The 59,008-nt window shown below is 42.0% G+C and overlaps 1 protein-coding gene across 1 annotated transcript; it reads right to left on the bottom strand.

Annotated features, from left to right (window-relative positions):
* Window positions 1-980: 980 nt before the first annotated feature.
* On the bottom strand, window positions 981-32,868 carry commd8 (COMM domain containing 8). Its single transcript, XM_084569026.1, has 5 exons — window positions 32,782-32,868; window positions 17,897-18,052; window positions 8,733-8,885; window positions 3,513-3,668; window positions 981-2,131 (listed from the first exon to the last, which is right to left on the bottom strand). Exons 1-5 carry the CDS (start codon window positions 32,824-32,826, stop codon window positions 2,111-2,113), a joined length of 531 nt encoding a protein of 176 aa, XP_084425152.1. The 5' UTR covers window positions 32,827-32,868; the 3' UTR covers window positions 981-2,110.
* Window positions 32,869-59,008: the final 26,140 nt, after the last annotated feature.

Here is a 59,008-nt window from a genome sequence, read left to right as displayed (position 1 = left end):
CTTCCCCACCTCCCAGTGGTCTGTTCAACTAGGCCTCAATAGAGCGTCACAGTCCCGCCCACAGCCAAAGAGAGCGGAGGTGCCGGAAGTACGGTTCCCATTCATTTCTCCCATTGACGTTTTGGAAAAATCCGTATCTAAAGAGTTTTAGAGCATGTCTTAGGATAACCAGCTACGGCTGAACTCATAAGCATATAACATATCATTTTGAGTGAAAAAACGAAGACAAAGTCCAAAAAAAGTCAAAGGTACAAGACTGTGTACATATTTTCATTTCCGAGAGAAGGAACTACTCATCCCATAAACCACCGCGCCTCACTGAAGGCGCCTGACTGAAGTCGACTCGAAGCCACAACCTCGAAAGAGCCTTTTCAGCGACTTCCAAATCTGACGACGGCCACGCGAACCTGTGCTGCTGTGTGGGCTACTGTAACGTTACTGTACGATCACAAATAAATAAATAAATAAATAAAAAAGAACCTGTGTTGCGTTTTTGCACGGTAGACTTATCAGTTAGTCAGCTAGCAATGCTATGTTTGATTATGCTTAAACTGGGCTTGCTATTTCTTTTAGCCATCAGAGATATAGTCAGGTAAGTAACGTTAGCCTATTAGCCTAGTTTGCTTTGCATTTCAGGACGCTTTTTTGGCGTTTGTTATCAATTATGATCAAACGATGCGTAGTGAAAAGGTAACGGTACAAGTGACACTTTCACAACGTAATGAAATGAGTGGGAAACGGCTCTTGGTAAGGTGAACCCTGCAACTGAACGTGATGTGATTTTGCTTTTTTCGTATTCTGTACCGGAAATGTTCTTTCCAGGTTAAATGTTAGTGTTCATATTTCAGAGTACAGGGTTTTAAAGCATGAGAACACAGAAGGCATAGACATCCAGATGAACAGTGCTTCAAACAGGAACAGTGAAGTAGACATGAATATGGAGGGTCATTTGAACAAAGATGATTAAGAATTGTATTAAATACATGTCATGGAATATTAATGGAAGTGGAAATCCAGTCAAAAGACGCAAAGTATTGTCATATTTAAAGACTAATAAGGCAGATATAGTTTTCATACAGGAAACCCATCTTGCTGAGGGTGAGGCAGCTAAATTCAAAACAGGCTGGGTGAGGCATGTTTTTCACAGCTCACACTCAAGGTCACGAAATGGAGTTATGATTTTGGTTAACAAGGGGATACATTTTGTGTTGCTTAAAGAGGTTAAAGATACAGAGGGAAGAATGATATGTGTCCAGGCATTAATAGAAGGTATGCAGGTGATATTGTGTAATATTTATGCACCTAACAAGGGAGACCCACACTTCTTTCACGAAGTGAATAGGGTTTTAGGGGAGATGGATGGGCAAATAATACTCGCAGGAGACTTTAATCAAGTAATGGACCCTATTTTAGACAAAAGTCAGTTTAAAGGTCCACTGATGACTAAAGATAGGGAAGCAATTCATATATTAAAAGATGACATGGCGCTTGTGGATATCTGGAGGCTTACTAACCCTCGGGAGAGGGAGTACACGTTTTTTTCCCATTGTCATAAGTCACACTCCAGAATTGACTTCTTCTTAATTGCAAGCCCCTTAGTAAACAGTGTAGTTAGTTGTAGTATAAGAACTATTGCTATCAAAGATCATGCAGTGGTGGAATTATGTATAAACACAGAATTGGACATAGGTAAGAGGACTAGATGGAGAATGCATACATCATTACACACATGTTGTATGCCGGATGTGGGCCACATAAGGGCCGGAATTCTTTCAGGCATGTGGGCCGAGTGCAAGTGGGAGGTGTGGCCCAGAGGTGGGCCACACCAGTTTTGCTATGTGGGCTGAATGGACACTAGTTCAATTGTATTCAAAATAATCAACTGGAAGAGAAACATTTATTTAACACATGATACAACACAGTGGATTAAAAAACAGAGATAGTGTTGTGTTCAACTGCTCAAATTAATTACTAAATTACAAAAAAACAGGAATCATTGAATTCTTGTCTGTGAAACAAACTCAGCACTTTTGTAATTTCTTTAACAAACTCTTTTTTACCATTCTCCAGGACATTCTATATTAGTAGAATTTTAGATTAAATGAGATCATCACTTCAACTGTAGCAACACCTGCAAGACATAAACACATAGAAATCATTAGTATTTCATGACTGATTCAGTGCATTTACTGTATTTTCTGTTGGCATAAAATGGATGGATGTCACAGCTAAATTATTCACTTCACAGTTGCCATGAAAATGTTAACCTGTTAACCACAGGTAAAGTTGATTTGTGTTTGACTTGGCAGTTGAGGACCTGTAACCCTTTTAAATGCCATTAGTCAAAGTTAAAGTACAATTCTATTCATGATATTAAAAACATCACAAATAATTAATTAATTCATTAATTCATTCATTCATCTTCTATAAGGGTCGCAGGGTCTGCTGGAGCCTATCCCAGCTGTCATCGGGCGAGAGGCGGGGGTACACCCTGGACACATCGCCAGTCTATCGCAGGGCTAACACAGAGAGACAGACAACCAGTCACACTCACACGCACACCTACGGGCAATTTAGAATCACCAATTAACCTAACAAGCATGTCTTTGGACGGTGGGAGGAAGCCGGAGTACCCGGAGGGAACCCACGCAGACACAGGGAGAACATGTAAACTCGATACAGAAAGGCCCAGTCGGCCCATGGATTCGAATCCGGGACCTTCTCGCTGTGAGGCATCAGTGCTAACCATCTCTCCACTGTGCCGCCCACAAATAATTCAATTAACAATAAATCAAATGCCCGGGTTTTATTAAACATCACTGATAAGATGAATGACATTGGGAGGTCATAAAGGTCATAAAGTTAAATGTGAAAATATTCTGTTCTAAAACTAACAAGATCACACTTTATATTGTAATTTTCCATTTATTATACTATCTATATATTCTGACTTTGTACTGTAACAGAGGTATTACCTAGTGTTTATTCTCAATGATGATCAAATGTTTACCATTAACCAGTGTTCAATTTACTACATTCTAATAATGCACGAGTCAATACAATTGTCAGTGAATTCCATGAGTGGTGGAGATCAATAAATAACGTGTGTGCCAAAGTCATTACACACACAAAACAGAAATAGCGGTAGTGATTCATTAGAGACAGCCACCGTTAAAATATTCTGCCGCACCTGTTGAGGAAAAATAATGGCAGTACACAAGAGTACAGGCAGCATACAAAGGGCCGGACTGAGTCTTATCAGACTATATATGGAGATATGAGTAATGCTAACTCAGCAGATAAGGGAGAGAAAGGCATCCGGTCAGATCATGCATGCATGGATGGATGGATGGATGTGAAAACAACTGTGGCACATGGAGCATGTAGATTGTTAGAGAAAAGACCTAATATGCATGAAAAGACACAGGTATTTACAAGAGAGAACAATGTTTTTCTGTACATTAATGGTAAGTTGGGTAATGCATGTGTCAAGTTTTATAAGGAATTACTACCTTATTGGCTGAGTCTAATGAACTTATGAGTGCGCTTAACTCCTCTCTTTTCATCTCGATGATGACAGGTTGGAGGTCTCCTTTCTCCCTTACATCCAGACTGAGACTGAGCAGAGGAGTGTGAAGAAATGATATCTTATCACTGGACAGAGCTAACTGTAGGAAGAGAACAAGAAACAGAATAGGTCAAATTTGGATATACCAGCTTTTCAAACAACCGACTGTTAAGAATGTATTTCAAAGTGCCTACATTTACTAAGGCAATGTGAATTTTAGTATTGTAGATATTTTTCGGTCTTGTCTGTTCAGCTCTCATAATGGTGTGGATGCTCAAACAATGTTAGCAATTAATCCAACTGACTGTTGTAGGGTATTTTCTGCCCAGTCAGTGTCAACAGTGTAAACAGTGTAAACAGCTTTATTTGCCATGTACAGTGTGTGTACACACACACACACACACACACACACAGTGTAATTTTTTATTTTCTACATTTCTACATAAAAATTACTCAAAACATCAGTAGTCTTTCGCAAAAGTCCAGCAGTAGACAAAGAGAACCCAAACAAACAAATGACATGGAAATATTATGCTTTTGTGTTAAAAGAAAATTAATCTCTTCTACATGTCTGTCTGATGCAAAGTGGTGAGAGGCCCTTGTGCAGCAATAATAGCAACTAAATGTTTCTAGTAACTGCTGATCAGTCATCTACAGTGGCTTGGAGAAATTTTAGCCCATTCCTCAGAAGAGAACCTCCCTAGTTTCCTGACTTCCTGATTCTCTGACCTTTCTAAATAATCTGCAATAATAGGGTGCAATAATAATGCAGTTGGTATTTTTCTCTCTAAGAATGTGCAATAAATAAACCATGCACGATCACAATATTTATGCAATAACTAACCACGTATGTACAGTCACAATATTTATTATTATTATTCTTTTCTGGGTGTTGGGTATTTGGGGTTTATTCAGTGTTTTTCTATACAATTTGTCTACATGTATGTGTACATGCAGTGCTGTATGCGATGGAGATGTAATTTCCCTGCGGGAACCTCCCAAAGGGTTCAATAAAGTTGTCTGTCTGTCTATTTATATGGAATTATGTAGTAAACAAAAAAGTGTGAAATAACTCTAAATATGATTCATATTTCAGATTCTTCAAAATAGCCACTCTTTGCTTTGGTTACTGCTTTGCACACTCTTGTCATTCTCTCGATGAGCTTCAAGAGGTAGTCACCTGAAATGGTTTTCCAACAGTCTTGAAGGAGTTCCCAGAGATGCAGAGCACTTGTTGGCCCTTTTGCCGTCACTCTGCGGTCCATCTTATCCCAAACCATCTAGATTAAGTTTAGGTCAGGTGACTTTGCAGGCCAGGTCATCTGGCGCAGCACTCCATCACTCTACTTCTTGGATGCTGTGGAAGCCATGCTGTGCCTTCAATTTTGAATAAATCCCCAACAGTGTCACCAGCAAAGCATCCCCACACCATTACACCTCCTCCTCCATGCTTCACAGTTGGAACCATACATGTAAAGACCATCCGTTCACCTTTTCTGCATTGCACAAAGACATGGAGGGTGGAACCAAAAATCTCAAATTTGTACTCAGACCAAAGCACAGATTTCCACTGGTCTAATGTCCATTCCTTGTGTTTCTTGGCCCAGACAAATCTCTTCTGCTTGTTGCTTTTCCTTAGTAGTGGTTTTCTAGCAACTAATTGACCATAAAGGCCTGATTGGCACAGTCTCCTTTGAACAGTTGATGTAGAGATGTGTCTGCTACTAGAACTCTGTGTGGCATTGATCTGGGCTCTAATCTGAGGTGCTGTTAACTGCAATTTCTGAGGCTGGTGACTCGGATGAACTTATCCTCAGCAGCACAGGTGACTCTTGGTCTTCCTCTCCTGGGGCGGTCCTCATGTGAGCCAGTTTCGTCGTAGCGCTTGATAGTTTTTGCAACTGCCCATTCAAAGTTTTTGCAATTTTCCGGACTGACCGACCTTCAGTTCTTAAAGTAATGATGGACTGTCGTTTCTCTTTACTTAGCTGATTGGTTCTTGCTATTATATGAATTCTAACAGTTGTCAAATAGGGCTGTCAGCTGTGTACCAACCTGACTTCTGTACAACACAAGGCACACCTGTGAAGTGAAAACCATTTTAGGTGACTACATCATGAAGCTCATTGAGAGAAGTCCAAGGGTTTGCAGTGCTGTCAACAAAGCAAACTCTGGATGAAGACGGTCTCCACACTGTGCTGTGTGAAATCGAAGCTATTCTTAATAGCAGACCGATAACAAAAGCATCTACAGATCCTAATGACCTAGAGGTTCTGACTCCCAACCATCTTCTTCTGCTCAAGGGTCAGCCATCTTTTCTACCTGGTGTTTTCCAAAGGGACGACTTGTATGCTGTGTGTAGATGGAAACAAGTACGGTACATGTCCAACCTGTTTAGGAAAAGATGGACAAAGGAATATCTACCACAACTTCAGGAGCGTCAAAAGTGGAACATGATAAAGCGCAACTTCATCTCAGGAGATATCGTGCTCGTTGTAGATGATTCTGCACCCCGCAACTCTTGGATTATGGGGAAGGTTGTCAAAGTTTTTCAAGATAAAAGGGGAATCGTTTGACAAGTCAAGATCAAGACCAGGACAAGCTGTCTGGACAGGCCTGTCACCAAGATTTGTCTGCTTCAGGAAGCTGAGGACACCTGATGGGATTACTTGTTGACATGACTTGTTTTGACATGACTTGACTTTAAATATAAGAGTTGTGGCAACCTCCACAATCTATCTAGGCTCCGAAAGTTCTGGAACCTCTGGGCTAGAGACATTTGAAGACATGTGAAGAACCAGCGCATTCAACCACATAAAAAAAAAATTTAAAAAAAAAGAGAGAGAAAAGAAAAAAAAAATCAAAGTGTTCAACTAGTTTTCTGTGCGGATATTGATGTTCTGTAATTATTATGTTATAATAATTAGGGGCCGGAATGTAGAGGCAGGGATGTATTTCTCACTTGTCACCAGGGGTAGTGGGTGTGTCTGGATGTATGTGTGGGTGTGACTAGGTTTGAATGATTGCATAATGAATATCATGTGTGCCTGTGAATTTGTTTGTTTGACACAGAGTGAGGGTGAGGTAGGGTGCTGATATTTCTGTGGAACGCTTGAGTTACTGTCTTATAGTTTAGTCCTTCAATCCATCTGCATAACAAAAAGTATATGTTATCAAAAGGATCAAAATAAACATCCTTAAATTGCAGTGATGGTATCATGTTTCCTTTTTGGACGCAGCGTGTCAGACAGAGCCCTGCTTTTCCCTTTCAGTGACTAAGTTAGTTCTGATAGTAGTAGTCACACTACATTACTCCCAGGACATTTTATCCACAAATGTAGAAAATTATGAGGAGTGCAAATCCTTGTATATGTATGTGCACACATTAAAAATATATGATTATTTGTATATAATTTTTTTTTTTTTTTTAAACTATATAACAAAGAGCATTGAAGACAATTGCAGTCAGGTACAGGTGTGAACCACCTCTACACACTCCCCATTACGGGCTGCAGGTGGGGCCTGGACCTCCGGAAATCCACTACCATCTCCTTGGTTTTAGCTGTATTGATCAGAAGGTGGTTTGCTCCGCACCATGAGACGAAGTTGTTCACCAGATTGTTGTATTCCTGCTCTTGTCAATCCCTGATTCACCCCACAATTGCAGTGTCATCTGAGAACTTCTGCATATGACATGACTGTTGTAATTAAAGTCTGAGGTGTACAGGGTGAAAAGGACAGGGTACAGCACAGTCCCCTGTGGTGATCCAGTGCTGCTGACGATAGTTCCGGACGTGCAATTCTCCAATCTGACATACTGAGGTCTCCCAGTGACATAGTCTGCTATCCAGGAGGTGAGTTGTGAGTCCACTCACAGCATCCTCACAGCAGCATTCCACTTGTCCAAGTGTGAGAGAATCCGATGGAGCAGGTAGATGCGTCCTCCACCCCACCTTTTCCTGGTACGCCAACTGCAATGGGTCTAGAGCGCAGAAGACCTGGGGCCTCCATGGTCTTCATGATGCTGGATGTCAGGGCGACCGGTCTGTAGTCGTTCATCTCCCTCGGGTGTAGCTTCTTGGGGACAGGGACCCTGCAGGGGGACCCTCCTAAGATGTAGGCTCTGCTTAAATACATGCTGAAGGGTCTCCCCCAGCTCAGAAGCACAGGCCCTGAGTAAACGTGGGGACACTCTGGACTGTTTTGCTGGGATGGAGCCTCTTTAGCTGTCCGCTCACCTTAGCTGAAGTGATGGTGATGGTGGCGTGAGGGGTGGCTACAATCCACTAGTCTGCAGCAGTGATTGCGGATGGTGATTGTGAGTGTGATGCGCTATTAAGTCTGGTGTTGCTGGGGGGAGGCGTGGGGGCAGCAGCTAGCTGAGCTGAAGCGGAGACAGCAGTAGAGGGGGCAGGGCAGTCGAACCTGTTAAAAAAGCTGTTGAATTGGCTGGCCCTCATCTCATCCCCCTCCACAGTGCTCATCTTCTTGGAGCAACAGCCTGTGATGGTCTTCATATCGTCCCACACCTCTTTCATGCCAGCATCCTTCTGCTCCACCTTAGATCTGTATTTCTCCTTCGCCTTTTCCAGCCGGACCTTGAGTTCTTGCTGCATGCTCTTCAGCTCCTCCTGGTCACCGTCCTTAAAAAGCCCTCTTCTTCCGATTGATGTTGTTGGTGATCCATAACAACAACTTCCATACAGAAATTGATGTAGTCAGTGGTGCATCTAGTGATCCCCTTTAAGTACTCAATGCAGGCCTCCTGCACCACTCCCCAGTCAGTGGACTAGAAGCAGTGCTTCAGAGCTGCCTCTGGTGACCATTTCCGACCATTGGCTTGTAGATCAGTAATAATAATATTTAATGGCAGCGTTGCAAATGATTTATTTGATGCTTCCCTTATTTGGCATTCATATTTTTATATAAATAATGTATGAAACATATGTTCTTTTTGTAACAAACAACTGTTTACTGTAGTTTGGATGTCTTCAATATTGTTCTACAAGTTTAGAAGACAATTAAAATATTAAATGGACATACCTTGAATAAAAAGGTCAGTGCAAGTTTTCAATGGTACTGGGTGTAAAAGCTTTAACCTCTGTGACTCTGTGAGTGTAAAATTATATGCTAAGAAACACTGTAGAATTGAGCAATAAATCACCTTAAGTTGCCAATCAAAGTCCTGCAGCGTAGAAGATGAGATAGAGTTGGTTCTGTCCAGTAGAGCACGCCTGATCTCCTCTTGTCTGGCTCTCAGCACACTCAGTACAGCCTCAGCGTGGCTGCTGCTTATATCTGTCAACTTGGCCAGCACCTGCACGCAACCAGCCGGAGAACAAACCTGAGAATCTAATTCACTGATATAATCCATATGGTTGTTGCAAAATACAGCATGCAAAGCCACAATTTGGTAATACAAGTTACACAGAATCGGCCACAACATGAAACCAACAACTGATGAAATAAACAACACTTTATTAAGATGTAATGTTCTTCTTAGACACCTGGGCCCGTATTCCTAAACATTCTGAGAATCCTCTCAGAGAGCTCCTAACTTAGCCTAAAAATTCCTAGCTAGGAGTCTTAGCTTAGAGTGATTCCAGAACATTCTCAGAGAACTCTGAGCAAGGAATGGACAGAAACTCTTATCTTAGTGAGGAGGTGTGGTTGACCCCGTTGCTAGGTATGAGTCATCATTTCAAAAGGTGTGATTAGCTGATCCTAAAAGCTAGATAAAAATTGGTGATAATGAGCATAAAGTGGACCGTCACATCAATAGACTTCCTCATATAATCTAATCTCTATGAAGACTGTGTAATTATAAATAATATTTTACATAAATCTCTGTTACATAAATAGTAAGCTATACTTTAAAATGAACCTAAATAAATGTGTGAAAACTCAGGCCCACTTGCACAGTATTCACATGTTGATAGTTCTATTTATTTGCTCAGATTCATTTACCATGCTGGTCATTTTTGCATTTCATCCATTTGGTATTTATGAGGGTAAAATGGCTCAGCTTTCATCAATTTCTGTGATTGCTAACCGGCCTATAAGAAGCAGTGTTGGTTGGTGTTCAAACCTTCCACAAACGGAACAGCAATGGAGAAGAAGAGAAGAAGGAATCCTAACTGGACAGAGGAACAGTGTTTGCTTTTGGCTCAGTGGGTCAATGAGAATAAAAGTGTTTAAGAGGTAGATTTGGCCCTATTGTCACACTACAAGCCAAGAATCAGGCATGGGAAAACATAGTACAACAGATAAGTGCCTCCTTTCCATAATTTTCTCCTCTGCTTAAGAAACGCATAAGCCTCTTAAAAGTCCTCCTTCCTGCTCTTAACAGATTTCACCTTAGGATCACTCTTAAGAGCTAAGATTCTTTAGGAATACCTTTTATCTTTACCAGGATCTACTCTTGACTTTGAGTTAAAAGCAATCAGTAATGACACCCGGTTACACCAACTGGAGTTAAGTTTGCAAAAAGTATGTCTCCATAGTTTTCTCTAGACACTGCCCAATCTGACCAGTGATGACATATCATCATTCTATCGCTGGTAATGTAGGTGGTGTCCATTAAATGATGTGGTCTACATAGATAATTGGAACAGGGGAAAGCCTGGTCTGCTTAGGAGGGCAGTAGTCTTACAAATATCTCTGCAGCTTCTCTAGGGCTGTCTGACACCCAAAACACCCCAAATTCCATAGAGGCTCTGTCTCCTCCCAGATTCTTTAAATCAAGAAACAACAAAAGATGATTTATTCATAAGCAGTGTTGTGGTTAAAAGTAATGCGTTATAGTACTCTAATTACTTTTTTCATGTAACTTGTAACGTAACACGTTAGTTTCGTGCGTCAAGTAATCAGTAACTTCGTTATTTTTAAAAAAAAAGTAATCCGTTGCTTTAAGAATTACTTAAAGCAATGGATAAGGAAAGAAAAATTCCCACTACAGCCTGCTTTTTGTCAGACAGTACTGTGCCACCTTTGAACCGCTGGCAAGATGGCAGAGAGGACAGCTTTTGAATCGTGGAAGTACGCACATTATTTTAAGTTCGCCAGCAAAAAGGACAAGAACAACATAACGGTAAAATGCACACTCTGCGTTGGTGAAAAGCTTCTGTCGACCGCAAAAAATTCCACTTCCAATTTAAAAAAAACATCTTGTATCCAAGCACCACTCTATCACCCTGGTATTGTTATCCTGCAAAGTTAATTTGGTTGGATGAATGACTTTATTCATTGTCAGGACTTCTCGGTGCATTTAAAGGAGGCTGTGTGTCGCTGAGTTGCAGCATGTGCGAGGCGCTGCAAACGGCTTTTAATTTTTGGTAACGCATGAGTACTCTAACGCGTTACTTTTATTCATAGGTAACGCTGTAACGTAAAAGATTACTTTTAATTGATGGTAACGTTGTAACCTAACTAACTACTTTCCAAAGTAACTATACCCAACACTGTTCATAAGAGCATAATACAAATCAATACAAATTCATTGGTAGAACAGAAGAATAGGAAAATTAAATGTGGTATTTTACATGTCAGATATGTCTTATTTGAATTTCTTTTAGTTAATGATTTGATAACTGATCATCAGACTGATCTGTTTAGTTTGACTGAAACATGTCTGCAGGAAGATGCACATGCTAGCTTAAATGAGTCTACGCCACCCAGTCACAACAATCACAGACATTCCTCGAAGCACAGGCTGATTTTTCCACTCTGATTTATCTATTAATCCTAGACCTAAGTAGAGCTTTAATTCATTTGAAAGCCTTACTCTTAGTCTTGCTCATCCAGACTGGAAAACACAAAAAAACTATTCTTTTTTTTTTTGGTTGTTGTACATTGCCCAACTGCTCCTGCTCCTCATTTTTAGCTGAATTCTCTGTGTTTTTATGTGATTTAGTGCTTAGAACAGATAAAGTAATTACAGTAGGTGACTTTAACATCCATGTTGATGGTGTCAGTGACAGTCTCTTCATTTACATCATTATTACATTATTAGATTCAACTGGCTTTTCACTGTTTCAATCACACCTTAGGGCTTGAGCTAATTTATAGTATAGAAACTGAACGTTTAACAGTATTTACTCATAAAACCCTTTTGTCTGATCATTTCCTGATAACATTGGAATTTACAATAATGAGTTACACAGAAATTGGAAAGACATTTCATTACAGTAGATGTTTGTCTGATGATGCTGTAACTAGATATAAGGAGTTAATTCCTTCATTATGTACCCCAGTGCCATGTGCCAATAATGTGGACAACAGCAACCACAATTTAACTCTAACACAAGTCAGTTGCCTCTCTGAAAAAAGAAGGTCATAAATCAGAAGAGGCTAGCTCCCTGGTATAATTCACAGTTGCGCAATTCAAAGCAGACCATCTGAAAGCTGGAAAGAATGTGGCATTCCACTAATTCTGAATAAGCTCACATAGCCTGGAAAGACAGTTTAATAATTTATATAAAAAAAACTCTCCTTAATATTAGAACAGCATATTATTCATCATTAACAGAAGAAAAGAAGACAAGACAAGAACAACCCCGGATTTCTTTTCAGCACTATAGCCAGGCTGACTAAGAATCACAGCTCTGTTGAGCCATCTATTCCTTTAGCCCTAAGTAGTAATGACTTCATGAGCTTCTTTACGGATTAAATTGTAAGCTTTAGAGAAAAACATTTACGGCATCCTTCCTATAGCTGTCAAAGATGTGAGTACAGTGGCATTAGAAACTTCTGTAGGACCTACTCAATATTTGGAATCCTTCTCTCCAATAGATCTTTCTGAGCTCATTTCAATAATAACAGCATTAAAGAAACCCACTCTAGACCCATATGTTTTGTCCATGTCAACAATGATTCTTCTAGTTACACTACTACCAGTCAAAAGTTTGAACACACCCTTTCATTTAATGTTTTTTCTTTATTTTTGCAGATTCTCACTGAAGACATCAACACTATGATGAACACATATGGAATTATGTAGTAAACAGAAAAGTGTGAAATATGATTCATATTTTAGTGTCCTCAAAGTAGCCACCCTTTGCTTTGTTGACAGCACAGCAAACCCTTGGACTTCTCTCAGTGAGCTTCATGATGTAGTCACCTGATATGGTTTTCACTTCACAGGTGTGCCTTGTCAGGGTTCATTTGTGGAATTTCTTGCCTTCTTAATGGGGTTGGGACCATCAGTTGTGTTGTGCAGAAGTCAGGTTGGTACACAGCTGACAGCCCTTTTTGACAGCTGTTAGAATTCATATTATGGCAAGAACCAATCAGCTAAGTAAAGAGAAACGACAGTCCATCATCACTTTAAGAACTGAAGGTCAGTCAGTCTGGAAAATTGCAAAAACTTCAAATGTGTCCCCAAGTGCAGTTGCAAAAACCATCAAGCGCTACGACAAAACTGGCTCACATGAGGACCGCCCCAGGAAAGGAAGACCAAGAGTCACCTCTGCTGCTGAGGATAAGTTCATCCATTGCTGGTGACACTGTTGTGAATTTATACAAAATTGAAGGCACAGTGAACCAGCATGGCTACCACAACATCCTGCAGCGACATGCTATTACATCTGGTTTGCGTTTAGTTGGACCATCATTTATTTTTCAACAGGACAATGACCCCGAACACACCTCCAGGCTGTGTAAGGGCTATTTGACCAAGAAAGAGAGTGATGGAGTGCTGCGCCAGATGACCTGGCCTCCACAGTCACCTGACCTAAACCCAACTGAGATGGTTTAGGATGAGATGGACCGCAGAGTGAAGACAAAAGGGCCAACAAGTGCTCAGCATCTCTGGGTACTCCTTTAAGGCTGTTGGAAAACCATTTAAGGTGACTACCTCTTGAAGCTTGTCGAGAGAATAAAAAGAGTGTGCAAAACAGTAATCAAAGCAAAGGGTGGCTACACCGCGTTCCAAATTATTATGCAAATTATATTTAAGTGTCACTTTTTTGGTTTCGATTAAACTCAATTAAACTCAGGATGTTATTGTGTCTCAGGACTCTTTGGATCGCTAAAATCAATCTCAGACAAATTATATCTAAATCTAAATAGGTTGGATTAAATCTAAATGAACTAAATAGGGATAAATAACATTATTTTCCTGAGAATTTGGTTTCTTTTCAATGGTTGAAGGGAATTGAAAAAAGTTATTTGTTGTATGTGTGTATGTCTGTATTGGTATTTTTGTTTTTTTTATTAACTTTCTACATAAATAAGCCGGCAGTTAAAACTTATTCACTGGTCTGTGGTCTGTTATTTCCAAGAACTAGTATTAATCACTCATACGAACCTAGACTCTGGTTCTAGCTATCTGTAAACATTACAGTGCTACAAAGAACCGTGACAAAATCACCTTCATGCATGACAATGCACCATCTCATGCTGCAAGGAATACCTCTGCATCATAACTCATGGTGTGGCCCCCATCCTTCCCTGTCCTCAACCCTATTGAGAACCGTTGACGCATCCTCAAGCAAAAGATCTATGAGGGTGGGAGGCAGTTCACATCCAAACAGCAGCTCTGGCAGGCTATTCTGACATCCTGCAAGGAAATTCAAGCAGAAACTCTCCAAAAACTCAATGGAAGAATTGTGAAGCTGTCATCAACTAAGGGGTCCTATGTTAAAATTTAACTTGACCTGTTAAGATGTTTTTGATTGAAACAGCTTTTGATTTCAGTAAATATGATATATATATATATATATATATATATATATATAATGCTGCAAATTCAACAAATGAGCATTTTCAGTTCGTTACAACCTGTAACTCTGTTGTGCGTAATAATTTGGAACAGTGGATTTTAAGGTTTTTATTTTTGAAAAAAAATACTGTTATCATTGGGAGGTTTGTTCAGTAACATTCAAGTTATACTCTAATGGTTGATGACTTGAAAATTATGCTGACTGTCATTTGCATTGACTATCTAGGAAAATCTGAGAAAATATTATTTGCATAATAATTTGGACATCCTGTCTCAGAGTGATGCTGAAAAACTTGTTCATGCCCTTGTGTCTTCCAGGCTGGATTACTGTAATTCATTACTGTCTGGCTGTCCAAATAGCTCTTTAAAAGGCCTCCAACTGATTCAAAATGCCGCAGCAAGAGTATTGACAGGAATTAGCAAGAGAGATCATATTACTCCAGTTTTAGCTTATCTTCATTGGTTCCCTTTAAAATCTTTTTGTAATATCTTTGTAAATCTTTGTAAATTTTGTAAATATTGTGGTTATGTGTTGTTGACTTTATGTAACAATTGTTGTCATGTTTCCATTACAGTGGATTGACCTCAACTGGTGTTGCACATTTTTTTGTGGTATTCTTTACTATTTCTGTCTTTATTTTGATTATTTTGACTTCTTTCTGATTCATGTTGACTCATTTATATTTGTCCTTAACTTTAATTTTTGTTTTTTGTTTGTTTTTTCCATAGTATCACTACTTCATATATAGTGGTAGAGGCATCTCTAAAATTTCTTAGATGTTTTACACATTGCAGACCTTTTCTTGTCTGACCTTTTTCTACCGATATAGTCTAAATAATGTATAAGTGTGAAGAATATGATTGAAAAATAGCTATAAATGTATATGTATATTCGATGATATAATGCCATTTTTACATAATTGATTATTTTTACATAATTGATCACATGTCCAAAGATGGATGTATATATGGAGGTGTGTCTTCCCACATGTTTCATGTCTGATGAAGGGCTAGGGCCCGAAACGTTACACGTGGTGATATACCATTAAAAGAACTGAGGAGCATTTTTCTGGTGTGCGGACTTTTTGTTCTCTTTTCTGACGTTTGCTTGTTTGTCCAGCACCCAGTTTTTATCGCTTTTTGGATGTGCGTGCGGTAAACTTTTGCATGTATATCCCTTTAAAATCTAGAATTTAAAATCCTCTTCCTTACATACAAGGCCTCACTCCATCGTATTTGAAAGACCTCATTGTACCATCATCCCAACAGATCACTTTGATCTCAAAGTGCAGGTGTACTTGTGGTTCCTAGAATTTCAAAAAGTAGAATGGGAGGTAGAGCTTTCAGCTATCAGACTCCTCCCCTGTGGAACCAGCTCCCAGCTTGGGATCGGGAGGCAGACACCCTATTTACTTTTAAGGTCCGGCTTAAGACTTTCCTTTTTATAAGTAAGGCTGGACTGAACCATCCCTTAGTTATGCTGCAATAGGCCTAGGCTGCTGGGGGACGATGCAGAGCACATGTACTCTACTCTATTCTCTCGCATCGAGTTCCTACTTTCTTTTCTCTGACACCAAGCCTCTAATTTCTTATCTAATTTCTCTACTGCTGGTCATGCAATTCTGTGCTACTACTGTATAGCATGTTAATTGCTGTGTCCCTCTCTCCTCTTCCCTGCAGTTATCCACTCCTACCTGAATGAACAATTCTCCAACCTGCCTATGATTCCTTATATTCTCAAACATGTAACATGTAACACATCAGCTATATGTCATATTTGTATCATCATCGGATTCTACACGTAAGCTTTAGTCAAATGTATGTATCTATGACAGACGTATGTTTATCTCGTTTCGCCTGCTGTTCCCTTCTCTCTTTTCTGTCTCTACCTGGCCAACCTTAGGTGGATGGGTCCCTCCATATGAGCTGGCTTCTGGTCAAGGTTTCTTCCTGTTAAAAGGGAGTTTTTCCTTGCCACCGTCACCTTCATACTTGCTCGGGTGTTTCAGGCCAGGTGTTATAAATGTCTGGAGACAATTTGTATTGTTATTGACGGTATATAAATAAAATTTAATTGAACTTTAGTCTCCTCATGGCTTCAGACAATGGACTTGTGTCTATATTTGTTGTGTTGGATCTTAGTGCTGCATCGGACACTGTTGATGACAATATTTTACTACAGAGACATGAAAGTGTGATCAAGATTAAAGGAACTGCATTCCACTGGTGTGAAGCCTATCTGTCAGACAGATTTCTGTTTGTCCATGTCAACAATTACTCTTCCACAAAAGTAACTTATGGAGTTACTCTGGGTTCTGTGCTAGGACCAATACACTTCTCTATGCTCTGGTTTATGTTCATTATCAATCTTTCATGTAACATGCATCAGCTATACCTTGTACTTGTATCACAATTAGATACTACGTGTATGCTTTAGTCACATGTGACAGATGGATGTTTATCTTGTTCCTCCTGCTGCTCTCATCTTTCTTTTTCTGTCATTCCCCGCCTCGCCTCAGGCAGATGGGTCCCTCCATATGAGGTGGGTTCTGCTGAAGTTTTTTTCCCCTGTTTTTCCTTGCCACTGTCGCCTTCGTACTTGCTTTGGGGGTTTCAGGCTGGGTGTCATCTTAATAATAATAATAATACATTTTATTTATAAGCGCCTTTCAGGACACACAAGGACACTGTAGATAAAACAGAACAATAAGACACAGAAAGAAAAAACAAACAAAACAAGACAGTATACAATTACAGTGAATATGCTTTCTAGAACAGGTGTGTTTTGAGTCTAGATTTGAAGAAAGCTAAAGAGTCAATGTGGGAAGTAGGGTGGGAGTGAGTTCCAGAGTTGGGGAGACGATTTATATTGCATAGGTGGAAATATGCAGACCGGGTAACGTTATTGATATGAGAATGAAAGGATAATAAGCGGTCAAGGATGACACCCAGACTCTTAACCTGGGGGGGTTTTAAGACAATTTGTATTGTTGACGATATATAAATACAACTGAATTAAATTTAGTTTAACTGAATCAACTTTTTTGCATACCAAGGACAGCCCTATAGCACTGGATAAGGTAATGTTCCTTGCATACTGGTTTCATATATTCCCCAGCTAAGACAATTTACACATACTCAGCCATACAATTCAGTTCAATTTTATTTATTTATATAGGGTCAATAACAATACAAATCGTTGACAGTGTGATGTAAAAGGTTACAATTCTCCATAGTCCAGTTCTGAGGCTATTTTGATTGTGAGCAGGGCTCAGCATGGGCACCCTGACTGGTCTTCAGCTATGCAACCCTATACAAAACTGTGATGAACTGTGCGGTCTGAAACCTTTCTATCAGCAAACAACAATAAATGATCTACAATACCTCATCTATTGTATTGGAGCAAATTGGCCAACCATGACTCCCATGTACTTCAGTGAGCCTTGAATGTCCAGGACCCCCCTGTCACTTGCTATGAGTGTATACTAAAGTGGTATTTTAGTCAGGACACATAATGTATATATAATATCAATTATAAAGTTATGCTATATACATAATATCATAACTACCTTATCAAACAATCTATCTACCTTGTTTCACCGTCTCACCTCTTCATCTGAGTTGTTGTTCCTTACTGAGAGGCGGAACAGGGCTGTCAGGGAGGTGATCAGCTCCAGCCACTCCTGCCGGCTCCAGATTGTGCTGTAATCCCCTCTGTGAGGAGGCTCCCGCCCACACAGACCCTCCACCACGCTGTGGCACAGCTATACAGCAGAAAATACTGTGAGGATCTGAGTTTGACATTACAAAACAAAGAAATGTATTTTACTAATTCTGAAACGAGAATTTAAGTATTTACAGAAGAACATAAGTATGCAGTGGCCATGGCTTAAAAAAACACTCATAAGCAAATCATAAAGATTTGTCTTCAACCTACCTACAAAGTAAGGTGCAAGAAGTGCAAGAAAATTTTGGAAGAAACTGTTGATATTATAGGTATCCAATCACTACTGCATTCATTGTATAATTACTGTTGGAACTGTATGTTATAAATTTAGATTTTTATTAGTGGTGTGTTGGTTAGCACTGATGCCTCACAATGTACGTAACTAGAGAACTATGGCTGTCTCCTTGTTGAGCTTTACCGTCTTCTTCCAGGACGAAGGCAGAAGCATCAAACGAGGTGAAAATCATTATAAATCGGGTCATGTCGAGAGCTGTAGTTACACGATGGGAGTTTTGGTCGGTTCTGTACGCGCCAGCATGCGGGACTTGTAGTTCGTTTAATTACGTATTTTCCATAGCGTTTTACTTAACTATCTTGCGACAAACTGTGACATTCTTGACATGTAAAATCATTTTTTATTCTGAAAAACAACATATGTATAATCCAAGGCACAAGTCGATCGGGACCAGAAAATAATTTATCTTTCGCCATAGACTGCCGTTCATATTTTTTCGAAAGATAGGTCCCATAACCCGAAAGTAGAGGGGGCGGGACGGGCTTCCAGGACAGGCTCAGAGGCAGAAAGCAGATAAATTGGGGGAAATATGGCTAATATTTTCAGCCGAATTGAACAAAAATTGCAGCAACTGTAAATGACCGTGGAGCTAACACAACGACGTCATCATAACAGAGCGGTTTTGGAAATAAAATTAGAACGCCAGTAATTTTAACTAAATTGTAATAAAGTTACACAAGAGCCACAACATAAATAACAAAGCGCATAGGCTCAGGAACAGATATAAAAATGAGGATCCATCTGACGATTTTAAAGTGCAGCGCAGCTGACTCTGTTAGTTGCGCATATACGGTGCGTAGAAGAAGATAACTTCTTCTCCGCCATTGTATTTTTCATCTCGCGCACCCCTTAGAGGAAGTTCACGCACCCCCAGGGCTGCGCGCACCACACTTTGGGAATCCCTGAGCTAGATGATGGTGTACTGAAGGCCCAAAAATGCAGTCAGTTTGCTAGTGAAATCAGCCAACTTCTTTGTTTTCACATCCTTTACACCCATCCCATTCCAGACATAGCCTAAATATTAGATCTGTACTCTGGGTATTGTTGGTAATCCTAGGTAGGCATCTGTCAATGTGATCATCAGGTGCCATGTTAAAGTGAAGTAAAATAACCATCATTTTGATTTTTATGGCGATTGTTGAACTCAGTGACAACATCAATGATCTCTAATAACAGGAGATTATTGTACCCGATGTTATACATGTTAAAGAGGCTGAACTAGTTGAGATTTTCTAGTCTGAGTATCAAACCATGGACCTACTGTGTTAATTGCTGCAAAAATTGTAGAATTATATTATATTACGCAGGTGAAAGAAGGCAGTGTCAAAGTGAGGCACATTCTGTCTCAAAGTGATGCTGAAAAACTAGGTCATGCATTTGTGTCTTCCAGGCTGGATTGCTATTATTCATTTCTGCCTGTCTGTCAAATTCGCTCTCTAAGAAGCCTCCAGTTGATTCAAAATGCTGCAGCGAGAGCACAGACTTAGCAAGAAGAGAGATCTTCTCTCGCACTGAGCACCCATCCTCTGTCTTATCTAATTTCTACTTTCTTACTACTCATCCATTACATGCTACTGCTGTTTAGCATGTCGTAGCAATTATCACATTCCTTGAGGCACAGGTAGAGGAGGAGGAGTGGCAGCAATCTTCCACTCTGATTCATGTCTGCGGAGGAGTCCTTTGGCTGACAAGTGAATAAGAGTCAGGCTGGTCGGAAGCAACGAAATTTGGTGGGCTTGTATGCAGTCTTCCACAGATGACATTGCCCCATTCTGCCACTAGAGGGAGTCATGGGCAAAAGCAGGTGGGAAAAGACCTGACAGGAGGTCAAGTGTGGCTAGGGGAAAGGTGGGTCTGCCTACTGAGTAAGGGATCGATAGCGGCCCCTATAGACCATATTGCACAAAACTTGGTGGGCTTGTAAGGACTCATCCACAGATTATAATTGTCAAATTTCAAGCAGTTTGCTGTGGTAGTTTGTGAGATATAAACATGCAGTTGTAGCACCCCCTACAGCCCGGATTTAACGAAACTCTGCATTATTGTATGCAAGCATATTATAATGATGGTTGCTAAGTTTCATAAGGATTGGGTGAATACTTCTAAGTTATTGGCCTTAAAGTCAGCTTGAAGTTGGCTATTGCAGTTTTTTGAGATATTGAAATGTTGCTTGTGTGGCGGCCCCTAGAGTCACAAAAGTTGGGGTGCTTGTACAGAATCATATTATTATAAATCATACGGGGGGGGGGGGGGGGGGGGGCGCAGAGCCATTGCAGGGGGTCGCATGGCGCGGATGGAATTAGAGGATGACAATTTCAGTCAATTTCACTGTTGGTAACGTGATAGGGACGGGATAGAGCAAATAATCAAGGGGAGCGGGCGGAAGCTGGACGGAGCCAGAGATTAAATTAAAAAACGACGCTGCAATATAGAATAGAATAGAACAGAATAGAATAGAATGCCTTTATTGTCACTATACACATGTACAATGAGATTAAAAGCCAACTCCAATAACAGTGCAAAGACCGCGTAAAAAATAAACAATACAATATAAACATGGGTAATATACAGTGAAGACAAATATAAGTAAACAAAGTAATAGTACAAAAAAAAGGGAGATAAGGTGCACAGTGTTAAATATATGTTATTACACATTAATGTAAGAAATACTGCACATTATATTATTGCACATTATGGTAGGATTCCACATTGTGGTAAGAGGTATTTCACAGTGGTTTTCAGTAATGACTGAGGAGAGTCTGGGGGTTGGGGTGGTTGGACTGTGAAATCAGTGCATGTGAGAGTTCAGGGTGGTTATTGCTCTAGGGAAGAAGCTGTTTTTAAATCTGTTTGTTTTGGACCTGATACACCGGTAGCGCCTCCCTGAGGGCAACAGGTCAAACAGGTCAGAGCCAGGGTGGGAGCTGTCTTTGGTCATGGTTATGGCTCTGCAGAGGCAGCGGGAGGTGTAAATATCCATCAGGGAGGGGAGAGGGCAGCCAGTGATCTTCTGTGCTGCCTTGACGACTCTCTGCAGCCTCTCCCTGTCTGCGGTAGTGCAGCTGCCACACCATACTGTGATATAGTATGTCAGCAGGCTCTCAATGGATGAGCGGTAGAAGGTCAGCAGCAGGTTGGAGTTTAGGTTGTGCTTCCTGAGGACTATCAGGAAGTGCAGCCACTGCTGAGCCTTTTTGATGACTACCGTGATGTTCTCTGTCCAGGAGATGTTGGCGGAGATGAGGATGCCGAGAAACCTGAAGTTGTGGACCCTCTCCACACACTTGCCGTTGATGTAAAGGGGGGCTGGGTCGGAGCTGTGCTTCCTGAAGTCAATGATGATCTCTTTGGTTTTCTTGGTGTTCAGAGCGAGGTTGTTCTCTGAACACCAGGCTGCCAACTTCAAGACCTCCCTTCTGTAGGCTGCCTCATCATCCTTTGAGATGAGTCCGACCACTGTAGTGTCGTCAGCAAACTTGACAATGCGATTGTTCTTGTGGGTTGAACTACAGTCGTGGGTGTAGAATAAGTCCCAGTCTGTCTGTTCGAAGTCTGTTCCTGTGGTTCGAATAGTGCATTTTCCGGCCAGGTTGTAACTTTGTGGTGAGCCTGGCCCTGTAGGCTGGGGAAAGCAGGAGGGAGAGACGGTCTGACTGGCTGAGGTGGGGGAGGGGTACGGCTCTGTACGTGTGCTTGATGTTGGCGTAAACATGATCCAAAGTGTTTTCCCTCCTTGTAGAACACTTGACATGCTGGTAGAACTTCGGGAGTACGGTCTTCAAATTGGCCTTGTTAAAGTTCCCTGCAATTATGTGAACACCGTCGGGGCTGGCCCACTGCTGTTCGTTTATGGTGTTCAGCAGGAGAGAGAGAGCGCTGTGTTTACACTGGCGTCGGGTGGAATATACACAGCTGTAACAATCACAACAGTTAGCTCTCTTGGCAGGAAAAAAGGCCGGCATCTTACAGACATGGGGTGCATCCGAATACCCATACTAACGTACTGTTCAGTAAGCGAGACGCAGTACGCCACAGTCGTAGTACGTCCGAATTCTTAGTAGACAAAAAAAAATACCCGGATGGCCTACTACCTCCACAGTATACAACGGTAGCTCACTACGCTATCCCACAATTCAGCGGGAGCCCGCTAAGCGTAGAAGAAGACGAGCCGCCGGGAAAATCAAATCAGACAAAATGGCTGAGACCGTTGTGACAGCTACAGCTACGACAACCGAAGTTTATAAATGTCAGTATATTAGGATAAATGTTGAGTTTAAAATGTTAGTTGTTTCGAAAATACTTCTCCGAGGTGGCTTTAAAATTTTGCGGCACCCGCCGGTGTGCGTCATATGTGTCGGCGTCACATGTAAACATCCGGGGTCTAAGGACAGGCAAGATGGCTGCCCAGTACGTCCGAATTGTATGCCTACTACTCGCTCGCATACATAAATAACGTACTAAATTTACGGTTGAGTAGTACGTTCTAACCGACGTTAGTATGGACTGACTATTCGGATGCACCCATGTACTCAACATCTGGGGAACAGTGTTTGTCAATAATAGTCCCGTTGTTACACCAGTTGTTATGCACATAAATACAGAGCCCCCCTCCTCTGCTCTTACCGGAGTCCTCAGTCCTGTCCCCCCTCTTCTGCTCTTACTGGAGTCCTCAGTCCTGTCCCAGCGATGCAGAGTGCGGCCTGCTAGTTGCACGCTAGCATTGGGTATTGCCAGGTGAAGCCAGGTTTCGGTTTCGTCCTGTCTTGTCTCAAACAAAGCCTCTCTCCGCATTGCTCTCCAAATTTAAAATCATGGAATTGGTCAACTGGCCTCTCAATGCAATTGACAGAATCTTCTCGACGAGAAGCTCGGGTTCGGGGGAACCTGTCTGCCCTGACGGAAAATTTGCCGCTGGATACATGATGGACTCCTGAGAGAAGTGGAGGGTCGTGTGCCTGGCGATTCTTTCCGTAGAGGACATCGAGGATCTTTACATATTCGGAACCATGATAACAGGCACTGACTGTGGTTATAAACTAGGGATGGCTCGATACAACTTTTTCATGTCCGATACAGATACCAATACTGCAACTTGGAGTATCTGCCGATACCGATATCAATCTGATACCTTCTTGCTGGCTGCCTGTCTGTGCTGGAACACCTCCATCCCCCTCCCCCCTCCCCCGGCACAAGTTGTTTTTGAGTTCTTATGTTGTAAAGTGTGCTCATATGTGCTTATGTTGCTGAGGTTTTTTTCTGTCTGGGAGCTGCTTTTTTTTCTCCCCCCCTCTCCTCTTGTTTCTTCCCATTTCCTCCCCACACCATTACCTAACACTCATCCGTTATGTCTGTTTATTGTATTGTCTGTATATGTACGGACGGGAGAGTGCTGTAATCTCACTGTACTTGTTATAGTGACAATAAAGGCTATTCATTCATTCATTCATTCATAATCAGAGCACAACATTCACGAACATAGCGATTTCCAGCAAGCTGTAGTTCCAAGTCATCCGTTTTATGCACCAGGGATCTGGCATTGGAGAGATACAGGCTGGGTAGATGTGGCTTGTGTGGTTGTTTCCTTAGCCTTAGCATAACACCGGACCGGTGGCCCCGCTTCTGCTTCCTCTACCCCCTCCGTCTGCGGTGAGTGCGCCCAACTTTAGACAACAACATAGGGAGCTGGATGGGATTCGGGATATGACGAGAGTATTTTTGTGGGCTCTGGATGGGATGGGAGCGATAATTGATTCCCGTGTCACGTGGAATGAATGAATCAATAAAGGACACTGCTGGCGATGAGATGGACAGTTTTTGACGGGCTCCCACGCAAACGCAAACCTGTTACACTGAACATAATTACACAGTAAAGTTTACTTTTATTTGTTCAAAAAAGGTTGAGGTTTGTATTAATTGTGAAATAAACTACAATAGGGTCTGAAAACAATATTTGTATGTGTGTCCTGTTTCATTTGAGGGGGCGTGAAGATTTTCTTATGTACCAAAGGGGGGCCCCGCAGAGAAAGTTTGGGAACCACTGATTTAGTCCATTAGAACCAGTGCCATCTAAGGAATCAGAGGGAGAAAGAATTTTGTTTCTAGGGCACATGGTTCTCGAGATATGAGCAACAAAAGTAAATTGACTTATTATAGTGCCACTTAGCTGTAAGCATGTGTATTGACACCTTGGCAAAGTGAAATCGCAGGACTACCAAGTTACCAGGTTTGATGCCTTTTGTCCTTGCTAAGCAGAAAATTTAGGCGAAGAAGAATAAAAATCGGAAGAAAAACAATAGTGATCCTGCAACGACGTTGCATGGACCCCTAATAAAAATTGCAATAAAATCAATAGGGATACTAGCAACGTCGTTGCATGGACCCCTATATATGTATATATATGAAATTACTCATACCGTGATATAAGATTTTGCTCATACCGCCCAACCCTATGTGGCAGGTAATGCAGACAATTTAAACTGGTCAGAGAACTCAGCTCTGTCATGAGCATAGCGGCCTAGATATCACCGCGACCTAATGCTAAGTTTGCACTGGAGGAGCTGTACTGCCTTTTTAGCAGCCAAATGAACGCTAATCATGTAGGGCCCTATGATTTCCGCGATCACAGAATCGCGGACGGAATCGCGGAATTGGCTGATAAAAACGGAATATCGCGGAATTTGACATAATTTGACTGCAATGCTGTTTTCATGTGGAAGAGGAACGTATGTCTGGGGAAAACTGCACGGAGGGAAGCAAATCTGGGTGGCACAACAAGCCCCTTCCAAAGACTGAGCCCCTCCCCCTTCAAAACATTGTAAGCATGCACAGAGCCGAGCAGTTCCCGAATGACTTATATGTCAGCCAGAGGTTGCGCTAGACTTTTTAGTTGTCTGTCATTTTGACTGACAGGGTCATAAAAATCCCTACAACCGGCCATCAAAGACGACTCAAGAATCATGAATCTAGAGTCTATTTAACCGGCTCGGTTGAGTCCTACCATGTTTGATTGATATATAATCAATAAACTGCACCATTCAAACATCTTACATCTCACTCGGCAGAGAAACAAAACGTACTACCTGACTTGACCACTAGCAAACTAAGGCACTCAGTCACTCACCCTCTTACGCACAACACACAGAGAAACGAAACTTAACCGACTCATAACCGCTGCTCGTGGATCACTGCTTAACCAAGAGCCAATCAATGTGCTCACTCGCCACCAAGTGGTCTGGGGAGTGAATTGCAATCTGTCATTTTGACAGAAGTTTAAAATATTGGATTGTTGTTTTATAACAAGTCAATCAAAGTTTTATTACTTAAAACTTTGCTGCTTGTTTTTGATGTACTTTAATTTTGCCATATTGAGGAAACGTGTTGTCTGTCACCTCAATAAAGTTCATTTCTATTTAATTTGTGTACATTTTAGTCATTTACATTAAAAACACACTGTTTTTGATAGTAAAGGGATTTGCAAAAACTATAATGGAAAAAACAGAACTACCAAAAATTAAAACGGAAAAAAATGAATTTGGGAAAAAATAAAATGGATTTTATAGGGCCCTAATCATGATTATGGCTGGGCACTTTAACCATGTGGAATTAAAAGCTGTTCTCCCCATATTCCACAAATTCATAAACTTTCTGACCAGAGACTGCAATATACTAGACCAGGTTTACTGCAACAACCCAGGAGCATACAAGGCTGCAGCAGCTCCTTACTTTGGTATGTCAGATCAGATCTCTGTGGAACTGATCCCTGTCTACAGACCTCTGATCAGCAGGACCAAACCCACCACCAGAACCATTCAGGTTTGGACTGAGAAGGCTTCCTCAGCCTTACAGGATTGCTTTGAGCAAACAGACTGGGGAGTGTTCAAAGAAGATGCTGATCTTGAGGAATACACGTCATCTGTGCTGTCCTATATTCACTTCTGCACTGATGCTGTCCTATCCACGATGACAGTCAGAGTTTTTCCTAACCAGAAGCTATGGGTGGACGGCACAGTGTGGCCCCTGCTAAAAGCCTGGGATGCAGCTTATAGATCAGGAGACAGACTGGCCCACAGCAGGGCCCAGAAAGAACTAAAAAAGGACATCCACCTGGCAAAACACAGCTACAAGCAGCGCAATGAGGAGCACTTCAACAACCCACATAATATGTGGAAAGGCATCAGGACAATCGCCGATTACAAGCGCAGTGACCAGCATGTTAGCCATGACACCTTAAACAGCTTCTTCACACACTTCAACTCAAGTCAGAGTCGCAGCATCAGCCTCTCATCCTGCAGCAGCACCAAGTGATCTCCACCTTGAGGAGGATCAACACCAACAAGGCTACAGATCCAGATAAGGTGTCACGTCGGAGTTTTTCTGGACATTTTCAACCTGTCCATGCAGCTTTCCAAGGTCCCTGTCTGCCTGAAGTCCTCCATCATTATGCCTGTGCCCAAAAAACCAACCATCACCTGCCTCAACGATTTACCGCCCTGTCACTCTGACCCTAGTCATCATGAAGTGCTTCAAGAGGATCCTCCTAAAGTAAGGAGTGCTCTTCCACCCCAAAAATATGGTTGGGAAATTTGCGACTCTTCTTTCTCAGGAAGTTAAAGTGGTCTGGACTCTCTTTTCAGCTGCTCGCAAACTCCTGTGTCTCAATGTGACAGTATGGTACAGCAGCTGCACAGTACAGAACAGGAAGGACTTAGCCAGGGTGATGAGGACAGCACAGGGGATTGTGGGCTGCCGTCTACCAGATCTGGAATCAGTTTATGCAGCTCGAGTCCAGAAGAGACCAGACACCGCAACAGACCCCACCTACCCGGACAACGCTTGTACCGCTTCCATGAGGAAAACGGTACAGGAATATTAAAAAACGCACAAACACACAGGGGAGGCGCAAGGGGCAGGAGGGACTTTCAGTGTGTCTTTATTCATGCTTGAACGATAAAGAAGCCTCCAGTCACTAGGTGGCAGCAGTGCTCAAACTAATCAACAGGCTGCCTGTTTAACCCAGTAGAAGAAGTACACAGGAACACCGGTGTACAGAGCTGACGGAGGGTATCGCCAACAGGCCAATGATTTTGTGAGCGCGGATCTGTAAATAAAAAAAGCTGTGTTCGGTAAATAAAAAAGCTGCCTCGTATAAAGTTGCCCACTACATCGCAAGGTGCAAAAAAACTCACACGATATCCCAGTGACTGTGAAGGTTCTCAGTCATCCAGGTGATGGTATATCCAAAACACTCTACAAGTATTAAAGACATTCACATTTATGGAAAAAAAAGTTCGCGACCTGCAGTACCTCCGCGGACCCCCTGTTGAAGACCCCTAGTATATGGTATATTCAAAAACTCTACAAGTCCAGTTGCCCTTTTTTAAACCTTTTTTAGATATCTCTGTGAATCATTTGCAGCATTCGGCTGAGCAGTCTTGTTTTAAATGTTACAAATTGAGTTAATAAACTGACCTTGGAAATCGTTTTAAGTTGTTGCAGTTATCTCAACTCATTATATTAATCTACTTTATAATCAGGAAATTGTATACAGAATGCTGGGGTCGTGAAAAAATTTCTGTCCTCGGGGGACATGATAGAACATAATTGAGAACCACTGCCGTAGTTGACGTTGTTAACCGATTGCTCTCCAGAGGATTTGGACCGTTCCTCTGCTAGCGTTAGCGGATGCCTTTTCAGATGATGTGTAATGAAGTAGTACATTTGTTGCATTTCAGGACTGACTTACATATTCTGCATGCAGTGTTCTGCATGAACACATTCGTATTTTTGTGAACTGTGAACTGAACGCACCATTTTTCCAACTGTGAGCGCAGACATAAGTTTCGCTCAATCTGGAGGGAAATAATGACGTTCAGCCCCATTCAGTAAAAAAGCCGACGTGCGATTTACGGCATGCAGCATGGCTTTAGTGTGAACTTACACAACATTGTCTGCATGTCACGGTAGAACGGGCTTCATCTTTAGTGAAGTATTTCCACACACTTGATGAACCGCTGCTAGTTTGCTGCAATGACCCACTGGGCTCTTCATCATTTCTCTATATACCATGGACAAGCCCATCGTGACGTGATCCATTGGGTTCTGAAATTCAAAATGAAGCCCCCAAGTGGGCGGAGCTTGCGTTCGCCATGTTGGTTTTGCTTTACTCCGCCCACACTCGAATACTCCAAATATGATCATGGGGATCGTGTTGGGGCAGACCTAAGGCAGCCTAGACGTTGAAACCCACCCACCCACACACACAAGAAACTCTCTGCTACCGTGTTAGCTCAGGCTACCGAGCTAGGCTAGCTATCACTAGCCGAGGTGCTAGCAGCCGGCTAACACGGTGGCCTTGCTCCCAGTTTTACTTTTATACAGTAGTTTTAAATATAGTCATCATTTAAACCAAAACCAAAACTTCACACTCAGCTGAAAGGTTGTCATTAGCTCAGGTGAGGTTGTCATTAGCTCAGGTGAGTTCTAACAGATCAACCTTTTACACCTAGCTATACATGTGCCATGTCCAAACGCTGGACAGACCCACGCTATCAGACCTCCCTGATGCTGAGGATGTCATCTGAGCCAAAAAGACAGATTTACACTTCTGTTGAATTTCCCACTCTTGTTTCTGATCTAATTAGTCCTGAATCGAAAGAACATCAACACGATATCAGGAACTACAAAGAATGAAAGTTGTCTCTCATACTTCATTTGAACAAAATCAAGAAGCCTTAATGTTATATTCATTATGTATTAAGTTTGTGATTCATTAAGGCCACGTCCACACGTACGAAAACGATCTTTTCCCTCTCCGTTTTTCCTGGCATCGTTTCAAGAATATCTGTGTCCACACGGATCCGTTTCAACACGACTGAAAACGCTACTTCATATTCCAGGCCTATAGGTGGCGCTGTTTCAGTTTCAGAAACTCACCAAAAACGGAGAGGAAGAGGCGGAGCATGCGCATAAAGCTTGAGCGCTGTTTACAAATCGGCTTTAGAAGAAACCAAACTCAAGGAGAAATGATATTTTGCCCTGGTAACCCTAATAGGCTCAATATCTTCTCCAGCAGGAACATGAGCATGTAGTCCGCCATTGTTGTTGATGTTGTTATGAGACGTGTCGCGGGATATAAGAGGTGGAAGGCTGCTCAAGGGGTGTGGTGATGACATCATCGAAATGCTCTTCTCCGTTTTCGCTGTCCACACGAAAACGCAAGGTGCGTTTGCGAATTTTTCCACCCTGGGACCCGGTTTCAGAAAAGTGCATTTTAGGGCAATGCGTTTACAGGATTCGTGTGGACGATGGGCCAAAACGATGCACAACATCTGCGTTTAGACCAAAACGCATCTCCGTGTGGACGGCCCCTAATTCTTCCTTTTCAGAGACACACACATGCAAACATACCAAACACTTTCTTCCTCCCCCTCTCCCAGAGTGACCAGGGGAGTGAAAACAGATAAGCAGGTCATAAATACCCCTCTCCCAGAGAAAGACTCTTATCTGCATTCCTCTGTAAAAAGCACCTAGGTTTGATACTATGACTATCGAAATTGTAATAACCTGGTAAGTTATATATTGTTTTTCAGGAAGTGCTAAGGATCACAATGAGACAATTTTGATCCCTGTACGATGAAGCAAGCCCAAATTCACATAATTTGTAACAGTAAGGATGGATCAACAGTGCCCCCACGCGGCAATTCTTAAAAACATTTTTTTTCTTTTAATCATTGTTGAAATTAAAGCATTTAGAACCTTAGATATGTTCTTATACTGATAGTAGCTATTAGTTGAAATCATAACTATTGGGATTGTTATTTTTGAAACCCCAACCTTTTATTATTAGCAAGATATCCTGAAGAACCTGATTTTATTAATTACTGATGCTTATGAGTCATTTGGATTTTGTCATTCAGATACGTCACCTTGTCATTTTGTAATGTTGAACGTTGCTGCACAGGAAAAACATTGCTAACGAGCCATGATGAGTGATGGAATGGTTAAATTAAATAATATCAAGTTAAGAAGATCAGGCAATAAGACATCTTGAGACAAAGATCTATAGGCGTTACCTTCTCGTTCCGCGTGAAGAATTTGGAAACCCGATCCAAAACACGCCCTAAACCTAAATAATTAACACATAAAACCAGAGGGACGCTCCCTCATCTCCGTACTTTTATATTACATTTACCTCTAACTAGAGCTCGCTCTTTGTTCCGGACGTAGTTACGTTTCTGTTTATTTTAGTCTTCTGCTTTACGTACTCAGTCACGTTTATACTTAGTAACTTTGTTTTAAGAATGACGGCGGTGGGGCGGCTCTGGCTCAGTAGGTAGAGCGGGTTGTCCACGAACCAGAGGGTTAGCGGTTCGATCCCCGGAATGTGCCACATGCCGAAGTGTCCTTGAGCAAGACACTGAACCCCCAGTTGCTCCCAGTGCATGGCACTGGTGTGTGAATGTGTGTGTGTGCGCTTGTGTGAGCGAATGGGTAGATGTGTCTATGACTGTAAAGCGCTTTGAGTACCAATAGGTAGAAAAGCGCTATATAAAAGCAAGGCCATTTGCCATTTACCATTTACTTGAATATTGTTCCGCGGAAATTTCAAGCTCCGTTTGTTTCTCGTCAGACCTTTTTCCCGACGTACACTTTTTGTAGTGACTTAAATATTTTCTAGCTTTATTCAATTTTCTACTCTACGAACCTTAGTACTAATTAAGAAAACCAACGTCGTCTATAAGTTAGCCAGCGTAGTCAGCTGGGATATCAGAGAAAGACCCAATCTCTTCTACGGATCAAGATACCGAGAGGCTGTCGCCATAGCAATGAGCCGAGAAGACGTAACAATCCGGCTTCCTTCTTCTAACACAAAGACATTGCAAAGTGTTATCTACTGCCTTCGACTGAACACCTACAGCGCTCTCAAGCGAAGCTGGGTGTTGGAGTTGCAGACCAAGCAACAAGTCCCGTCTACTGGTCCAAGAGAGACCTGCATCAGCTGCGCTGTTTCGTCACCACCTCGTCACGCCGACGCTTTGCCATCACCGTACTGAAAAGTAGGCTGAATCGTTCCTACAGCTTAAGATAAAGAGTTGGGGTCACTACTTTGAAACTCCCTATTAACATCTTTTAGAGAAGATTGATTAAATTAGGTATCAAATCCATTCCCGTTTAAACCATAAAACATCTCCATCTCTCACCATCGCTCCAGAAATTAATTATTTCAGATCTTATCATATTCGTTTTATTTGATTACACACCTATATGCATATATCCTATTAGTCCCTCATTTATTCACAGTTGTCACTTCATTAAATAAATATCTATTCACAAGAAGTTGTTTGTGATGTTGTTTTACGGCAGAGAATGAATGGTACAAATTGTGGAAAAGGATTCACTCCTTCAGATATGGAAATTATTTAATTGAGACTGATAAATTGATTTAAACCGTGTTCTTCCTACGATAAAAGGAGGTGGCGCCCTAACGAGACATTTGCTGTATGCGCTACACTCAAGTTTCATGTTCAAATAAAATAAACATAGCTCAAAGCAAAGATGTTGAGTAGTGAGTGTTCACTACTCTAAATGTTATATGTTATCTCATTTCATTGTTTAATTGATGAGCCTTAAATAAAACTCAGTGTCAAGGTAATCAAGCTCTAGCAACGTTGTTGCAAGTGTGTGGTTTTCATGATGCACCACAAGTTCCAATCACAATATCTGGAGGTCGTTTCACTTATTTGTGTAACGTAAGCTACACTCTTCATCAACTACCACCAATGTTTATGTTACAGAACTTACATCAACTATTTTCATTTGCTCTCGGTATAATAGTTGAGTAATATTATAGGATCTTTAGTACTGAATGCAACACTGTCAAACCAAACCTCTGTCGACCCAGTTTCTATTTGCTTCTAAGGTTCATCTCCGCTCTCCCAAGAGCAGAGACAACCAAACCAGTTACAGTTTTTCTATGCGAATGAAGCGGTCAAGTGATTCATACGTCATAAATCACGTGACCAAAGTAAGCACGCATCGGCACAGAAGTTCGAAGCAACTGCTTCATGAGCATGACATTAATAGACCTCTATTACCATTACTGACATAAATCAAAGACAGATCAGATGGATGAATGAATAAATGAATGGACGAATGAACCACAGAAAATTAAATTAAGGTGTTTTTATGTATATTCTTGTCTGCGATTATTTCTATAGCGCCACTGCGTCAAGACCATAGACTGTCTCTGGGCAAGACATTCAAGGGGCCATCACAAATGGCTGAAATGAAAGGTTTTTTTGTGCAGATAAAGCCTCAAGAAATTAAATTTTCAAACTAAAGCTTCAAGGCTTCATGTGGCTTCATGTGGCTTCATCTGGCCATCACTACGTTAATTTCGGCATTCGTTGTTCCATTTGAAATACTACATCATTATCGTATATAAAAAAAAGACATCCATAAGTACTACTTACCTTCAGACAATCGGTTTTAGGTAATCTGCTCAGTAAAACCACCATGTTTCATTTGGTTCCGCCTTCTGCTTCTGCTTCTGCTTCTTCTTCTTCTTCTTCTTCTTCTCAGTTTTGTGGATGTTTTGAGGCTAGTAGGCGCAGTACCGCCCTCCACAGGACAGGACTATTTACGACTTCAACATTTCAGATCAACATCAGATAGTGGTTCTCATTGTGGGCACAAAAAAAAAACAAAACAAAGATTTGACAGAAAAAGACAAATACCAAAAGTCTTTAATAAATGTTTCTTTTCTTTCATTCGTTACATTCCAACGTTTTGGGTTGTCCACATTCACATAACCCTGTACTATGTTTCCCTTCAATGTGCATGCACTGATTTAATCTACAGTGTCCAAACCTCAATCTACTTAAAACTAAATCTGCTTGATTCCTTCTGTTTCCCTTCCCCTTTGTTTTCCCAAGTAACAAGTGGGCCTTTAACCTGAGACTGAACAGAAAATAGTGCCGCCTTGATTTTTCCTTTAAATTCTACTCTACCAAAGCATACGATGATGTCTATTTTTCCTCTCTTGAATGTTGACTTTGCTCTTGAATATGTGGCTTTAGTGCCTGTGAAGACATGTTCTCAAAGAAGGATACGTCTAGTCACTGGGCCTTGATTAATATCAGACTGTGGTGTCAGTTCAATGTTGGGAGCACCTTCCATCAAACTCCTAACATCCAGAAGGACAAAGCAGGCCACAGCGTCGACACTTCATTCAAAAAAATAGTTGATTACTCATTAGTATTTATTATCAGTCTGTTTTTTTTTTTAATACAGCACAATAATAAACAAAGGTTTGCACAGTAGCAGAATGTTTACAGCATTAACAAGAAATAATGGCTACAATTGCAAGTTACTTGGTGGCTGGAAGCATCAAAGAATGCCGTCTGTTTTTAAGGGTGGCAAATCGGTCTATCACTCTGTTGTGACTCAGATGCTGAAACCTGGCTTTTTCAATTGACATGACTGCAAGACTGTCTCCCCTCTCACTCACTGTGCTCCTCTGCCCTGTGCTCCTCTGCCCTGACTCCTACAGGCCAATAGGGGTGGTGGACTGATTATTATTAGTGTAATTATTAATATTATTATTATCTACTGATGATAATCATACGTGAGTGAGCTCAGCTCCTGTTTCACGGTGTGCATCCATGCGTAAAGTGAGACACAGCTGATGCTCCAGAAGGAAGTCACCCCAAAGATATGGTAAAGAGAGTGCACACCGAACTCTATAAACAAGCAGGACCTTCACAGTGCATTTCAGACTAACTAGCTAGCTAAGTAGCAGCGTTCTTTTACAGCTGGAATGTAACTTTTGTCCCAAAACAACAAAGGTAAGACGTGCGCAGAGATTGTCTGTAGTGTGTAAGCCAGGTTTTATTTGTCAAACATGCAGAATTTCATTAATTACATGGGACTTTCTGCTGTTAGCTGGGGGCTGGAGCTAACTAATTGTTACTACCAGCAGTGATGAATACTTACTTTCCTGAAAAACTTTCTTATATCCATTTGCGCATCCATTCATATTCTTCTCCTAACGGTGTTCTGTTCGGCTGTGTGTGGCTGCGGGTACTGAGCCGCAAGCAAGGTCGCAGGGTAAACGTGGACTGGATTTTCAGTAATGTGGGCGTTCTGAACAAGTGGAATGGATTGATAACAACGTACCAAAGGGGCTCTCTCTACCGTACACTACGAAGTGAATGGAAACTGACAGATATTCAATTCAATTCAATTCAATTTTATTTATATAGCGTCAATAACAATACAAATCGTCTCAAGACGCTTTACAAAAACCCGGCCTGAAACCCCCAGAGCAAGCCTGAAGGCAACGGTGGCAAGGAAAAACTCCCTTTTAACAGGAAGAAACCTCGAGCAGAACCCAGCTCATATGGAGGGACCCATCTGCCTAAGGCCAGCCGGGTACAGACAGAAGAAAGAGAGAAGAGAACAGCAAAGAGAGAAGAGAAGAGAACAGCAAGATAAACATACATCTGTCATAGATACACATATCTGACTAAAGTGTACATGTGGAATCTTATGATACAAACTGATGATGTTACATGACAGTTTGAAAATGTAAGAGGAATCATAGGCAGGTTGGAGAATTGTTCATTCAGGTAGGAGTGGATAACTGCAGGATTCCATGAAGACTGGGCAGGCTGATGAGACCACGGCAACAGATGTAGTATAGAGCTCCACAGGAAACACACCACTCCAGGCCAGAGATACTCACAAGAAGAGGGGGGAAGGGGGGGAAGGGGGGGGAAGGGGGGTGGGACACACACAGCAGTAAACATTCTACATAGTAATAGCTCAGAATTGTATGACTAGTAGTATATAGGAAATTAGAGGGCAAGAGCTCTGTGCCAGAGAAAAGAAAGTGGAGGATGCGAGAGAGGAGACAGAAGAAAGAAGGAGGACATGTGTTTGGTGCATCGTCCCCCAGCAGCCTAGGCCTATAGCAGCATAACTAAGGGATGGTTTAGTCCAGCCCTAACTATAAGCCTGATCAAAAAGGAAAGTCTTAAGCCTGACCTTAAAAATAGAGAGAGTGTCTGCCTCCCGAACCCAAACTGGGAGCTGGTTCCATAGGAGAGGAGCCTGATAGCTGAAAGCTCTACCTCCCATTCTACTTTTTGAAATTCTAGGAACCACAAGTAGGCCTGCACTTTCAGACCGAAGTGATCTGCTGGGATGATATGGTACAATAAGGTCTTTAAGATACGATGGAGCTAGGCCTTTAAGGGCCTTGTATGTAAGGAGGAGGATTTTAAATTCTATTCTAGACTTTAAAGGGAGCCAGTGAAGAGAAGCTAAAACTGGAGTAATATGATCTCTCTTGCTAATTCCTGTCAATGCTCTTGCTGCGGCATTTTGAATCAACTGGAGGCTTTTTAAAGAGCTATTTGGACAGCCAGACAGTAATGAATTACAATAATCCAGTCTGGACGACACAAATGCATGAACTAGTTTTTCAGCATCACTCTGAGACAGGATGTTCCTAATTTTGACGATATTACGCAGGTGAAAGAAGGCAGTCCTGGTCACTTGCTTTATGTGACATTTAAAGGACATATCCTCATCAAATATAACACCAAGGTTTTTTACAGTAGTACTGGAGGCCAAGGTAATGCCATCCAAAGACACCATGTGATTAGATAATGAATCTCTGAGATGCTTAGGACCGAATACAATAACTTCTGTTTTGTCTGAGTTTAAGAGTAGGAAATTACAGGTCATCCAAGCCTTTATGTCTTTAAGGCATGCTTGGAGTTTAACCAACTGATTAGTTTCATCTGGTTTCATAGATAAATATAGCTGGGTGTCGTCTGCATAGCAATGAAAGTTTATGCCATGTTTTCTAATAATCTTGCCTAATGGCAACATGTATAACGTGAAGAGTATTGGTCCTAGCACAGAACCCTGAGGAACTCCATAACTTACTTTTGTATAAGTAGAGGAATCATTATTGACATGAACAAACTGGAATCTGTCAGATAGATAGGATTCAAACCAGTCTAATGCAGTTCCTTTAATCTTGACCTCACTTTCAAGTCTCTGTAGTAAAATATTATGATCAATAGTGTCAAATGCAGCACTAAGATCTAGCAGAACAAGTATAGAGACAAGTCCACTGTCTGAAGCCATGAGGAGATCATTGGTAACTTTAACCAGAGCTGTTTCTGTACTATGATGAACTCTAAAACCTGACTGAAACTCTTCAAACAGACCATTCTTGTTTAAGTGGTCACACAACTGATTGGCAACAACTTTTTCTAGAATTTTGGAAATAAAGGGAAGGTTGGAGATTGGTCTATAGTTGGCTAAAACATCTGGATCTAAAGTGGCTTTCTTAAGTAAGGGCTTAATTACAGCAATCTTAAAAGACTGAGGCACATATCCTGTTAATAAAGATAAATTTATCTGGTTCAATATGGAGGTGTTAATTAATGGAAAAACTTCTTTGAGCAATTTAGTTGGGATTGGATCTAGAAGACAGGTTGATGGTTTAGATGCTGTAATTGTTGAAGAGAGCTCAAGAAGATCTACTGGGGAGAAGGATTCCAGATATTGATAAGGTCGTACAAAAGTTTCTAATGTCGCTGTACTTGCATCTTTAACAGCTGTTGGAAGGATGCCTTGAATATTTTCTCTAATGCCGACAATTTTATTAGTAAAGAAGCTCATGAAGTCATTGCTACTGAGGGCTAAAGGAATAGATGGCTCAACAGAGCTGTGGCTCTTTGTCAGCCTGGCTACAGTGCTGAAAAGAAATCTGGGGTTGTTCTTGTTTTCTTCTATTAATGATGAATAATATGCTGTTCTAATACTACTGAGAGCTTTTTTATAAGTTGTTAAACTATCTTTCCAGGCTATGCGAGCTTCTTCAGAATTAGTGGAATGCCAAATTCTTTCTAGCTTTCGGACTGCCTGTTTTAAACAGCGCAACTGTGAATTATACCATGGAGCTAGCCTCCTCCTATTTATGACCTTCTTTTTCAGAGGAGCAACTAAGTTTAAAGTTGAACTAAGCGATGCTGCAGTGCCATCGACAAAATAATCTATTAGTGCAGGGGTTAAATTGTGGTTGCTGTCGTCCACAACATTGGTACATGGCACTGAGGTAAATAAAGAAGGAATTAATTCTTTATATCTAGTTACAGCATTGTCAGACAAACATCTACTGTAATGAAATGTCTTTTCAGTTCCTGTGTAATCCATTATTGTAAATTCAAAGGTTATGAGGAAATGATCAGACAAAAGAGGGTTATGAGTAAATACTGTTAAACCTTCAGTTTCTATGCCATATGTTAGGACAAGATCTAAGGTGTGATTAAAACTGTGAGTTGATCCGTTTACATTCTGAGAAAAGCCAATTGAATCTAATAATGATGTAAATGAGGAGCTAAGGCTGTCACTGACAACATCAACATGGATGTTAAAGTCACCTACTATAATGACTTTATCTGTTCTAAGAACTAAATCACATAAAAACTCAGAGAATTCAGCTAAAAACTCAGAATAAGGAGCAGGTGGGCGATACACCACAACAAAAAGAATTGGTTTTTGTATTTTCTGGCTTGGATGGGGAAGACTAAGAGTAAGACTTTCAAATGAATTAAAGCTCTCCTTAGGTCTAGGATGGAGTTTGGGAGGATATATGATCACATTGAAGTCCTTAATGACAGGTTACATGATTATTTATTTAAACTGATATGCTGGACGCTTTATATTGAATTTGTCGGCATTTTTTATTATTATTATTTTTTTTTAAATAAAACAACACCAAACTATTTAGGGGGTTTACGAATATTTTAGGCCTAATGACGCAACCTCCATAATGAAACGCACCAAAATTCAAAGCACATCAGACTCTGATGAGAGGAGGGGGCGTGTGCGTCTTAACAACTGTTGGTGCACAGACACTGCCGTTATTGAGAGACACTGCTGTCCAGATCTGGAATTCTTACTGTTAAAATGCAGACCCTTTTATCTGCCCAGGGAAATTACTCAAGTGTTTGAAGCTGCTGTGTATATCCACCCGTGGGCTAAAAAAATGGCCACAAAAGATGAACTGCTAACACTGCATGAAAAGTGTGATTTTCGTCAGTATGAGGCACTGTAGATTGTCGTGAAAGTTCAGGTTAATGGCTGTTCACAGCAATTTGCAGGCAATGCCAAAAACTGCCATGAATGGTCAGAAATTGACGTGGGCCTTGATTGGCAGTCATCCCCCATGACCCCCCTCCTCCTAATTCTAGGGGAGGCCAATTCAAATGCAAATCAGGGTTGCAGGGGGAGTTTTACCCCAGGTGACATTTTTCTAAAAGGTAAGAAAATCTCTGGTACAAATAGATCAGGCTCAGTATAGCCTAATTATAGTCTCTTAAATTTTAGCTTAAATTGATTTATTTAATGAAAGTATGCTAGATTACTGTATATGTCATTAGCAATGGCAAATGTTACACAACAGAATTTATTTGAACAATTAGTTTTAATCAGCCTTTGCCACAAAGGTAAAATGTGCATTCCATGCATGATAGCAGCAGGCTCTGTACGTTATCTGACCTAGTCCTTTTGGGTTTTTTCTCCCAAACTCCATTTTTGAAATAGCGCTTTCTGTGGTCATAATACTGTGTATGACTGAGTTCAGTGTTGCAATGTTCACAGAAGCGCCGAGGTCTTTTCTTCAGTCTTGGAACTTCCATCCTTCAACTGACAGAGCACACCGTGCTTGTTTATATCATAGACGCGAGCTGGTCTCGCGAGACCTTCCTTATAACAATGACCTCGCATATGATTGGAGGAGCCCGACGAGCCTTCTACTTCTCGTCTAATCACGTGTGAGGTCATGGGCATGACCCATACAGCAGTACTTGCAAGACAAGCATATAAACAGACATGTGTGTAATATACTCAGTACTTTATCTCCAGTTCCTGTGTTTTTGCTGTGTGTTGTTTGCTGCTTCGTGACCAATGGCTGGACGGCGTCTCGCGTTCAACTCGCCTTCAACTCCTCTTGGACGCGATCAACAACTTCCAGGCAGTCCGCAGACTGACGAGAAGAAACTGCTGGTTGCTATCAGTGGATTATCTCGTCAACTTAATCGAGTTGCTGCCGAGATGAATGAGCAGTTAACTCAACTCAGCGATACGGTAAACTCCAGGTTGCTGTCCATAGAGGATAAGTTGGCTGCTCTGGAGTCGAAAAACTGTGCGGGAGAGACTAACTCTAGGAAGAGAAGACGGGTGCACAATCCCAAGATTGCGGTAAGAATATGTTCGATGACTGCTAGCTAAGCTAAAAGTATCCTAGCCTAAAACCAAAGCTAAGAGTAGCCTAGTAGCCTTGCAAAAGAACAAGTGAGCAGAACCAGTGACCAGTGACTATTTTTCAGGTGCATTGATAGATGTGTTGTGTTCATATGCAGTGCATCGCACAGTACTGATTGTCTTCATTGATTGTTTTTTACAGCTGTTGGAAGCGAGACAGAGTGTGCTAGCAGAGGACGAGGTTGAACTCTGGAAGTCCGCCACCGTAGACCTGATGTCTGATGAGGAAGACGGCGTTGTTGGCGGGGTGTCTGGATGGATTGTAAGAGCTCCGTCCTTTCACAGCCCGGAGCTCTCTGAACTCTGTGCCACGCTGCAGTCCCGTTTAGAGGCGACTCCGAAGTACAGAGTCACGCACCATAGGCGTCTGCAAAACGGGCCTCCCTCAGAGAGGACGCCGCCAGTTACTTACTGCCCTGAGGCAGCAAACAGCCAGTTAACAGAGCTGTAACTTTTGGGCTGCTCGTGAGCTACCCATATGTTGTGTGGGCAGATCCTCACTTTGTACATAGTTGTGTGTTTGTTTTAATAAAGCTCTTTCTTTGCGTAAACATGTTCCTGGCAAATGTTAGTAGCCTAGGATAACAATGACATGAATATACAGCATAATAACATATCATATAAATATATATATATAAATTATTATTTTATTATTATGAGCCAGGGTGACCAATGTGACAGATCTGCCAACCAATCACGAGTGATTTTTCTTGTTTGAAAGTTGTGGTTTCATCCAATACTGTGTAAGGAGATCAAGCCTGGCCTGACCAGGCGCGGTTTCGCTGCCAATCATGAGTGATTTTACTTGTTTGAAAGTAGTGGTTTCATCCAATACTACTCAAGCCAGACCTGGCCAGGCACACGGTTTCGCTGCATTCATATGCTAATTAGAACCATTAGCGAGATCTCATGCGTCATAGTTCGTTAACGACAATTTGTGGCACAGACAAACGCGACCTTCGCGGGTTGCAAATTGTCATCAACTGCCGACAATTAGGGAGATCTCGGCGTTTACGGGGACGAAAATCACACTTTTCACCCAGTGTAAGTGAATGTCTCAGGCAACAGAAACCCGATAAGAGTGCAGAGGAAGAGGAGCAGATCGCCTGGAGGGACAAGCCCCTACACGGCATGTACCACCGCCAAATTGAAGAAGTGGCTGATATCGAGAAGACCTACCAATGGCAGGAAAAGGCTGGACTCAGAGACAGCACAGAGGCACTGATCATGGCAGCACAAGAACAGGACCTAGGTACAAGAGCCATAGAGGCCAAGATCTACAAGAGTAGATCAGATCCAAGGTGCAGACTATGCAAAGATGCCCCTGAGACAGTCCAGCACATAGTAGCAGGGTGTAAGGTGCAAGCCGGGTCAGCGTACATGGAGAGACACAACCAAGTGGCTGGAATAGTGTACAGGAACATCTGTACCCAGTATGGAATAGAAGTACCCAAATCCCAATGGGCCGCACCACAGAAGGTGGCTGAGAACAACAGGGCCAAGGTGCTGTGGGACTTCAGCTTCCAGACTGACAAACAGGTCCTGGCTAACCAACCGGACATAGTGGTGGTAGACAAAGAGCAGAAGAAGGCGGTGGTGATAGATGTGCGGATACCAGCAGACGCCAACATCAGAAAGAAGGAACACGAAAAGGTTGAAAAGTACCAAGCGTTGAAAGAACAGCTGGAACAGATGTGGTAGGTCAAGGCAAGCGTGGTCCACGTGGTAGTAGGAGCACTCGGGGCAGTGACTCCCAAACTGGGGCAGTGGCTCCAGTTTGAGCCACTTTTTTTAGTCATGTCAACACAGTACACACACATGCACATTTAACAAACACCTAACAAATTTAAAAACTGTAGATTTATGATTTTAGACATGTCCATAAACTGGATAAACTGGATTATCCCCGCTCTCAGCACGAGTTTAAGATATGGTGCTGTCCATTCCCTGCTTTCTCTTCATCCTCTTCAGTCTGCCACCATCTCTACCTGGAGAGAGATGTAACCATATTTTGATGGTCGAGTCTATTTCCTGGTCTGTGGCCCCAGATGTTAGTCAGTTACGCCACACAGCAGCTGAAACATACAGGCAAAAAAGCACAAATGATTGGAAATTAACATTTTTGTATCATTAGGTAATATGGCTACTGTAATTCTATTAAAACTGATCCTGATGACAATATTCAGGTGTCCGATAAGTGTTTTCCCTACATCTACTGCTTGGTTTAATTTATGTACAGAAAGAGTAGGGCTGTTATATTTTCGGGCCGAATATGAAACGATAGCAAGTTGTACTATTTGTAAAAAAGCTGTAACATACAGTGGTAACACAACAAACTTGTAAAAGCATATGGAAATTTTTAAAAGAAAAGAAGAAAAAAAGTGCACTAGGAGATAAAAGTCTTATTTTTGTATTTTTGTATTGTACTTCCTAAACACTTCCTTACATTTATAATATTTGTTGTGGAGTGACAATTTTGTACACTTTATTTAAGAAAGAAAATACAGAAGAAAGTGCAATGAAGGGAGAGATTTAGTTTTATAATTGTACTTCCTGAACACTCTGCCTGAAAAATAATTTGTTTTTATTTGTTCTCAAGTGTTCATTTTATGTTGTTTCTGAACAAAAACTTTTATTGTGATAATAAACTATTTTATATTTACTTATAAACTTTGCCCAAATTATGTGCTGGATCTTAATAATCCAAAAGGCAAATCACAAGAACACTTAAATGTCATGAAAATTCATTAAGGTTTAGACTGATTCAGACTGATGATGCACCCACCGTAATTATTAAAAAGGATCGCTATCGGTATCAGTATCGGCGATACTGGCCCTGTATTTACTTGGTATCGGATCGATACCAAATCTAGTGGTATCGCACACCTCTAATGGGCAGCCATCAGCTCTGGCCACAGTGACGTCGGTCGCGCCAGTTACCTGGACGGTTACTTACGTGGCCTACTTGAGTGGCTGATGTATGGGGCCATTATTGTAGCAAAACTATTTGCAAATGTGTAAAAAAAATCTGCGTGTGTAACCAGATTTGCAAATGTGTAAAAAAAATCCGCAAATGCATACATTGATCTGTATGCGTAGACAGATCTGTAAATATGTGATCTGGCCTCTCCATTGGATGTGTTCTTACACGTGACTTTTGCTACACTTCTGCCGCAGCAGATCCGCAAATGCTTGTGGAGATTTGCAAATGCGTGTGGAGATTTGTCTGTGTGCCTCCGTAGCTATACAGCTACAAACCACCAGTGGCCGCTAGGCTAGCACACAATGATATTAGCTACCGGCTACCTGGGCTGGCTGGTACCACAGACTGTATGGCTGGGACGAACAGTGGTCCCGATCCCGATGCAATGGAGGCTGGATGGCGTGCTGTAACTACATAACAACAAGGAAACAGGTGAAAATATTCCCCAACCAGAAACCCTGGTTTAACACTAACATCAGAGCACTACTCCAGGCAGGGGATACAGCACTGAGGCACCAAGGCTGCTAAAACAAGGTACAGAAAGCAGATAGAGGACAACTTCAAGAAAAACAAACCCCACTCCATGTGGAAAGGCATCCAGCACATTGCAGACTACAAACAATGCTACAGCACCCCCTGCCCTACCAACACTTCTCTCCCAGACCAGCTTAACACCTTCTTCTCACTCTTTGAAGAGGACACCAGACAGGCAGAGGACACACAGCTGACACCATCAGAACACGACCAGCCCCCCACCATCCAACAACATCAGGTACTGCAAGTCCTGCGCAGCATTGACATCAGCAAAGCACCAGGACTGGCTGGAGCACCAGGGAAGGTGCTGAAAACATGTGCCCATCAGCTTGCTGCAGTATTCACTAACATCTTTAACCGTTCGCTGCAGCAAGCTCATCAACAAACTGCACCAGCTGCAACTTGGAACCTCCCTCTGTCTGTAGATCAAGGACTTCCTGACTAACAGACCCCAGCATGTCAGGATGGGCACCTCCACATCCTCCACTATTGTCCTTAATACTGGTGTTCCTCAGGGCTTTGTTCTGAGTCCAGTCTTGTACACACTGTACACCCATGACTGCGTCGCCACCCATAGCTCCAACACCCTCATCAAATTTGCAGACGATACAACCGTTGTGGGGCTGATCAACAACAATGATGAGGCACCATACAGAGAGGAGGTCCAAGCACTGGCGGCCAAGTGCAGCGACTACCACCTCAACCCCAGTCGCGGGGTCTGCTGGAGCCTATTCCAGCTGTCATCGGGCGAGAGGGGGGGTACACCCGGGACAGGTCGCCAGTCTATCGCAGGGGTAACACAGAGAGACAGACAACCATTCACACCCACATTCACACCTACGGCCAATTTAGAATCATCAGTTAACCCAGTGGTTCCCAAACTTCTTCTGCTGGGACCCCCTTTGGTACATGAGAAAATCTTCACTTGAACCTGGGCTTTCTCGCTGTGAGACATCAGAGCTAACCACCTCGCCACTGTGCCGCCAAATCTCTAAACATTTGTTATTAATTTTTATGTGTAAATATTAGCATTTTACCTCAATAGCCTCCAGGTCATGTGATGAATTGACTCCAAACGAGTCTGGGATCATAGTCCACCACTGGCTGCATGAGATGCACCTATGTTTTTTACATTTTAAGTCACTAAACATTTTTTATTAATTTTTACATGTAAATAATACCATTTTAGCTCAATAGCTTCCAGTTCATGTGATCAACTGACTCCAAATCAGTGTGGGATCATAGTGCTCCACTAGCTGCATGAGATACACCTCTTTTTTTTTTTTGACATTTTAAATCTCTGAATATTTTTTTTTTTTATTAATTTCTATATGTAACTATTAGCATTTTAGCTCAGTAGCTTCCAGGTCATGTGATCTATTTACTCCAAATTAGTGTGGGATCAAAGTTCTCCACTAGCTGCATGAGATACACCTCTTTTGACATTTGAAATCTCTGAATATTTTTGATTAATTTTTATATGTAAATATTAGCGTCTTAGCTCAATAGCTTCCAGGTCATGTGATTTGACTCCAAATCAACGTTGGATCATGTTACTACACTGGCTGCATGAGATACGCCTCTTGTTTTAGCCCAATACCTTCTCAATAGCTTTAAACACACAGTATCTCTGCTTTAAATGTCCCAGATTTTTATTTTGAAAACCGGAAGTCGATACATGCTGTACCCGTCTTCTATCTCCGTGTGTTTACCGTATAGTCTGCAGTACGGGTGCATTTGAAATGTTGCAGCGACTTGCTCGGAGTCACACTGTTATGGAAGTATTTCTGTGCCATTTGAGTTTGAACATAAATTTCTAATGCTGAATTTTTTCAGCATGAAAATCAGACTTTGAATTTTAAAAATCATCAAATTTCTAGCCCTGAGTTTTTTTTTGATGTTAAAATAGATTCAACCTCAAAAATTTCAAACTCAAAAAAAAAAAAAAAAAAAAAAAAATTCAACCTCAAAATAAAAAAAAAAATAAAAAAATTCAACCTTAAAAAATTTAACCTCAAAGAAATTCAACCTCAGAAAATTCAACCTCAACCTCAAGACTCAACATCCGGGTAACCAGGGAGAAGCAATCGATCTCTGTCTCAATTCATCCAACATCCCGCCAATTGATACAGATCATCTAGCCTGGGTGCCAGCCGAACTTAGTCCCGCCAACAACATTTGAGGATTGGAAGTTCGGTCTGGCATTGCTCCGTTGAGGCGCAATTATGCTCGAACAGCTGTTAGTACCAATCAGATTCTCAGGGCGGGCTTTATACGATGATGGACAGATGATCAACAGTAACATAATCAACCACGTCACCAAAGAGCGCTTGGGTTGAATTTGTTTACAACAAAGATGGCTGCCGCTGGAGAACTGAGATGTGTAGATTCTGCCATCGAGTCTGTTCTAGAAGATATCGACAGCGCATTAATTTTAAAAGAGGAACAGATAAATGCGATCAAGGCATTTGTTAATCGGAAAGATGTTTTTGCCGTCCTTCCTACGGGATTCGGCAAAAGTTTAATTTATCAGCTGGCTCCGATGGTCGCTAAGAAATTCTTTTTACAACACCGGCAAAAATAGTTTGCACTCATCTTCTTCTTCTACTTCTTCCAGCGTGCGTGCAGTTGAGTTCTGTTGACAACTATGCGTCGCTTAACATACGTCACACACTCCGTTGCTCTGATTGTTTATAGGTCTATCCAATTGAGTGCAGAGGCATTTTTTTTCCTGGTTCGGTTGAAACACGCCCCATAATCACAGCCCAATGGAGCAGTATCAGACTCACATTCTGACTAGAATTGAGTATGGCTACGTCAGGCTACAGATCATCAGCCATGGCCGCCAACTCAGGTGGTGGTGCTACAGTGAGTATGTTTACTCTACTTGCCATTTATGTTCGTAAAATAATACTCAACATATTGCACATTAACCGGATTTATTGAACAATTTATTGAATTTATTTAATTTTTAATGAGGTGGCATTCGTGAAAACTGTGTTAAAGTAAAGTGCTGTGCCGTGACAGTGTTTTCATACAGCCTAATATTAATTTTTATATGCGTATTGGGCGGAGAAAAGACACCAGATTTCATGCAGCTAGCGGCCAGAACGGAAACGAGCAGGTTATAAATGAAGAAAGGAAGCGCTCAAAGAACAGAATCAAAGAACAGAATACACACATGTCCAGGAGACTTTACTCTGTCCTTAGGACATGAGCGAGGGAGGATTGGATGGTGGCAGCAGGGTCTCTCCTTTCATAACTTGCGGTGGAATAAAGATTCGAGATCGGGCTCATTTAACCAGCCACCAAAGAAGACTAAAGAATCATGCATCTAGACGTCTATTTAACCGGTTCAGTTGAGTCCTACCACATTTGATTGATGTATCCCTGGCAAGGGAGTAGGTTTGATTTTGAGATTGGTGGGGACACAAAAGTGCTCCTAAAGAAGTCTCTTATGTCGAGTTTTCTTTTCTTTGACATCCTGATCCTTCAAATCCTATACAGCACACACGTACACGCACGCAAACAGACACAAACACAAATGTAAATGACACCATTGATATTAAAATCCGTCTAGCTGACGTGACCCATGAAGAACAAATGCCGAACATGTTGACAACTTACATGACTTACACTCGCAACTGCAGATAACATGCACTTGTCCGGCCCAGAGCCATAGAGAGAGAGAGAGTTGCGACACTCTTTGATGTCACCGCTATGGCTGTCACGTGGTTCATGTAAACCCAATTAGTTCCTAAACATACGCTGGCTGTCATGTTCTTCTATGGGACAGACAGCAGCGATTGCATTATTGAACGGTAAATATAAAATAAAACACACACCCAAGTACTTTTTCAGCTGTTATTACATTATTGCATTTTTGTTAATGTCAGTTTTGTATTTGGAGAGGCAGGGTGACAACGAAAAACTTATATTACTTAGATAAGTTTTAGGCTACATTTTTGGAGGGAAAAGCTTAGTGTTCATGTTTGCATGGGTAGTAGCACTGGCTTTAGAGGCTCTAACTTAACTTTTCCATATTCATCTGATGGTAGACGTCTCATGATATTCATTTGAGCACAACTGGGCTGTATTAGGCTATTGATTCCCGTGATTTTGCTTATAAATTCCGATTCAGCTATTAGCCTACCTTCGTGATAACGCAAAGAGGTCTGCCATGGCGGTCCGTTCAGAATTCGCCTAGAAGCTAGCTCACTTCTTCTGATGAGTGGCCAATTGAAATAATAAAAATGAAATAATTGAAATTCCCACCATTCCTAATTATAACCCTCGCTCAAATGAACACGGAGCAGTACAACAAATTAAGTACAGCCAACACGTCACATAATGAAAAGTTAGTATATCCCAAAATTCAATTAAATAAAAGTTGCTATAAAGGTGGTAGCGATTCATTACCGAAGTACCTTCACAGCAGGGGAAGTCGCGCTGGCTAATTAGCTAGCAGGCAATGCTAGAAAATTGGTTGAAACAACCAAGATAAAATATAAATAATTACGCTGTGCATATACAAATGAAGACCAGTATAATCATCGCAAAGGGCCTCTGATACAATATAGACAGTTGACAATTCAAAAGAGGTCGATATTTCAGCAACTTACCTCTGGAACAACTCGATGCGCAGCAGTGTAAGTGAATGAGGTCCAACGCCCAAATGACAGTGTTTGGAACTAATCCGATTTTCAAATCCTGGAAGTAGGCGGTTAAAAGCGCCGCCATTTTTTACAACGGAGGTCTATGGGAGTGTCGCAACTCTGTCTCTCTATGGCTCTGGTCTGGTCCAACTAGCAGGTTGCATGTAGCTTTTTCAAGGAGTGACAGCGGGGACAGCCAATCACATGTAAGTTAGCGGGAAACCGGCAGCCAATCAGGGAGCGATATTTAGGTTAGAGGCGGGACTTCGAGCAGAGACCGACATTTAACCCTTTGTGTGCCATAATCACTGCCTTAACACTACGGACAGCGGTTGTATTGATAGTGACAACACAGTAGCGGCTGAATATTGGTAGGGACGTGTCCCTAGCATCCCTACCCAATTCTACGCCCTTGATCCCTGGGATTCCCTGCTCAACCGAGAGAGTTGTGAATCCATGCTTAACCGAGAGCAGGGATAAGTTTCGTTTCTCTGCCGAGTGAGTGGGCTCCACATACATTTTGGCCATAAGAAAATAAAATATTCTTTCGTAGTGGTGACCCTGGTGACCCCGTCCTCATTAAAAAATTTTTTTTTTTTTTTTTGCACAGCCTAATTTTGAGCTTTATGTTTAGGCTTATGTAAACTAGGCTACTTATTATATGATATGATTTTCAGTGGCCACGTTCACATGATCACAGTGAACTGATAATGGCAATAACAGCTGTAATAATCCGTTCTTAGGTGTTTACTATGCTTTATTATGTCTCGAGTGAATGTACTGGAAACAATTTCTTTCGGAGTCAGGCCATTTTGGGTCAAGTGACTCAAGTGACTCAAGTGACTCGCACAAAGCGGCTCATATCAGTGAGTTCATAACTGATCGTCTCCTTCACGCTATGGTACAACAAGAGTTATTGTGCAATCATTTTAATGCAGGCATCGGATTTTGAGCTATTTAAATATCTGATGAAGCAGTTGTTATTACAAATTGCACTTTCTAAACATCAGGTGTTACAGTCATGGATTAACTTTTCTGTTGTTAATCTTCTATTGTGTTTTTCTCTCCTAGGAGCAAATGCTTAATCATCTTTTAGACAGAGTTCACTCTCGACTGGAACATATTCTGGGATGCATGCCTCTGGACCTGGACTTCTTAGAGTTCACTTGCACACAAGAACTTGTGTTTTTAAATGCTGTATCCAGTCAAGTAACTGTTTGTCCAGCTATTTTAGATGCACTGACACAGCTACACAGTCTCATCAATTTGGAAAAAGACAAAAGGGGTGCAGCTGTGCAGTTTGAGCAAGTACCAGCTCTCCAGACTACCTTAGCAAACTTCTGGAACTTAATTTGTCTGTTCCGTGTATTGATAAACTCTTGGGGGTGTCCAGACATACAGTATACTGACGCATGGCTGAGTTTGATCTCTCAGTAAAGGCACTCTATAGCCCTATGACAGATGAAGAGTTAGATCAGTGTGTGAGAGAGATTAAATCTAGGCAGCCTAACTCTGGATATCGCATGATGAAAACCCTCCTGCAAGCCAGAGGACTGAGGGTGCAGTATAACCGTGTCAGAGGCTACATGCACCGGGTTGACACCATTGGTGTCATAAACCGAATGGTCCATGTAGGGTGTCTAGCTAGACGGACCTACTCAGTACCAGGACCCCAGTCTTTGATTCACATTGATATGAACCATAAATTGATTCAGTAAATTCATATTAAGCAATCTTTTTGACAAAATGTATGAGTTTAAAGTGTGTTTTTAAAGTATGTAGTTGTTATCAGTATCCACACATTTTTAAACTGCTAACCTCTTAAAATGGCACACACCTTGTCTATTACATTCAGCAACTGTGTGATGAACTTTTTTTTTTTTTTTTACTTGTAGTATGTTATGTAGGTTGACAAATTCATTTTTCAGTCTTTCAGCTACAACAGAGTGAAAAATGACAGCTACAACATTGTTGTAGCTGAAAGGCATTGATGGCATTGATGGCATTGATGTTTTTTCTCGCAAGGTTAGCACAACTGTTTGGGCAATAATTATTAATAATTATTAAAAACTATAATTGTTAAATACTTTAGTGCCTTATAGACATGTAATTGTATTTGTGCCGCAGATAATGTATCTTGGTGCTGCCTCAAACAACATGGCCTCAACCACCCTGGCATTCTTCCAGGAATCTGTCAACAAGTTTGGTGTTCCTCTCAGGTGAATGAATATTATAGACTAGGAGATTTTACAGTATAACAGTACTAACAGTATAACTATGTGTCTGGGAGATGAGTTGTATGGTGGGAAAAATACCAGGTCAAAGATAAGCACAGTTCATAACACTTATGTGGCTATATAAAGCCTATATGTATTATCTGTGTTTCCTACCTTTTAGTTAGAAACATTGTGAATGGGGAAATGGAATGATATTTTAACATTTTTTTTAATTTTAATTTCAGAATTTTACTCTCAGATGCTTCAACCACTCTCATTGCACTGTTGTATTAATCAACCAAGTAATTCTAACCAACTTTTCATATATATGATCTTTGAAAGTGTTTTGTGTTTCCTTTAGGGTACGTGGAGATCAGCGCGTTGAAAACGTGGATGTTGCACGCTTCATGTTTACAGTCCGTGGCACTGGAAGGAGCAGTTTTATATCTGGCAAGAGTGTTCACAACCAACGGTTTGTTCAATAGTATAGATACTGCTAATTGGAAGTTGGCCCCTCACTGATACCATGTGGTGGTACTATGTTAGCATACAGCTGCTCGTAGGAGGATCATGATGTACTATTATTCGTCACATTTGCAAAGGGTATAACATGCAGTATGTATGAAACAAGATCTAATTCTAAATAGTGGGTTATGCATAAATACAAAATAAAGATAGTTTTAGCTATTAAATAGGTTGGGTATTTTACACTTTAATTGTTGTGCACTCATTGTGGATTTTAAACAAAATTGTAAATATATATATATATATTTTTTTTTTTTAATTAAAATTAAGGATTGAGCGGCTGTGGAGAGACCTGTGGGCAGCTGTTAATTGCATCTATTATGATGTGCTGCACTACCTTGAAGAAGAGGGCTTCCTCAGCATCGCCAATCAAACACACCTCTTCTGCTGCCACTTTGTTTTCCTCCCACGCCTGCAGGATGACTTGGATACATTTCGGAATGGTTGGGACAACCATCCGCTGAGAACAGAGAGCAACATGACCCCCAACCAGCTCTGGGAGCTGGGTCGTAGACATTATCCAGTTCAAGGACCAGATAACGCAGAGGTACATACAAATATATGACTTGAATAAATCATTTGGTTTTCATGTTTAAGCTGTTGACTTTGAAGCTAAGAACACATAGTTAAAATGTGCCAACTGTTGCTGCATACAATTTGAAATGCCCTCTATTTGTAGGGCATGGATATTCCTGACATTGAGAGGGAAAACAGTGGACTTCCCTGTGATGACCACTTCAGCGTTGTTGTTCCACACACAGCATGCCCACTGACCGATAGACAAATGACAGCTTTAAGAGCTGCAGTTCAGCCGAGAGCTGCATCCCAGTCCTATGGCAGCGATACTTACATTGCTGCTGTTTAGTTTTGCAAACAATTTTTTGATCTCTGAAAAGAACTGATCAGATAGACTTCAGTTATGAGTTATATGTTATCAATAAAAAGTACAGTTAAGTGCACTTTAAACTTATGCACTACGGGTTTATTAGAGTGCAGATTGTTACAAGACATTTCAACTGTGTAACACTGAAAATAAACACAAATAAACAAATACAACAACTCCATACTGTCAAATGAATCTGAATATGAACAGTTACTTGACTGGATACTTGACAGCTAGCAAGCATAAAAACTTCAACATTTTACTTAAAGGTGACATAGAATGATTGAACGGGGTATTTATCCTTGATCTGTGATGTGACATGCAGATAACAAAACTTTGGTTGGGTCTGTAATGCCTTAGAAGCTTCCTAAAAACCTCTCTCAGAAAGCTATATTAGGGTGGGGGATTTTAAACGCGTGGTTTTGCACCTATTTGGCGCCCCTTCGGGCTTAACTGGCAACCTCATTATGAAATGCAAGCACTTGACGCTGATTGGCTGCATTTGCTGCCACTCAAAAGAATGTAAACTTCGCTATAGAGAGACGAAGTCCCGCCCCTCTACTTACCGAAGGGAGTTTTGGTCGGTTCTGTACGCGCCAGCATGCGGGACTTATTTTCCATAGCGTTTTACTTAACTATCTTGCGACAAACTGTGACATTCTTGACATGTAAAATCATTTTTTATTCTGAAAAACAACATATGTATAATCCAAGGCACAAGTCGATCGGGACCAGAAAATAATTTATCTTTCGCCATAGACTGCCGTTCACAAACGAAGTAGCAGTCTGTGGTTGAATGTAGTTGGAATCCGATTATAAATGAACAGCAGCCACGCATCTCGTGCATTTCTTTCGGTGGGAATGTAATGGAAAGTTTGCACACCGCTTGCACAGCCTGGAAGAGCACACCTCGGAACGCGACTCGCCATTTCGCCTTGAACTCCGCAAGCACTGCTGCAATGTACTTCCCGTTGGAGGCGAGAGGGCGGATGTATGCAAATTATTTTGAAGGGGAGGGAATTGAATGAGAGTGGGGGGGCAGTGAGATGCATTTTACGTAATATGTATCCGTTGTTCAGATTGGGCCATTTTCTGGCTGACATTTCTAAAGGAGGAATTTCTATGAAACGGAGATGTTCAGAATGTCTAGCACTTTTCGTATGTTCGTGAATGCGGGCAGACTACCGTTATTCAACTAAGACAAGGTAAAAACGTTTTTTCATTCTCTGTCACCTTTAAAGGAACAGTATGTAAGAAATGTATTTCAATTAATCATAAAATGGCCCTGATATGTCACTAGACATGAAGAAATAATGTTCATTTCAAATACTTATATCACTGACAACAGTGGTCCGGCCAGGATATTGTCATTTAAAAGTGAGAGTTGCAGCCCTCAACTGATGTTATTGTTGTCATGTTGTGTTTTGGTCTAAGGCGCCACCCTCCACCTATCTACTAATCACGAAGTCAGTAGAGTTTCGTCATCCGGGTTGCCAGCTCTGCTCTAGTTACCACAGCTGCAGCTACGAACGTGTCGGATAAAACATGTATAACGTTACGAAACCTAAGACCTCGTTATGAATCCGAACTACGTCGTGACAAAGTCCGAAATAAAACAAGGATTTGTATAGGAGATGCCTTTGAAAGATGGAGGCGGCTGAAAACGAAGAAGAATTTGAAGACAGACGCCAACGTTGCTAATTTTCTCCTCGCTAACATACTTGTACATAATGTAAATGGACATTTAAAATATTCACGACAGTCGAACAAAGTTATGCATGTTCGTGCAAAGTAACGTTACGTTAGCGCATACAGAGGAGGTGGGTCATCGAATTGAAAAGGAAATAAAGGAAATAAAAACGGCGAGTCGTCATTGACAACATTAGCACGCCGATTATGGCAATGTGAAACGTAATTGCTGGATCCTGCAGCCTGCAGCTTAGCTGGCAACCTCGAGTCGGGGGGGGATACACCGTTCTACAGTATTTTGAAAGTGATTGCAGTACCAGTTTTGGCCAGTTTTGGCCACAATCTTACATACTGTTCCTTTAAACAATCTTGTGCGTAAATACAGGCCCAGATGTCACTCAGACAAGACCAAATCCTGTATGGCAAGTGTAAATACATGCCAGGATGTCATGTTTAAAAGATGTGTAGTCATGTAATGCCCTGGGATATGCAAGGTCTAAAAGCAGGTGGAGGCTGTGGGGTATCTGCCCTCAACGACTTCTACAGAGAGATTCGGTGGTAGAACCAAGGTTATTATCGTTAATGAAAACGAACGAAATAACGAAAACTAAAATTGTCAATTTAATTATAAGCCTCAACTGGTTGGATTCATATGATCGATTTATTCCGCTCTGGCAGTTTTACGCCAGCACCCTAATGCACCTCACGGTCCGTGACGTCACCTGGCAGCACCGTGGCGGTTGCAGCAAAAGCTGGGAGAAAGCGGCAAAGTCCTTTATGGGAATTTTTTGAATATGACGACGAGCGTTACACTGTGTCGTGTTTTGTTTACTGTGTACGTTTTGTGTGTCGTGTCGGATAACTTTCACAACCGAAGAACTTTTGCACTTTAAGGGTTCTGTCCCTCCGGATGTTTACCCTAAACTACTCACCCGCTCTACGGACGTTTTGGATATACTCGTAAGGGGGACTTCGTTCTTTGCCTGTGCCGTGAAATGGATCAGAAGACAGCGGGGAAGGAGAGCTGGTTCTCTGGTCCGCTTGCGTCGGAGGGGAACGCGGCCACCTCTTCCGGGTATCTTTCTGGCTAATGTGAACTCTATTTGCAACAAAATGGACGAACTTCGGTGCCTTGTAGCAAGGAGCAGGGACTTTCACTCCTCTGCTGCCTTTGCTTTCGTGGAGACCCACCTGTCGCCATCTGTTCCCGATGTGGCTGTTGAACTGGAAGGTTTCTCCTCGTTCCGGGCGGACAGGGACTTTGAGGCAGTGAACAAATCGCGTGGAGGGGGGCTTTTGCTCCTTGTAAACGATCGCTGGAGTTCCGACGTCAAGGTTATTTATCAACACTGCTCCGCTGAAATTGAATCCCTCTTCATCCTCTGTTACCCATTCTATTCCCCCCGTGAGTACAGTTCATTCATTCTCGTGTGTGTTTATATCCCGCCTTCTGCTGACGTCACAACAGCTGTGGACACACTGGCTGAGCAGATAATGAGCGTGGAACGCAGACACACAGATAGTCTTGTTATTGTTGTGGGCGACTTTAACAGGGCTAATCTGAGTCGGGCGCTCCCCAGATATAAGCAACAAGTAACATGTCCCACCCGGGGAGAAAACACCCTTGATCACTGCTACTGCACAATCCGCCAGGCCTACCACTCCGTCGGCCGTGCTGCGCTGGGCAACAGTGACCACGATCTCATTCACCTGATCCCCAGCTACAGGCAAAAACTGAAACTCTCCAAGCCTGTTGTAAGCCAGTTCAGAGTGTGGTCTAGTGAAGCATGTGAGAGACTCCAAGCCTGGCTGGAGAAAGCAGGCTGTGACCAGAACTTTGAGTGGGCGGGGCCAGTGGCTGGCAACAACTTGGACGAATACACAGACACTGTGGCTTCGTTCATCGGCTTCTGTGAGGAGGCATGTGTCCCCCTCCACTCCAGGAAGTCTTATAACAACGACAAGCCCTGGTTCACACCCCAGCTCAAGCGACTGAGGAGAGAGAAGGAGGCAGCCAGGCGTAGCGGGGATGGCGACCTGTTCAAGCAGGCCAAGTACAGTTTCACCAAAGCGGTGAAGGAGGCGAAACAACGCTTCGCAGAGAGACTGCAGCTGCAGCTGTCAGAGGGGAAACCTGCCTCTGTCTGGAAGGGCCTAAAGAAGATCACCAATTATAGACCTAAGTCCCCCCAAGCGCCTGATAGCCTGCCTCTCGCTAACGAGCTCAATGAGTTCTACTGCAGGTTTGAGAAGGTGCCCCCCCCGGCCCCCCCTCTTGGGTCCTATTCACAGCCCCCTTCTACTCCCCCTCATCTCCATTCCCCCATCTCTCCCTCCTATCCCTCCTCCCTCCACTCCCCCACTCCCCCCACTCCCTCCCTCTCAGTCACAGAGCAGCAGGTGAGACGGTTGTTCAGGAGTCAGAATCCTCGCAAGGCAGCTGGCCCGGACTCTGTCTCTCCATCGGCCCTGAAGCACTGTGCTGACCAGCTGGCCCCAGTGTTTACCAACATCTTCAACACCTCTCTGGAGCTGTGCCGTGTCCCAGCATGCTTCAAGGCTTCAGTCATCATCCCCATCCCCAAGAAGGCCAAGGTCTCAGGCCTCAACGACTACAGACCTGTCGCCCTGACCTCTGTTGTCATGAAGGTGCTGGAGCGCCTTGTCCTGGCCCATCTGAAGTCTATCACCGATCCTGCACTGGATTCCCTGCAGTTTGCATACAGAGCCAACAGGTCCACGGACGACGCTGTGAACATGGCTATGCATTACGTACTGGAACACCTGGACACTACAGGGAACTACGCTAGGATTCTGTTTGTGGACTTCAGCTCGGCATTCAACACCATCATCCCTCCTATCCTGGAGCGCCAGCTCTCCCAGCTACAAGTACCAGTCCCCACCTGTAGGTGGATTACGGACTTTCTTACCAACAGGTCCCAGCGGGTGAAGCTGGGGAAATGTACATCTAGCCCCAGATCCATCAGCACAGGCTCCCCCCAGGGCTGTGTACTGTCCCCCGCCTTATTCTCCCTGTACACCAATAGCTGTACCTCACTCCACCCGTCTGTAAAACTCCTGAAATTTGCGGATGACACCACCCTGGTGGGTCTCATCTCTAAGGGGGACGAGTCCGCATATAGGAGGGAGATTTCACGGTTACAGTGCTGGTGCAGCCGTTACAACCTTGAGCTTAACGCATCAAAGACAATGGAGATGGTGGTGGACTTCAGGAGGAATCCTACCCCGCCCCTTCCCATCATGCTGGGGGAAACACCGGTGGCCTTTGTAGACTCATGCCGGTTTTTAGGTCTGATCATCTCCAGGGACCTGAAATGGCAGCTAGACATCACAACCCTCCTCAATAAAGCCCATAAACGGATGTATTTCCTCCGGCAGCTAAAGAAATTTAAGCTGCCAAGGCCCATCGTCACTCAGTTCTACACCACCATCATTGAGTCCATCCTTACACACTCCATAATCACCTGGTTCCCTGCCGCAGCGGCCAAGGACCGGGCCAAGCTGCAGCGAGTGATCAAGTCGGCTGAGAGGGTGATTGGCACTCCCTTGCCCTCTCTCAAGTCCCTTCATGACAACAGGACACTGAAGAGGGCAAGAAAGATCCTAGCTGATCCCACACACCCAGGGAACTGCCTGTTCTCCATCCTCCCCTCTGGGAGAAGGCAGCGGGTGCCCAGGACCATGAAGACCCGCCACCGCCTCAGCTTCTTCCCCACAGCCGTCAGTTTGATCAATGCGGCTGGTCCTTTACCACCACCCCTACCCCCACTGAGTGTTATCTGACTGTCATTGGCCATTGAACTATGATGCCCATTTCATTGCACTTTATGACTGTTGCACATTCCATTGCACTTATTACTAAATTATTATTACTAATATCATCACTACCTCTACAATATCATTATCTATGCACTGTTGTGTGTCTGTTGTGTCATCACTGTCTTTTGTCTAGCTGCACTCTGCTCTTTGTAAAACACACACTGTAATTGCTGAAACAAATTCCTATATGTTTTTACATAAATGGCAATAAAGTACCTTGGAACCTTGGAACCTTGGAGAAAGATAAAAGCAAGTGTCTTGTAGTGGAAACAGACTGTGACAAAATATGTGGCTTGCTTCTCAAGGGGAGAAACTCCACGAAGTACGTTTAGAAGCTCGCACAGGGCGGCTAATGTGGAGTACCAAAACAAGCTAGCCTCTGTGAGTCCGCCACCGCTACCACCACCACCGCCGTCACCGCCGCCTGAAAGAGAAGGATTAAAGCATGGGTTCCCATTACATCGATAGCGATCGACCAGTAGATCGCGAAGGTAGTGCGGGTAGATCGTGTGCCATTGAAAAAAATGTTTTAGATGTTAGATGTGAGAGGGACATTTGATTCCTTTGTCTAAAAGCACTTTGACTTGGTCGCTGTAAAAGTAGCTCGCAAACCAAAAAAGTGTGGGGGCACCCCTGTATTAAAGGAAAACTTCACCCAAAAATAAAAAGTCATTATTAACTCACCCTAATTTTTTAAACGTATCTTTTGTTGAATTTTATTATACAATACTCACCCTGACCTTTTTGAATCCTGCACCTGACAAATAAACCAAAGTGTGAAAAAATTAAAATTAATACTAAAACTAAGCATTTTTGGAAATATAAAAACTAATAAAAACTAGCAAACCCACATTAAAAACTAATTAAAACTAACTGAATTGGAGGGAAAAATGTAAAAATGAAATAAAAACTAAACTAAAATGAAAAATCCAAAACTATTATAACCTTGGGTAGAACCTCCCATCCGGTCCAGAATTTGACCAGGTTGGTCAATTCAGTTGGTGTTCCTATAGAGAGCCGAAGTCCCGCCCCCTTTACTTCCGGGTTATGGGACCTATCTTTCGAAAAAATATGAACGGCAGTCTATGGCGAAAGATAAATTATTTTCTGGTCCCGATCGACTTGTGCCTTGGATTATACATATGTTGTTTTTCAGAATAAAAAATGATTTTACATGTCAAGAATGTCACAGTTTGTCGCAAGATAGTTAAGTAAAACGCTATGGAAAATACGTAATTAAACGAACTACAAGTCCCGCATGCTGGCGCGTACAGAACCGACCAAAACTCCCTTCGTGTAACTACAGCTCTCGACATGACCCGATTTATAATGATTTTCACCTCGTTTGATGCTTCTGCCTTCGTCCTGGAAGAAGACGGTAAAGCTCAACAAGGAGACAGCCATAGTTCTCTAGGGATCTCTAGAGAGATGTAGTTCACTGAGCGATCTCATACAAAACCTAATGTTGTTCAGCTTATTTACGTCAAATAATTTATCTCTTGACGTGAAAAATTATCTTTTAAATTCACACGCATCATATGTGAAATTCATGCCACAATTCGATCGGGACCAGAAAATAATTATGATCTCTCCATAGACTGACGTTCATATTTTTTCGAAAGATAGGTCCCATAACCCGGAAGTAGAGGGGCGGGACTTCGGCTCTCTATAGAGTAGATTCAAATGGATGATGATTAGTCATCAGGATAAATAGCAAACTATGGCACTAACAGTTTACACTGAATAAAAGATTAGTCAAAACCTTAAGACAAGTAAACCTACCATTAGCTATGAACTGTCGTAGATACCCTGACATGCGACATTTGGTTTCAACTGAACAGTCGTCATCATCGCTGTCATCCTCACAAGGCCATGTGATATGCTGAAGAAATACCTGCATTGAAAAAATAGCATAAGAAAGACTGATCATTTTTTATTCTATTGCAGATCAGGTATGAACCATTATATTTACTATGAATGCAACGCTACAAGACCAGAGTAATTAAAATTAACCTCAGTGCTGACATT

Source organism: Chelon labrosus (genome assembly GCF_963514085.1).
Source record: "Chelon labrosus genome assembly, chromosome: 20".
Classification (NCBI taxonomy): domain Eukaryota; kingdom Metazoa; phylum Chordata; class Actinopteri; order Mugiliformes; family Mugilidae; genus Chelon; species Chelon labrosus.
The sequence above is the reverse complement of the archived record's forward strand: the minus strand, read 5'-3'. Positions and strand labels throughout refer to the sequence as shown.

Bases quoted from the DNA above. Each gene is read 5' to 3' on its own strand.
- commd8 (XM_084569026.1), bottom strand. From the start codon at position 32,826: ATGGTGGTTTTACTGAGCAGATTACCTAAAACCGATTGTCTGAAG. The intron at 18,053-32,781 runs GTAAGTAGTACT...TCTGCTGTATAG, and splicing joins CTAAAACCGATTGTCTGAAG to CTGTGCCACAGCGTGGTGGA. The intron at 2,132-3,512 runs GTAGTAATTCCT...TATGTCTTGCAG, and splicing joins CATTAGACTCAGCCAATAAG to GTGTTGCTACAGTTGAAGTG.